Source organism: Phaenicophaeus curvirostris, chromosome 3 (genome assembly GCF_032191515.1).
Source record: "Phaenicophaeus curvirostris isolate KB17595 chromosome 3, BPBGC_Pcur_1.0, whole genome shotgun sequence".
Taxonomy (NCBI): Eukaryota; Metazoa; Chordata; class Aves; order Cuculiformes; family Cuculidae; genus Phaenicophaeus; species Phaenicophaeus curvirostris.
The window spans coordinates 84,834,020-84,906,108 of NC_091394.1; the positions used below are offsets into that span (position 1 = coordinate 84,834,020).

A 72,089-nucleotide genomic window follows, 5' to 3' on the forward strand; every position below is an offset into this window, starting at 1 on the left:
TTGCCTCCAGGTTACAGCTTAACCATTTAATTTCCTCTAGTCCATAAGCTCATACAAGGAGCAGTCAGTATTTCCATTACAAACTCTTCTTTCAGGGATTTATCATTGCAATAAAAACATTGTGGCAGAAATACACTCTCTGCATAAATTCTCTGGTGAATGAAGGTGAGTTTAAGTGTCAAAAATTGCTACATCAGGATATTCCTTGCAGGATACAAGGAAATAGACTAAGGAATTGATTCTGAAAGGAATGTCAAATGCTTGGTTTTAAGCCTCTGAGTGATTTCATTGAGTTCCAGACATTTGTTTAAATTTTTAATAAGCAAATACAGGGATCAGAGTAAGTAATAGCTGTTAAAATCAACTAATAATCAATTAAATAAACAAACAGACACCATACCTATGCCTAGCATTTATGCAAGTAAGAGCCACATCTGCCCACAGACCAAAAGGACCAGGATCAAAATCCTAATACAGAAAATAATGCCATCTCATTTGTGTAATGAATTTCAGGTGCACTTTGTATACTCAGCTCTTGTTCAACTTAACTGTAAGAGAGTGAAGCCACTAAGAAAGAGAATTGTCTCCTACCCTTGGAAGGAGATAGGTTTGATAATGCAATAAGTCTCACGCATCTTCCTTCCACCTGCTCATAATACCCATCTTATGTAGATACAATAGGAACAATTAATACATATTACAGAAGAAAATTAATGTGAGACAGAAATTGAATGATTTTTCTGTAGATAACCAATTATTCTCCTGAGGCTAGAACTCTGATCCAGCATTTCAATATTAGAAATTGTTCTTTCTCCCATTAACATGCTCACAAAATGGTATCTCTTTTGTCAAAAGTATTTCCTTGCACAAACCAAACAGAAATGCACCTGCACAATCCTGTGATGCAGCCAGAGGCAGACTTAAATAAAGCCTGAAGCTATTGTCTTCCGATACATACAGCTACCTGCGAACACAAATTTTACTGTGTATACAGTATGTTAAGGAAGAACTGAAACACTTACTTATTAAGAGGATAGTTCCAATCTAATTATATATCTCATGGATTTAATAAAATACTGATTTTGTCTAAGGTAGCTACAAAAATTGTATAAGACCTACTACAAAAATTTAGGCATAGCAACTTCACAATATGACTTAAAGATGAAACTATGAGATGGGATACAGAACAGATAGATAGTGAAAAATTATTTCCTGAATTTTTACATCCTAACTGTGGGCTTTACAGGAAGTAGAGATCAAGAGAAATTGATAGAAAAGCAAAAGGAAGCCAATACAGAAAGACCCATAGACATCTTGAATCTATCTATAGAGCTGATGCTTCTCAATTAAATTCTCTACTGCAGTTACCACAAACTCACATCCAATATTCAAAGCAACTGCCATACCCAACAGATTTAGTGAGCTGCAGACCAAAATATATGCCTGTGGAAACCAAAGAAAAAGAGTTTTGACAACTGAGTTTACCAATATTTTATCATCTCCTCTCTAATGGAATTGAGCTGTATGTTCTGGTAAAAAACAGCAGTAATATCTATAACAAAAAATTCCACTTTCAACAGCATCCATTAAACCATGTTTTGACAATTATTTTCTTTTTTTTCCTTGGGTCTATTTTATCTACAAAAATATCAGAATAAGAACACATCGAGCACATTAAAATACTACAGCACACTTTAGTTACCTATTCAGGTGGATTTAATGTTTACTTCCTGAGTGACATAAGGTGAAGTGGCTGCCGACAGACATGCTCCTCTCAGCTCTCCTCATAATGCTACATCTATCAGACCTTGGGCTTCAAACTCATTCCATGAATTACTTTTAAAAGTGCCCATTTTTAATGTAAAATCACTATAAAATTTGGATAAATATTACATAGTATGGCATGCTGAGACACACCTTTCTCTCTTTCTTTTCCCGCCAAAGAGGTGATCCACTTCTTCATTGTTCTTAATCTTTTGACTGGAGGTCAGCAAATATGAAAGCCATCTATAAGAATGGCCAGAAGGATGATCCAGGGAGCTATAGACCTGTTAGCCTGACCTTGGTTCTGAGGAAGGCTGTGGAGCAGATCATCTTGAGGGGCATCATAGGGCACTTACAGGATAACCAGGTTATCAGGCCTAGTCACCATGGATTTAGGAAAGGCAGGGCCTGGCCGACCATCCTGATCTCCTTCTCTCATAAGGTGACCTATTTAATAGATGAGGGAAAGCCTGTGGATGTTGCCTACTTAGATTTTAGTAAAGCCTGTGACACCATTTCCCACAGCATTCTTCAGGAGAAACTGGCTGCTCATGTCTTAGATGGACATACTGTTTGCTGGGTAAAAATCTGGCTGGATGGCTGACCCCAAAGAGTTGTGGTGAATGGAGTTAAATCCAGTTAAATCCAGTCACAAGTGGTCTTCCCCAGGGCTCAGTGTTGGGGTCAGCTCTGTTTAATATCTTCATCTTCTCCTGGATGAGGGGATTGAGTGCAACCACTGGGGCCACAACAATCCCATGCAACACTGCAGGTTGAAGATGAATGGCTAGAAAGTTGCCCTATGGAAAAGGACCCGCGGGTGCTGGTCAACAGCTGGCTGAATACGAGCCAGCAGTGTGTCCAGGTGGCCAAGAAGGACAATAGCATCCTGTCTTGTGCCAGAAACAGCACGGTCAGCAGAAGTAGGGAAATGATTGCCCCCCTGTACTCAGCACTGATGAGGCCGCACCTTGAATAATGTGAACCGTTTTTGGCCCCTCAGTACGAGAATGACATCATGTTGCTGGATTGTGTCCAGAGAAGGGCAACAAAGCTGTTCAAGGGTCTGGAGCACAAATCTTATGAGTAGCAGCTGAGGAAACTGTGGTTGTTTAGTCTGGAGGAGGCTGAGAGTAGACCCCATTGCTCTCTGCCTGAAAGGAGACTGGAGTGAGGTGGTTGTTGATCTCTTCTCCCAAGTCACAAGCAATAGGATGAGAAGAAATGGGCTCAAGTTGCATCAGAGGAGGTTTAGATTGGATATTAGGAAATATTACTTCACTGAAAGGATTATCAAGCCTTGGAAGAGGCTGTCCAAGGAAGCAGTGGAGTCACCATCCCTGGAGAAAAGAGAAAAAGTTGCCAATAACAGAGGTAAATTCACAGGTAAAACTGTCGGGGGCAGAGTATGAAGAAGCTCACTGGGCCCAAAGACCATGGTATTGTGTTTTAACTATATCCGGATTGATTCATATTTTTTGTTTAACATATAAGCTCGAGAGGCTGAAGAGTATCAAACTGAAAACAAATTTATCTAATCCTGTTCTTGTTTCCTGTCAGAGTTCTGCTTCACTGGACCGTCTGCTAGAGGTGTCAGGGAAGTGACAGTCACCCAAGAAATTTTTATAGGAGCTCTCCAAGAGAGAAAGAGATGCCTTGATAACTAATGATTTTTTTCAGCTTATCTTCTTTTAGCTAAGGGAAAACTGAAAGTAAAAGTAAAGCAGATAATAAGTTGACAAGCGAGGATTGCTCAAGGCTGATCACATCAACCCATACCTGACAGTCTGTGAAATCAGCCAACTGTGATACTGGACTCATGAGTAAAATGTTTGTTTCCCTCAGTTAGGTAGTATAAAAGTGTCATAGGCTTTCTACCTGCACTTCCTAAGTGGATTTCACTTCAGAGCCAACTTTACTTTAGATGTTGGCTTAGTAAAGATCGTACAGAGATTTTATGCATGTGGTACTTATCCCATGCACTGGAAGCTGTGCTACCCCTCTTGACATGGTAAGTTTCTCCAAGTAAGGAAAGTTCCTACTTTCATCTTGTAACAAACATGCTGGCTGCAGGGATAAAGACACAATTTGGAAGAGTTGCTTTGAAGTGTAAGACAAGAATCTGGGTAAAGCTACAGCAGAAGTACAGCAGCCTGAGTGCTTTGCGCATGTTTGACACCCAGTCCCAGGAGTGGATGTATCCCCAAAATAACATGGGGATGCATTCACTTTTCTGAAATAACAAATAAACCAGCTGAGGGTACTCTGGTGAATAAAAAATCTCCTACCAGCCTTCCCTATGTGAAGGTAGTAAACTCAAATATATCAAAATGGTGCTTAGGCACTCTTAGTCTGAAAATGTTGTCAAGCGCCATGCTGGTTCAGACAAAGAAATATTTTACAGTAATATCTTCTCAGAAATCAAGTCACTTTTAACCAGTAGTTTATAAACAACAGGAGCTTACATGCCTTTGGGCACTTGCATCAAAAAGCTTTTACTGAGAAAGGGTCAACACACTCAGACCCAGCAAAGCACTGCTGACGCAGAAACCTTTGTCATATTTAGTCAGAGTGTTACAACGAATGAGACCCATTTGGGAACAACTCAGTTTTAACAATTCAACTACCTCTTGGGGACGGGCTCTGTCTTAACAGTTCAACTGCACCTGTTCACCTCTGCTGGCACTGCAATTCACAAAATGTCAGAAAAAGATTGTTTGTGGGAAAGCAAAATAAATTAGGGCTGAAAACTTGTAATGCAGTGTTATTATTAGATTAATCTTAGGAGTAGACATCCACATGAAGGAACAGTCATAGGAAAGGGACAATCTGCCATAAAAATATTCTTGGTAAATAAGCAAAACATCGAATATCTGGGTCTGTTTGTGGTGTGCAGCAGATCAGTGACAAAGCCCAAAAAAACAACGTGTAGGTTTGCCAAGCCCCAGCTCAGCAGTCTGGTGGAAGACCCCAAAAAAAAGCATCAGTGATATGGTCTTTTTGGCTGAAGTTGTTTTTTAAAACTACTTCATAATTGGTTTTGAGGGCTGGAAGGCTTACATTCTTGTTGATTTTAAAATAGCTGCCCGTTTTCTTACAATTCTACTCTACTGTTAAGTAAAAAGGCTGAATTTCTGCTTATAGCTCACACATAACTTGCTTTTCTCTTTCCTGTGCCTTGGAGTTAATATTAGTCTTTGATCTAGGTACTTGAAAAGTGACAATTATATATGAATGGATGGACTGATTCATCAAGTGCAGTAACACTGTATTGGTAGCCCACAATCCATTCACATCACTGACCCTTTCAGATTACTGAATTCAATGTTTATTACCTTCTTAAGTACTTTCATATTACTTTATACTGTTTATTTCTTACCAATGAGAGGGTATTAAGAGATTGCAGCATTGGCAAAACCAAACTTCACAAAGTGAGGAAACAAAACATTTGCATTTGCCAAGCTAGCCTAAATTTTGACACAACATTTTGTGTTCAAACAAGGGATAAAATGGAGAAGGACAGGCATGCAAAGTTGCAGAACTAAGGATACTTGGGAAATCCCAGATTTGGTACTTCCTAATTTCAAAGTGTTGATTTTGAAAGCAGGCAGAACTTCATATGAATCAAGGCTCTGGGAAGAAAGAGTCCATGATGAAGGCAACTGCAGATTGTAGCAGAACACACAGATGCAAGGCTAAATTTGGGTTGGCTGGGTAAACAAATATCTGGCTTTCCCCAACTTCAGAAGGGTTGATTTTCCACCTAAAAAAAAAAAAAATAGACGTGCGAGTTCACATGCAGCCACCTCTTCATTATCAATGGGACATCAATGCTGTCTGCTTGCGATAGCTAGACAGAAGCCAGCTGTTGAAGAAAGTGGATAAATGCTCTCAGTACCAGCCACACATGCACCTTATTGCCAGTAGAGAGAACTGGTGGAAGAGGGCATGGAGAAGTCTCCTAGAGTAGGGCAAAGGAGAGAGCCTTTCACAGCCGCCTTTTCCTACAGAGTAGCTCCAGCAACCCTGTAATCTCTCCTGCTGTGCTGGTTGCAGTGGAGCTACAGGCACACACCGGCATCGGCTTGTGATGCCAGCAAACTGCCATGGCTTCTGTGAACTCTACTAGGGAGAAATGGGAAACATCACTGGAAAAAACAATTTTGTGAGGCAAAATAAAATGTATTTTTTCTACACCAAGAGCTCTCTCCTTTTTTTTCTGCCACATATGTATACTCCTCACACAGCCATATTTCAAAGCCCTGTTGGAAGCACCAAAGGTGTTAAAACTTCTCAAGATCAAGTAACAAGAACTTTTTATGCTGGGTCAGCACTCCAAGGTGTGCAGGTAGGCCAGCTGTCACCCCAATAATTAAAGCAATGTAACATACAGCCTACCACAGAGCATCAGGTTAGAGAAAAATTTCCTCCTGCATTCCTACCTTCTTTCAGTGCATAGCCATGTACTGGAGTGCCCGTTGCTGGTCCAGATTATCCCAATAAAAGTGATAGCACTGACTTCAGGATGAGAGGATCCCTCAGCAGGTTTCTTATCTGGTGTCCCTAAATGAATCAGAATTTTAAAAGAGCAAAGCAAATGCCAAGCATCTGCCACAGCGATTACAGGAACTAAAAAAGAATAATGACACGTAATAGCACATTTCTCTCTAAAGAAGCTTTGAAGTCAGGAAACAAAATACCCAAGTACAGCTATTTTTCTAGCTTGTTCATCTCTGGGGGTTGCCAGAGGAAGGTGTTTTTGCCTCCCAGACCACCACAAAGTTGAGACATGGAGAAGAAGTGATAGTCCACATGACTCTTCTGTGAAAGTTCAGGATTTTCCAAACGGCCGTTTACAGTTACATGTTCATTCATTTTTCCAGTCAGTGAGCATTACAAAAATAAAGGACAGAAAACCAGGGTTAATGCTAATAGCTCCCAAGTGACTATCAAGAGCATGCAGTTTCAATCTCTGATGCAGATGACAGTAGCTTTTGTCGGGAAGCTAAGACACAACCCTGCTTTTTGAAATTGCATATAACAATTTGTAACATTTGTATCTATAAACAAATGACTTTTAAGTGATTCTTTTAATTACTGGTAACATTAATCACATTCTCCCATAGAGAGCAATGGTAATACTTGTAGTGAGGTAGTAAGGAATTTTCCATCAAAGATGAAGTGCCGTTAGGTGAGCAAAATCATCTACAACTTAAAACAAATTCATTCAGTTGAAGAGACAGTACCAAATGTCTGACCTTCTGATACTCAGACATGTTCTGTGGTTCAGATCTGACATTTAGACTGTTTTCTTTTTTATTAGATTGTCTGTCTTAAGAAAAAAACAAATAAAATTAGTAAAATTCTGTGTACTTGACTAAATACTGGGAATGATGGCCTATTTTACCACTCCCTAGCATGATTCACTGAATAATCCAACATGTAGCCTTGATCCAGCATTGGTGGAATGAATTATACCTTGCTTCCTCATTGGGATGTTAATAATAGATCAGCTGTTCACCAACAGCAAATACAACACTTCTTTATGATTTCTCCTTTTTGCAAATCTCCAAAACTTCTGAACTGAACTTAATACAGATAGATGAGCCATGCTAAAATGAAAGCATCCATGGACAGAAAATTGTAGTGTTGGACAAAAGCACAGGTAGGACAAGAGGAAATGGCCACAAGTTGCACCGAGGGAAGTTTAGAGTGGATATTAGGAAATACTACTTCACGGAAAGGGTTGTCAAGCATTGGAACCAGCTGCCCAGGGAAGTGGTGGAGTTCCCGTCCCTGGAGGTATTTAAAACATGTGTGGATGTGGCATTTAGGGACATGGTTTAGTGGTGGAGTTGGCAGTGCTAAGTTTACAGTTGAACTCAATGATCTTAAAGGTCTTTTCCAATCTAAATGTTTCTGTGATTCTATGTTCAATAGAAACTATTCTGCATAAGTCTCACTGTCTTTACCATATTATTTGGCATGTGAATTCACCCTGTATTTTTTCTGCAGTCCAAAGTAAGTGAAAGACAATCACTTGGAAAGGAAGGACCTTTGTTATGTCCATTCTTATGTTCTTCTACGTATACCTGTTCCCATTATGCATTTATGTCATTCTGTGGAAGTGAACCTCATGAAGAACAGGACTGGGCTCTTCATATTTAAACATTCAATTTTCCACACTACGTAATCTATGAAGGATTTGGTACAAAACTCGGGGAAGTTAATGTGAGTTTTTTCTATCTCTTCATCAGAGATCTTCAAAGCTTCATTGTGTTTCTGAATGTTCACTTGCAAAACTGCTTCCTTGGAATCATGCTTTTCCATTAATTTGCATTCAAACACCCACTGGAGAAGTTCATTCCAGTTCTGTAACTTCCCTACATTTTTCTCCTTACTCTGTTTCCTGCTTTGCACAGAAATGTAGCTTGAGATATTCTCTATTGCTCTCATCTCTTTCCCAACTGCATCATGCATCCTTTCCAAAATCTCATCACATGCCTCTCCAGTACAACAAGGTGGGACTAAAAGATCTACATGGCTTTCTTTTCTCATTCATAGTGGAATTTGTTTCCACCACATATAGGTTAAAAGTCAAATGCTTTGCAGAAATCTATTAGAATCATCTCTCCACTCTCCAGAGTTATGAGATACCATAGCCAAAGGAAAAATACAGACACAACTTGTTCTGGACCTGAGCTGTTCTTGGGAACAACGCATAAGCAATACTCTGGCACTGCGCCTGAACTCGCTAGCTTTGCTGGACCTAAACTGACTCACACAGGATCATCTTTGCTCTCTCAGTAACCACTGCACTGGTTGATCTGCAAACCAAATTCCCTTCCGATGCATAATGGAAAGATGACTCTGCTTTATCAAGCAAACTGGCTCTCTCATCTAAAAGGTTATTTAGGCAAAATGTTGAGGTTTTGCTGCAAATATCTGAACTCAGTTTTTTTTCTCAAGAGAGACACAAGGAGCATCAAATGAGAACAATCAAGGTCAGCAAGGACAGCCAGGCAACATCTCGGCCATCTCCCCACATGAAAGACAGTGGTAAGACTAAAGCCTCCAACATAAATAGCTGGGGAGTTTGTCAAGAACACTATATGCTGTGACAAGCTAAACCAGTGGGCCTCGGGACTGTTATCTAATGCAATGCAAAGCACCAAGCAGGTATTACTGTGTGCTGAAAAAAATCACTCATAAGACCTATAACGCTTCGGGATGAAAGGTGCTCTCTAACTGTGATATATTGTGTCATAAATGTTTTCTTAGGATATAGGATGTAGAACTAGTTGGCATTGGGGCCTAAAATTGATAGAAAGTTATACATATTTCAAATGCAATTTTTTTTTAAACAGGCACATATATTAAATATAATTTACTAAACATGCATTGCAGAATATCCAGCAGGTTACAAAATGAGGATAACTAGCAACTGGAATGGGGTAGTGTTTGTATCTTTACTCACTTAAGGTATTTAAATAGAGAGGATACATTTTCCCATCACGACCAGCAGCTGTGAGCAGGAATTGTTTGGTGAAATTCCAAGGCTTATGTTATATAGAAGGCCAGCTAGGATCACCGTAATTATCCCTTCTGGTTTTAAAAGCTCTGAATACTATATGTAATCCCTAGCTCCATAGGCTTCTGTTCACAAGTCAGTTATTTTGGCTGTCTGTATCAGGAGAAATAACTAGTTGCAGCCAGTCAGGGTTTATTGAAAGTAGGGAATTACTATTTGGAGTGAAGTCTTTTTCTAAGAAGCCTGCTGTATAAGCTTATGGTCTTTGGAAACACCGAAGCTGATCTCTATGACACATTCTATTTGCCGAAAGTTTACGGTAGATTGACTCATGCAGTTTTGTGTTGTGCTCTGTTTAAAATACTATTTTTTTTGGTTGAGTGGTAGCTGTTTCAGTGGTTACCTTTTGGTTTAACGGTTTGTTTTTATAGGGCAGAGAAAGTTTACCCAAATTACGAGCAGTTGCCAGTACTGCCTGAAGAAAAATGTCATCCTGACATTGATTTCTTTTGGGAATGAATCATGCAGCTATATAACTTTTAGCAGTGCTGTCTGTCTAGATTTGTGATCTTTTTTATTTCTTTTAGTACAAAGTTTGTCACTTGAAACAATGCGTGATGTCTCATCTTAAGCATATTTATAGTTTTCCCTCTGTTTACTAACAGTTCTGTTCTGTGTGTCACTCGTGCCTGGCATATGCATCATCAGTAGTTCCATTTCAGTATAGAAACCCATAATTTCGCTTTATATTTTGTCCATATGCATCATTTTTGTGGCTACCTTTTATCCATGATGGGGCATTACATGGAGGCCTTCTTAATGATAGAAACCATAATGTGTCCCAAACATAGCACAGTACAGATAATTGTAGGCAGGAGTTTAGGGGGTATTTTTGGCTTTGACAATTAATGACTGCCTGCACAGAAGTTTTAATGCATAGCATCATATAAAAAAACCACCAACAGAAAACCAACGGTACATCCCTTTGGAGAGTTCTCTTGAGCTTAGCTAATCTAAAGAAAATCAAAATGGCCAATTCTTTACATCAGCACAAACAGAAAACTTAAGTAATGAACACAGCTTTATGGATTTCTTCAGGCCAGATCCTGCTCACTTGAAATGTTCCAATTAGGAGGAAAGGGCTGAGGAATCCCAGGGGCAGCAAAATCAAAGCAGCAGATGTTTGTAGTCTGGTTCTAATCCCATGTAATTAGAATAACAGATAAATCATAAATTTTTATTTTCTCATCCCTATTTTCTTTTTATGATAGCTTGATTCCTTTGCTTCCTTGCTCTATTACTGTGTGTCCCTGTTATTTACGATTTATTAAGTGCTGTTGAGGCAAACCTTTGGAGATATAAAGCCATCATGTTTGCCATGATGTTTAGGAGCTCTAGTCAATAAACCTCAGCTCTTGCCCTTTGAAAAAGGGTAGCTCAGCATTCAGGGTATGCTTCCATTGCCCTCCCCACCACAGCATGGAGAGACACTCAATGGACTTATGCCTCTCCTTATGACATAGCATGACAGCAGGTACAGTCATCACATCTGAGGGAGTCGACACTGAGGACACACTGGCATCCACACTCACGGAAAGACAGTTACTGACTCATTCCCCACCACAGATTCTCCTTAAAGAAAAGCACGTGCTGTCTGTGAATCTCTTCCTAGTGCTACCAGGCAGTAATTCACTTCCAGATCGATTCAGTCTAGAAATTTTAAAAAAACAAACAAAACAAAACCAAAACAAGATCACAGAAAAGAGGCCAGTTCCAGCTAAGGAACTGGCATCAGCATCATTGAGCTGGATGCTAGTCTAAATCTGCTTCCAGTGCTCATCTGTACCCTTGTGAAATTGGCTTCCTACCTGTGTGAGCAGGCACCATGCCATCCTACTGCATGGCTACTAGGGTGGGCTGCCGAGCAGTCATGCCCACACACTGACTGCGGGCAATAAGGGCATGAATCCCAGCCCAGGAATATGGCTGGAGCTTCTGCACAGATTCAATAGTTAATGGACCACATCAACAGTGTGAAGCTGGAATCACCACAGAGATCAGCCAAAACAGCTTCCTCCACCATGTGAAGTAATTGTTATCACCAGGGGATCAGGATACATATAGCATAAGAAAAGAAGAGGGAGGAGAGGAAGAAGAGCAACTGGAGATTTCTTAATGATGGGTTGGGCATTCAGTCTCTGCCTACCCTTTGCAGTCCTTATTCTTTTGATTAGGTCATTTGTCTTTGGAAAAAAGCATCTGATCTGTGATGCAGCACTGCAGATGCTTTGCCTGGCAAATCACTTCAGTGCTATAAAGCCAAAGGCCAGTTAATGTTAAAGGTAATCTCTTACCATTAATCCAGCACTTCACAAGTTTCAAGTTTATCCTTAAATGCTTCTGGCTGGTTACATCCCAAGGGGTAAGACCTCTCCACCACAGTGCAGGACAAAAACTTGCCAGGATCTACTGCTTCCTCCTAGCACAATCTACTTTGACTGAACTGCAGGCACCTAACAGATTGTGGCAATTTCCTGTCCCTTAAGACTGAAAATGACTGTGAATCCCATATGAATTTTGGAATCTCCAAAACTGTTGGAGAAATGACAATGCTACATGTTTTACTGACAGTGTTGGACATAGTCTGATGCTGTCCTTGGAATTGATTTAATGTTACTCCTAAACTCATAAATTCTTTTGAACACTGTCATAAAAGCACACACATTAAACAAAACCATGCACTGAATTTTAATGATGAGAAATACTGTGCTGATTTATGAGCCTTTCTTCTATATCTATACTTATATTGCTGTAGCCAGAAAGGAGATGGATTAAAAAGCAAATCACCTAAGCAGATGTCACTTTCTGCGTGAGGATGAGACAAACAAAAACTTCTGGAAAAGTTCTGGAAAATCCTGCCTAGGAGAAAAATGTTGAAAACTCAACAGTTCCCAACAGTTCCCATTCATGGAAAAATAATTACTATTCAGAAATATTTTTATAAGCTCAATTTTTTCATTGCCAGGAGTGGCTCAGGAATATTTCCAAGTGATGTGAATTACTTTAAATGGCAGAAGTCACAGCAGTCCTTTTATCCAGGCTGTGCTAATCCAGTACTTTATATGTTACACTACTGTTGAGCTAAACAGTAGCCACACTGTATACCTAAGTAAGTATCCACAATTCAGTGTATAAAGCAGGGACTGGAAGCCAGTCTTCCAGTTTCCAGATCACAGGTTAAAAGCTCCAGAGGTACTATCAATAATCAGAATTGTCCAGAAAAATACTTCCATTTTTTAAATCTTTCTTCATTATACAAAACTCGAAGTTGTAAAATGTCTAATTCATTAGCAGAGTAAAAAATCCCCAAACAAACAGCTTTCTTATATGGACTGAGGGAGGTGAGGTTTTTTTTCTTTTGTTTTGTTAGGCTGTCAAGTAGTAAATATGCTTTTCCTCCCCATCACTAACAGTCTGGTAGACAATAACTAGGAAGGTGGGAGAATGAGGCTCAAAACTTTCTTTTTTTTTGCCAGCAAGACACCCACTCAGACATGAAACCAACATTATGATACACATTACGCAATGCTGTGCATCCCCAAACAGCAGGGAAGCAACTCATGAGGTAACTTAGAGTTCACTGAGCAGGGCAGATGTCTTGAGACGCATTTGGTAGTAGGGTTCAGGCAGTGACTAGGGTCAGGAGCTCTGAGCAGCAGGTCAGCCCTTTCAGACCAGTGAGCAGTCATTGTCATCACTGATGCTGCTCTGCAGCACTGCCAAAAAAAAAAAAAAAAAGAAACCTGGAACGCCTCTTTTAGTCTACAAACATATTTTCAGATACCTATGGGCTGAGAAGGAAGTCTTCATACTTTCTGTGTTTTCCTGTGAATCCTTCTCTTTTCATTGTGCTTCCTCACCTCTAGCTTCCTCCTACCCTTGCCTTCCTGTTTTCTGGATGAACTCATAAATGCTCCAGGGCAGGTAGTGGCCTCTTGGTTTGCTGGGGTGTCTTTTGCAAAATGATGAAGAAATTGCTAAAAGCTATTTGGCTCTGGCACTGTTCAGAAAGTCTCTGGCGGAGTTTGAACTGAAGAAGGAGAAAAGGAGAAACTACATAATTCTAAATCTACCTGATCTATAAATGCGTATATTCAAGTAGAAGATCAAATAAGTAATGCAAGGCACAGCAGCTGAATGCTAGGACCAAGAGACTCAGATCCTGTAGGACTGATAGAGCTTGCACTTTGAAGTTTTGTCATTGCTTAGCACGATAAACAAGTTTCATATAAAATCCACAGGCCAGCACATCACCTAGGTACCACTTAGTCATTTGCATATTTTACCCTGGACACAAGCTTAGCATCTGCCATCTCTTGTGACTACGTCTCCTACCCAACCTGTGGCTTTTTTCAGAACACCCCACACAGTTCTTCACTTCAGGAAAGGTTGTGAGCATGTTGGCAAGCAAAGCTGAGCTTTGTAGTAATACAAGGCTTTGTACAAGGCTCTGTCAAGGTTGGTGACTTCAAGGTTAGTGACTTTTCTGTTCTCTTAAAAATGTTAAAGAGAGCAGGATCAACCTTTTTCAGTTTGTTGTGGTGGAGAGTATGTCTGTTCTCGTGGGGCAACTCATGCAACACTTTTCCACTAACCCATACTTATAAACTTAGAGAACAAACTCAAAAGACTGCATGCCAGTTCTATTTCAGTTCACAGCAGTGTGTTTAGTTCTGTTTCTAAATATAGCTACTTTCATTAGCCATACAATCCCCTGTTTAATCACTTACATGACTTTTTTTTTTATTTTAGAGAAGAGCCTCAAACTAGAATAGGAAGGGCAAACTGGGCAGGACAGAAGTGTGTTACCAGGCAGAACATTACATTTGGTCCCTATTTCTGCAGCCCAAAATAACAATTCTCCAAAGAGCATGGGGGATGTTCAAATTCCACAGCCAGAACTAAGCTCCGTGGCTCAAGACATGGTGTGATCTATAGGAAGAGAGGGAAGGAGAACTCTAAAAGACAGAAATGCCTGAGATAAGAATGTAAAAACCCAAGGCTGGGTACATGCCCATAATCTCTCCTGTGTAAACAGTTAAATTTGTGTCAGGGAGCAGCATGTTCAGTTTTCTGAAGAAGATATGTTTCCCAGAAGGAATTACATAAATATTTATGAAAATGAAGCAGGAAATATTTTCCCAGGGTAGGACCCTGTTCAGTGCTGCATCAGGTCAGCAGAAGCTGGGTTTATTTTATCAGTCTTCCTCTTGAACTGAATCATTGCCCTCTTGTTTGCAAAAATCTGTTCTGACACAGGAAGAGGCTGCACTTAGATAAACACAATTACAAACCACACTGAGTATTTCACTTTCTATCACATCTCTGAATGCCTTACTTTTTTGGACAGCTTCTCCAAGTCATTGCATGGAAAACAATAACAATAGGTATCTGTCTCTGGCCTCTCAGGAAGGCTGATGTCATACGAGTAATGTCAAAAGCACCTTCAGTAGAACTGAAAACCTCAAGACTATGTGTCAGATAATTATTGACAATGAAAGTGTTCACAATAGAAGTACTTATAACACATTGACTGTGAGCTATTAAATTCTTGCAAACTGTAAAAGTTAGAAATGCAAAGTTGCAATGCACTGCTAGCTCAGTGAGAAGAAGTCACATACAACTGAGGTCCCATGAAGAAGGGGGTACAGTGTTCAGTACTGCACCTCATCAAGCATTCAGCAGCTCTCTGCATCTGCGGTCTGCAATCCAAGCTCCTTCTAACATTTTGATGCTGACCAGCCATTCTGCTCTTTCAGCTGTCTCCAAATCCCTTGTGACTCACAGCAGACATTTTCAGTTGGAATCTGGGTCAGCTTTTCTGTTTGAAGGCTAATGGCTGAAGGGAATAGGAGCAGGAAAGGAAAGGTAGGAGTACCTCAAGAAGAGGTTGTACGTTCTAAAGGAGACCTAAGATTCTCCTAGAGCATCATCCCTGTCACAGACCAGGGGATGCTCATTCCCATCTCACAAGATACCCAACTCATCAGAGTCAAACTCACTAACAGGAAACCAGGGAGGTCATAGCTTAGAGAAGAACATATATTTTACACTGCTGAGGTTGATGAAGATCCTCAAATATCCAAAAAGAATTATCTAAAAAATTAGAGTCTTACTAGATCTGTTTACTGAACACAGAAACATGGAGACTTGTCCTTGTTTTGGTTCTTTTCATCAGTTATTTATAATATTATGATAAATCAGTTATTTATCAGTTATATAATTAGGCATATTAATGTCTAGTCATTGTTTATATCTCACTCAGAGGAATAACAACTGGTGGAGACTGTGTTTTCAGGCTCAAGTAGTCATTGCATGGTGTCAAAACAAAAAATGACATTTTACAAAATAGCTGTGGGATTACTTTCGTCCCTACACTTTGCAAACCATGTTACTGTTTTAACTCTTCCATTCTCTCTAAGCTTTACTGCCATGATTGATGTACAATACGTTGAAACACTCCAAATCATCGTGGCCTCTGACACCAGAAGAACTGAAACCATGCAGAAATGCAAAGCAGAGCAATATTGTAGTTGTTTTTTTTTCTTTTACTTCAGATATCCCCAGATGTATTCAGTATAGTATGGTAAAGAAGAGAAAGGTACTCCTTAGTACTATATTTGGGTTAGAAAGAGCGTCAGCAGACTCTCAGCACTTCTGTTTGAATCAGCCCATGGTTATTAGCAGGACATATTAACCTGGAGTCTAACCACAGGATATGGGACTTTACGAATTATTAAAATTCCCTTTAGTTCTGGCTATCTTTTGATGAACACTGTTTCAGGATGTTGTCTGCATTCCTTATAGTCTATTGACATTTAAGTACTAACATCTGAAGAACAAGCAAGCGAAGGTAATACAGACTACCAAAGAAGTACTTGGACTCCAAGGAGGCAATGCACTAAACAAAGGTTACCTGACTACTGCTAACTTAAAGCATCAATATCTTCCAGGACTTTCTTTTGTGTCTTCTCAGGGTTTCCTTGCAATGCTGTAGGAAAGGTTTGCTTTATGTATTTTATGTTTGGACAATACTGCTTAGTTTGTTTTTCTCTCTTGCCTACAGACATTCCTTTAAGCCCACCTCTGTGAGAATTCACACGCACAATAGGTAGTGTTTCTCATTAAATATCCACCACTGATGAAGCTGCTTGAAGATTTTTCAATGAAACTGGTTTCATAAACACCAATTTGCCAAACCCCAAGGTTTTTGTGCTAGTATATCACTTTTGATAGACCTCCTGTTAAGTTAGGTTTCTTAGCCTGAAGACAGGATTTCTGACCCAACATACAGGAAGACATAACTGATTAGCAAACAGCCTTGTAATAAGGCAAGATAACCTTAAGGCTTTAGTGCAAACACTGGTTTGAATTAGGCAGAGAAAGAATTCAAATCTGAATCTCCTACATTTTAAGCAAATGCCTTCATTACCAAGCTCCTGGATATATTAGGCGTCATTTCTCACTTTGTACTTAGGGGTTTTCTCATTTTTATGGAGGGGGAAAAAAAAGCTAGAGTCTTGGTTTATTTTCTAATGTGCAATGAGAACATTTGAAAACTATCACAGCAGTGAAGTATTGGAAAAATGTTCCCTTCTTAGTCCTAGTCAGTAACTGAACTGATTAAACAAATGGTTTCCTCTGTCACTTACACTTACCCCTCTTCATGTCTGATAAATAACAAAGAAGTCACTGTAAGTCTCTCAGTAATGTGGAACAGATAGCATCATTTCCGTCACTTTGGCAACATTTCCCAAAATGCCTCTTCCAAAGCTAAGTACACTAGCTTCCCACTCCTACGCTCTCTATTCTTGCTCTTACATTGACCTTCTGCTCACAAAATGGAAAGTGAATGAGGAAAAAGATAAATAAAACAGATTTACAGTGTACAAGTCAGAGGCACAGTGCCCAACGCAAATCACAGAGGAAAAAGTTTATTCATGGTACAACTCTATCCATCTGCAACCCCAGCTTTCTCTCTCCTACCCCTATGGCTGTGGTGTATCTGTTATCAAGGTCACATTTGAGGGTGTTAGTTAGACAACAATCTTTAGGACAGAGACCACTATTTATTTCTGAAAAGTACAGTATAAAGTTTAACAAAAAAAGTGTTTTGAAAAATGGGACAGTCTCTGACCAGGGTAGAAAGCATGAGGGAAAGGAGTGTCTTGACCTCTCTTGGCATTTCGGCCAACATTTCATCCTACTTGAAAGTTTGAAATCAAAGCCTTTCTTCAGCCTTTGAGAAAATGTATTTTCTTGTACTTCACTGTTGCTACTTTTTCTGTCTACCAAAGGCTGAAACATGGTAGGGCTGGAGAACTAATACTCTCTTAAATAATGAGGAAAGCATCTCAAAAGCTTTTGTCATAAGAAATAATTTTTTTCCTAGAATGGAAAGAAAACCTGCGCTCTCGCACACTAGGCAGTTCAAAAGTACAGTTCAGCTTTTTGAGTAGCTGTCTCCTTCGTGGTGTAAGAAATTCCTGGAAAGATTACAAATACTCATCTCCCCTTTCTTTGCTGCCAGGCTGCCTAAAAAAGTCTGCTGTCCCTGGTTACAGTGTTCTCCCTGCAAGAAAGCTAGAGTTTTTTCTCTAGGAAGGGATTGCACGTGAACAGATATCTACCACAGCTCCATCCAAGGAGATATATAGCGAGTTTGGATGTTATCTGTTTTCCTGCCTAGGAGGCCACCTACACCTGGTTTCAAAGTCCAAATACTCAGCTGAAAATCTGACAGCTACCTCATGTGGATTTGAACCAGCAGCAGCTTCCTGGACGACCCAAAGATGACATGTGCTATACCACTGTCCTGATAAATGGTCCCTTCCAGCTAGCAAGTAGAGGAGAAAAGTGGTATGGGAGGAGCTACTGCAGTCATTCAAGATCATCCTACCCTGTGGCTTTGCCTGAAGTCTGTCCTTCTGCACTGTGTCTGCCAGCATAATCTGGGCTTGGAGCAAGCATTGTAGAGCCATGTATAAGCATAAAACAACAATTTCAGGTTTCTGGCTCAAACATCCATTGGTAACATCAACTTTCCATTTGGTATTCTGGGGACTACGAGTATACAGCACCCAAAAGTTGTGAAAGAGCAGCAGTGACTTCCATCCACTGGCAGCTTGTCCGTTGTCACCAATGGTCTCCTTGCAGGAAAGCTTTTGTGGAAAAGTTTCTCTAGAAGTTACATGGAGTCTGTGATAATCTCCCAGCACAAAGCCAGCCACAAGTATCCTATAAATAATTAGTATTCACTTGGATACAATAACGAACTCTTTTGTCTCTTCAGTAAGTGAAAATCGGGGCATGAAGAGTCAGTGCTGAAAGGAAAAAAACAGAAGACAAAAGAGATATCCCCATATATTGAAGAAATTTTCCATGGCAAAAGCAGCTAAACATCTCAGAGATAAGAGATAAATTGGAATAAACAGCTGTCACTGTTAAATAAATAGCTTGGATAATGTGCAGGACAGAAATAACTACAGCATCGTCAAACTCCTTTCTTCACTTTATTTAGCTGTTCTTGCATGTAGCTCGCAATCTTCGTACTGCTTCAGTTAGTGGAGGATTTATTTTTGAATCAGCTGCATTTTTTAAGACTGTAACAACGAAAGGCATTTCCTGAGAGGCTGCAAGGATGAGCAGCAAGAAAGAACAACAGCTAAGGAAATATGGGACCCTAGTAGTGCTTTTTATCTTCCAAGTTCAGATTTCTGGTTTTGATCTTGACAATCGACCTACAACAGATGTCTGCTCAACACACACAATTTTACCTGGACCAAAAGGTGAGGAATACCAGGTTGCTAATGCTGAGATCAGTACTGATGAAGGCTGATTTTTAAAAATGGAGACATGGAGGGCTTGTGGCACGGGCTGGGGATGAAAGATGTGAATTATTGTGGAATGTACAAGCATCTAGAAAGGGGAAACTGTGATGGAGGAAAGTGATGATGCAAGGAAATTTGAATTTGCTTTTCTTTAATTTCAGGAACAGTGTCACACGTTGTCATATAAATTAGAGTTGTCCTTTTGCATCATTCTCCAGCCACATTAATCTTCTCTTACTTCTTGTATTCACCACACAACCAGTACAGCTAGCAGCCATAAACTGAGTGACTTTGTCTAAAAGTGGGTACCTATTGCGAACTGTTAATGGGTCACTTGGCACCTGCAGGTAGGAAGATATCTGCAATATTTAGAATGACTGAACTGTCATTATTTCCAAATGTTTACTTGTAAACACAGCTCCACTCTGCATTTGTCAGACCTGATCCAGAAGCTCCTGGTGATTTAAACAGGACCTTCACTACAGACTTCAACAAAAAAAAACAGATCAGCTCCGGCATGTGCAGCTCTTTTATCTTCAAAACACTTTGCAAATATCTGAAACCAAATTTTCTGCATTAACTTACTTTCTGTGCAACACAACTAACATCAATGGAATTGCCTGGAGAGCATCTCAGCCAAAAATTAGGTCCATGATGTACAAATCTATCTTGCAGTGACAGATCTAAACTATATTTTCCACACTGTGGCTATTGCAGTTCGAACTATTGCTTTCTTTTTAGTAATTCATTATATTTTTCTATGGGCTACAAACTGAGAGAAAAAAAAAATGCAACCGATTTAAATTTTAAGCAGAAAAAAGATTATCAAGTCAAAGGCACCGCTACAGACTCATTTGTTTTCATGATGGATTATTCAAATGCATGTTGCTTAAAGTACCATTTTTAATCAGCAAGTTAAGTTTTTTATGATTACAATCCAAGCTGAACCTTTTGCTGCCACAGCATAAATGCAGAGAGATGTAATGATCCCCAAGGGAGCTAGTGGGAGTTTGTTTAGTTCATATTTGAATAATGGTAGGATGGAGAACAAAGTTTGACAGAATTGTGTTTAACAAGTCACAAAGCTAATGAGGTGGTCTGGCGACAACATGGGAGTAGCTGGTACTCCAGCTGTTTTCTGTGGTCTAGCTTGGATAGGGAGCATTTAAACGTGAGATATTATGGTTCTTTGCGAGCGTGATACTAAGAAAGTCAGGATTTATTCATTACCAGTCCTCCTGCCTCCTGGCTGATATCAAGATACAAGAGGAGCCAAACTCATGTGGCATGGTCCTCACTACTGCTTAAAAATTAAATTACCATGCCAAAGATCCATGATTGATAAAAGGAATACTGAGTAAATCATGTCCAGATTACTGGCTCACATCCACTACAGGTCACCATATACATTTTGCAGACGATGTGGTATGATCCTATAGATTAATTTCAGTTCCTATCACATCTGAGTTCATCCAGCACAGTCACAAGTGGCTCTCAATGGCACTGGTTGTTTTGACTGCCAGTCAGCCAGGCAACGGGCTGAGCAGGCTGGGGGTGTGAACTACCCAGTTTATTCCTCAGACATCCCTTGTAGTCAAGCATGAAGTATGCACCTAATATGGCAGAACAAAGCCTGTCCTAGTGCCAGTTTTTCTTAATCTATCTTATGTCTACAGACTCAGAGCAAGTGATCCCTTGTGGCCTACGACCACACCACAGCCATAGGCAAAACTTTTTCTGCTCAAACTTTAACCCTAACAATGGACAAGTCTGTGACTATTGATTTTGTAAGTTTTATTTTCTGTGCTCCGTCTGTTTTGCTCCTTTGTCCATCATTCTCCACAAAATGGGGTTTGACCCACTTGCACAAGTTTCAGTCCCAGCTCCACCTGCTCAGCATCTTCAGCTATGGCAGAACACAGTGGTGCTCCCAGAAGAAGAAGCAGCTCAGAATCTACAACCCTTTATTTCTTGTACTATTGAAGGTTGCATTGCTCACTTCGTCATTTGCAGTCGCTGCAGGAGCAAGCATCTGATCTCTCCACATATTCACCCTGAAAATCACCTGTTCAAAAAGGGTCATTAGTGCTGTGAAGACAGGCCACTTCTTACACAAGCCACATGCAACCTGTCCAAGTTCATTTGCGCAAATCAAATTCCTCCTGTTCAAAAATATACCCTTTGTTATTTTCATACCTGAGATGTCACAATGGAAGTATAGTATGAGTGATGGGATGAAAAGAATAGGTAATTCAAGGCTGAGTATCATGAAAGTCTTCAAACCAGTTGTGACAGTCTCACCATCTCTCAAAAAGCATGAGACAAAACCGAAGGCCTTTGTGTGTAACACCAAGAGCTAGAAAACATTCTGGAAGGATGCAGTCTTCCCAGGAACAGAGGAATGCAGTAAATTGCCTGCAAGCCGTTTGCACTTCCCTTTGCAATGACAGAAGTCAGTCTGAATTAAACTTCTCAGCATTGGAAACGAACAGGAGTTTCAGTCTGACCTCTGGTGGTTCGGCATGATGCAAACCAGACACCATGCAACTCCCTCCATCTGTTGCTTTTCAGTCACTGGTGCAAGTGAATGAATGATGAAGATTGTTTGTAAAGAATTCTGCAAAGAAATTGTCTAAATAGCACTCCAGAAAAAGGGCAAAAAAGAATAGGGGAAAAGCAAAAGCTGGCACTCCTCTCCCAGTTTCTTTTTCTAGGCACTGCTCAGGTCTCTTCTCAAAAATACAGGCTTCAAGGCTCCTTTTTACTGAACATAGTCCTAGTGAAATGGTTGCTTTGTTCTGCCTACCTGAAAAAGTTTTTGAGGTATACAACAAGGTGGCTTATATAGCAGTTAAAAATAGAAATGTGTGAGGGATTTTCTAGGACCCTTACTGAAATACGCTAGGAAACAAAAAAAATTAAAAATATGGCTTTGGAATATGACAGGTTTTCAGTATTCATAACTAGAAATTTTTGGTGTTCGACCTGAGATGTTTGGGAACAACTTGGTCTTAGCTGAATTGCTTTGGCACAGGACCTCTGAAAACTTACATTAGGTGACACTGATCTGCTCCGGCTGAGTAACTAGGATCATAAAGGCCAAGTTCTGTACTCCATCAACTTCTTGGGTACAAAGTGAACCAGATCAAGCAGCAAATTTCCCAGATCAGCCAAGTGCTTGGCCTAGCAAAGTTGGTCATGGCCCTGTTGCTTACTTTCCACCTTTCCAAACCTGGAGGCAGGGTAGCTGTTGCTGCTGCTGAGCAAGGAGCTGGGTCTGTGGGGAGGCAGCGGCTAGCGCAGTGACAGCAAAAGCTCCTGTTGTTGCTTCATGTCCTGGCAGCAGAAGGAACACTGGGCTCTGCTCCCCTGGGCTCTCCCTTTGACCAGTGTCCCACCTTTGTCCTTTCTGGTAGCCTGTTTTAGCCTGGAAACTGCAAGCTCAGTTTAGTCTATCCTGAAAAAGAAGTTTTAAGTAGTCTATTGATATTGATGAGATGGGATCTGACTGAGCCTGAGTAAATCAATAACCAACAACACAAGTGCTGAAATAAGGAGAGAGCCTCAAACTTTGACTCCTAAACTCCCATTAAAAGCATGAGCAGGAAGAGAAGATGGTTAGGGCAGGGGCTGCCTCTGCAGAAGAGTGAAGCGTGGCTACAGCTGATTTCACATGGATTCCTAGGAACTCAGTGCTTCAGAAAACTGGCTCTAGATCTTGCTATCTGTCCCAGGTCCCAGCTCATTTCCTTTGAAATCCAGACAGAGGAACTTCAAAGGTCTTGAATCAGATCCAAGTTGAGAAACTGGAATGAGATGAAATCTGAAGAATACTGGGAGTTTCCCATAGTAATTTAGATGTAAAATGTTTCCTTATTATTACTGACAAATGATGCTTATAAACTCTATGACATTGGCTGGCACCTCAAAATAGCATTTACTGTGGTCTCCAGTATAGCTGTTCATTTCTCAGCTTTAATTTCCCTTACGCAATTCCACTCCTGGAAAATTTCAAAATCTCTCAGAAACCAGATACGCTGTTATCCACATTTCCTTCCAAAAATATAAAATACCTTACCACATCCTATAGGCTGTTCAAACCTATAACTAAACTTCCTTCTTAGCGCTTCACATTTTATCTGAAGAGCCCTTTAATTTCAAAACATAATTCTATTTTTCATGTCTTTTAGACTCCCTTATTTTAGTGTACATTACATTTCTGAAATTTACCAGCCTGAACATACATGAAAGCATGTATGTTGGGACTTAAATACATAAATTCAAGAGATATTTGGTCTACATATGCACCAATGTCAGTTTGATTCCTCACTGAAGCAGCTGTAAACTATGGGTCTCCAAGATCATGTCAGAATGGCAAGGAAACAGGCTGAAAAAATTAAATTCAGCAGACCAAGTGAAAAGAAAATCTGAAATAATCTAAATTATTTCTGTGTTATTACGGAAATAACCCTTTCATGCACAAAGCTCCGCACTGTCAAATAATACAAGTCAGCAGAGCTTCTCGCAGCCTGCTAAAGGCTTGGGTCCGGCTCGTGCATTGCAATAGAAGATGAGGGTATTTGTATGGAAGGCAGCGGATGTTTCAAAGTGGGAAGTGGGAAAGTGAGCAGAAAGTCAAGTTTATTCTTTAACATTCTTTCCATTTCACCAGGGAAGGTGTCTGGGCCCCTGTTGTCTAATTTACAGCTGGATGAAAAAAGACAACAAGGACTTGTGAGAAAAATGCTTTATTTCTCACAGTGGAGCCCTGCATGTTCCTGCAGCACACCTGCGAGAACGGCTATGGGGCAGTTGCACACTTCAGCTGCATTCATCTGCCAGTTTTCTTTTGTCAAAAGGGGAAGCCTAACATCTTTTTCATCTCCCACTCCAATTGTGTGGTCCTTCCTTCATCTTGTACCAGCTCAACTGAGCTCGACATCAGACTTCTCACTGAGCTGATTCAGCTCACTCACTAAAAGTGGCTGCTTGCCTATTGATAATCCTCTGTTTAGTGAGTTAAGTCCTTCAACACAGAGTCAGAGAGTGCTCTATGTCAGGCAGCGGGGAGGAAGGGGTGCTGGCCAGTGACGGGGGCTGAAGGGAGGAGGAGGAAAGATGGGGGAGAGGACATCATATTAAACAGGCAAAAGACGTCAAGAAAGCAAGAATCCCCTCTGATACAGGAAATTCACTAAGGATCTAAGAGACACTGAAAGTGAAATTAGAGGAAATCTTGAGACTTTCCAGTGACGTACTTGTGATGTGCTGGTACACTGGAAGAGTGTATTTGATTATTTTGTGGACTCATTGCCTCCTTCTGGTGACAAAACCTCTCAATAGAGACTGTATGCACAAGTTCACCATGCTCAGGGTCGCTCGGCATCCATAGGCTAAAGAGCTAATCTGTGGTTATCTGCAAGGCTCTTCCAGGAGGGCAAGGCATTCAGTTGCTCCTGGTGGAGTCTCAAGGCTTCAGAATTAGGCACATAGAATCATAGAAGGATTTGGGTTGGAAGGGACCTTAAAAATCATCTAGTTCCAATGCTCCTGCCATGGGTACATCTCCTTATCCCTCTGGTTTAACTCTCAGGACAGGCAGAAATCATCTGTTCTCTTCATCTGTGGAGGTGGGGAGGGCCCCTGTACCAGCTCAGGTGGGACTAGGAGCATGAAACATGGGCTCAGCAGAACTATGTCATGCATGATCAGAGGGTAAAACCGTGTAACAGATTCCATACAGAGCCTTTGTGGTGGGACATTGCCTAGACCTTATTGCTCTCTACAACTACCTGAAAGGAAGTTGCGGAGAGGCGGGTGCTGGCCTCTTCTCCCAAGTGACTGGTGATAGGACAAGGGGGAATGGCCTCAAGCTGTGCCAGGGGAGGTTCAGACTGGATAATAGGGAAAAAAAAAAAATCACAGAAAGGGTCATTGGGCACTGCCAGAGGCTGCCCAGGGAGGTGGTTGAGTCACCATCCCTGGAGGTATTTAAAAAATGGGTAGACAAGGTGCTCAGGGACATGGTTTAGTGGCAGATAGGAATGGTTGAACTCAATGATCCAAGAGGTGTTTTCCAACTTGGTGATTCTATGAAATGCTAAATGCATTCAATGCAAGCAGTACAAAGAAGCCATGTCCACATGAATCAAGGTTTAACCACATCCCTCCACCACCACTCCCCCAGCAAATGAGTTGTGCCCCCAGGAGTTTCTCAAGGACTTTTGGCCTGGTGGTGGACTTTTTTCAGTTCAAAGTATCTGATGCAGGAGGAAACTTTGCAATAGCCCAGTAGAAGTTGTATTTCTGTCATATGAAAAGGTGAGTATGACCTGGAGGGTGAAGGAAGGTATATGGGGCTGCGGTATGTGCTCAGACCGCAGGGGTAGTTGTAAAGTACAAGATACAGAGAGCTACACTTGGGACAGTCCCATTCATACTGCAGGTTGGAAGGGGTTGCTATAGTCAAGGTTCTTTGTGCTTCTTTTGCATCAGAAGGAACAATGTAATTGATTCACTAAAAAACCAAAAAACACAAAAACACAAAAACTCAAAAAACACACAAAAAAACAAAAAATAAAACTTAGAGAGCATTAACTTTTCTGCAACTGGAGCTGACCTGATACCATGACTTCCCAGCAAGCACACGTGGGGAAGTGTCTCAGTAGGACTGTCCATGGACAGTTTCAGAGTTTCAGCAGAGCTCTGAGTGAAAATATGGCTATGCTGGCTGAATACGAGCTGACAGGTGGTCCAGGGGGTCAAGAAGGCCAATAGTGTCCTGGCCTGTATCTGAAGTAGTGTGGCCAGCAGACCAGGGAAGGAAGTGATCATCCCCCTGTACTCAGTCATGGTGAGACCGCACCTCGAACACTGTGTTCAGTTTTGGGTCCCTCACTACAAGAAAGACATTGAGGTCCTGGAGTGTGTCTGGAGAAGAGCGACAAAACTGGTGAAGGGGCTGCAGAACAAGTCTTATGAGGACTGGCTGAGGGGACTGGGAGTGTTTAGTACAGGGAAAAGGAGGCTGATGGGAGACCTTACTGCTCTCTAAAACTACCTGAAAGGAGGTTGTAGTGAGGTGAGTGTTGGTCTCTTCTCCCAAATAATAAACAATAGGATGAAAGGAAATAGGCTCAAGTTGCATCAGGAGAGGTTTAGATTGGGTATTAGGAAATATTACTTCACTGAAAGGGTTGTCAAGCATTGGAACAGGCTGCCCAGGACAGTGGTTAAGTCACCATCGCTGGAGGTATTTAAAACACGTGTAGATGTGCTGAGGGACTTGGTTTAGTGGTGGCTTGTCAGTGTTAGGTTTATGGTCTTGAAGGTCTTTTCCAAACTAAATGATTCTGTGATTCTAAAAGGCTAGATGTTACATGCTTCCATAGAGATGCAGAAGCCCAGTTACGAACCTCCTTTTGGCTTTATCCTTCAGGCATCCTTATGCAAGGCTGCTTCTACAGATAAGTGTGGGCCCCAAAATACCCAAGGATTATATCCTGGTTCTCCAAGAACCAGGGTCAGCCCTTGATCACAAGACTTTAGAAGTCACTAAACATATGTGAGCAATTGAACCTGAAAACATCCTCCATTGCCCAGAGAAATCATGGGTGCCCCACCTGTGGATGTGTTCAAGGCCAGGCTGGATGAGGCTTTGAGCCACCTGATCTAGTGGAAGGTGTCCCTGACAATGGCAGGGGCATTGGAACTAAATGAACTTTAAGGTCCCTTCCAACACAAACCATTCTGTGATTCTGTGATTCCATTGGTGAATACAAGCCAGATAAATTGCTTACAAAATGAATTGCTTCAGTAAAGAAATTTAAGTCACTTAAAGGTCAGCAAATTCTTACTAATTAAAGTCTTACCAAATGTAATCTCTCAAGATTGTGTTATTTAGTGAAACTCCTAAAGAGGCAGAGACTCTTCAAACTGCCTAAAAGTCCCGCTGATTATTAGACCTTCAGCATTTCCCTGATCTTGTTTATGGGTGAAGTAAGGACTGAAGCTCCCTCTCAATTAGAATTAAAATTTTCTAATGGCTGTAAAAGTCATTTACTGCTTATGGCTCTTGCTTTCCTTCTGTCTCATGCAGTCCCAAGCTGGAAGAGTCTAGTAATTTATTGTTCCATGTGTTCATTTTAATAGTCTGGTATTTAAAACCTGTGACACAGAAGAAGTGAATCAGCTTAAGGGAATCCTACAAAGCTTGAGAAATAGTTTTGCTTCAGGTAATAGCTCCAAGTGCTTCACCAATGCTTGCAATGCCAGTGCAGTGCATTATGTGACATCCTTGCAACCACAGTTTTAAGGTAACAACCTACTAATTAGGTTAACACTTAACCTGACACTGCCCCAAGTAAAAAGCAGCAAAAAGGAAAGGTTAAACTCCAGGTATCAAGGTATCGACTACAAGCATATGAGGACAGGGATCAGAGAGGGTGGGTTTGTTTTTTTTATTCTGTAAGAAAATTCAAGTTGCACAAAGCACAGCAGCATAAAATTTAAAAACCAAGTCCAGAGAACAGGATTTAGATTTTTTTTTTTCTGGCAGATTGCAAAAAGAGTGGCTAGCACAGTGGGGTGACCTGTCCATGTGAAGTCAAAGAGAAAAGGGAGGGATTCTTATTATGAATCAGAAACGAAGCCAACTCAATCCCTGCTCAAAACTTTGTCAACCAACCTCTCACAATCCCTCCTACCTAGCTGCAAATCATGGCAAGACCACAAGAGGGGAGCATAACCCAAGAGTTCACGTTTCTTGCCAAAATTTGAGATCGCACACAGCAGCCTAACGAGGACACAATGCATTAGTAATTATAAAACTATATTATCAAGCACCAGGCTTAATCCAGTCCTAAAAATGAGATGGTACCATTAATGAATACTGTTTCTACCCTTTCTTTGTAATGTCCTATTCCTTCTCAGATGCAAAATGGGAAGATTAGTAGGATTTCCATCCCTTACAGAGAGGCAAAGTGTTATTCTTCCCATTTTCCTAGGCAGGGCAACTAAGGCAGAGTGTGGTAGGTTGCTTTATGCTATGATGAAACAGGTAAATAGATCTTACTTTTCTTTACTTCAGCTTTTAGAGTGCTTGAGCAAAAATTGGGATTACATGAGGTGTTAGCAATGAAAGTTGAGACATTCCCTAATCATTTTACCCCTTTCTTCCATCGCCTCTTAGTCTGATGGGCCATACAGGGCAACCAAGCTTCACCTCCAGGTGCCCTGTGTGTGAAAAGCTTGTTCCAAAGTCTCTCAGAAAAAACTGCTGCAACTTTCAGTGGCTTGAAATGATGAATCTGAAATTGTAAGAAAACATCTTTGGAAAGTAATCACAGTTTTTCCACTTGTGTATTGACTTTCTTTCCTAAGCTTTATTTCCAAGATTAACTAAGCAATGTTTCTTATCAAAAAAAGAAAAGCATCTTTCTTGCACAGAGGTCTTCCTTCGGCAGCAAATGGTCTCTCTAGAGCCTTTAACTCAATGGCAATCTGCAAGCCACAAGTAATGTTACTAGTTCACTTGAGAGAGGTGATGACTCCAGGACTGCCAGGGTGACAAGCCCTGTCTGGAAGGTCAACACGAATCTGGTTTGTTCTGTTGGGTGACACAGGCCAAAGAAACTCCCTCAGCAGTTTCTACACTAGACCTAGAGTAACAGCATATCTTACATAATGGAACTGATTGCATGGTGAAAGGCTGGACATGAAAAGCCTCCTACACCTCCCTCTCCTGCCAGAGAGAACAGCCCATTTGTTAAACATCTCCATGTTGCATTTCTAGTCAGGACTCATCCAGCTTTTCCTGCCTTTCAATCACACCCTGCTTCCTTTCTATTACCACATGGTTCTCCTGCTGTATGGGTTTGCAGACTGTGATCAGATAGCTCTCAACCTTCTCTCGGAATTTAATTTTACGAGCCTTTTGTCAGCCTCTGGGAATCTTTTCTGAATTTCTGGACTACTGAGAAGCGACTTTTACACTTTTCCCAAGGGTTCCATTGATAGGTTCGGAAAAGACAATTTCTCAGTTTCTCAGTTGTAAATGTTGTTAGTACTGAGATTAACAGCAAAATTAAATCATACGTTCTCTGGCATTGCTGTTTGATGGTCGGTTGACAAGAACCCAGTACAAGCAGGCATCCTTCTGCTAGCTCCAGTCTCATACCTATAGCTTCAACTGGATATTTAGGAAGGTTGGCTTTTGGAAACATATTCTGACTTTTCCAGCATTTTTAAGAACTATTGAAAATAGAGATGTTTAAATTTCTATTGCTGACTCCTTATAGCCTATTCCTTTCCTACTTTGTTCTGTAGCAGTTGGTGTTAAAATCAAACAAGGCACATGAGTTAGTCACAACACGACACATTTCCTCCTTGTCCATCCCTCTAGCAAATACTTCCTCCCTCCAGCGTGGACTGAAGTTCAGCCCTTTATCTTCCTGAGCTTGGATCACTGACCACCCTCCTCAAAGAACACCCTGACCAACGGGATAAGTCTGCCCTCCACAAGGATATTTTTGGCACCGAGGGAGAAACTCAGCCCAGTCCACATAACTGACATGGGAAGGAGCCAAACGTCTAATATCACTTTTTATATGCTGCAATTAATATTCACCACTTCTTGTCTGTCACCACCTCACAGAACAGCAAATGATATGCTACCTATGGCTACAGAAGTAGGAGAAGCTAAATTAGGAATAAGTGGGTAGTATCTTTCAGAAAATAATAATGAGGTCCATGAAACAATCAGTCTGAAAGAAACCATAGGAAGCTGCTTTCTTGCTAAGCACATAATTCAATCATCAACATCTTTTCCACAGGATATTATAGGGGCCAAAAATATAAACAGGTTTAAAAGGCGCAAGACTAATCTGTGCAGAGGAGAATCAGTAGTGGTTGTTCATGAGTGGTCTGGACGCAGTGTCTGGCTCAGGCAAGCCCTTCAAAACACTGCCTGTGGGAAGCTGGAAGTAGCTGCCTGGGTGACAGTCACCCTCAGCACACCCAGTCCCTTGAACACCTTCTGCCAGGGCCAGAGGCATCATCCTCAGTGAGTCAGGTTGTTGGTCCCGTCACGTAATGCTGTTCTGTCCTCACCTCTCTTTTGCTGACATCCAGACATACTTCCCTCCATTGGGTACTCCATATCCTGAGTTTTTCTCCAATTCTGGGCTGCCAGCACATGAGATTCTGCCTTGGCCAAGAGACTGTGGAGCTGCTTCCCACTGCACAGCAAGGCTTACTGCAGACATGAGTAGCGGGCAGGGGAAAAGGCTTTGGAAGGCTGCCTGTATTCAGTGCTGGTAGTTCCATGCAAAGGGGTGCAGGTGTTGTCCCACCTCAGCATTTGTCTAAAAAAATAAAAATAAAAAATAAAGAGGAAAGATGTTCTTGGGACTTGGCTCTAAACTAAGAAGCAGAAGATAAGAAAATCAGCTCCAGTTGTGCCTCCAGCTTCCTGCATAATGTGAAGTTAAACTGTAAGGTACCTAAGGAAGGAGATAACATTTCCTACTAATTGCTGTCTTGCTTCTTTAGACTGTAAGCTGCTCAGTGAGAGACTGTCTCTTACATTAGCAAGAGGACTTATACAATACCATACAGGAACCTGTGAAATTTGGTCTTGATCTCATTTGGAGAAATCTCTGCGTTACTGTAATAAAGGCAATGATTTTACCTCTTACAGATATTCACTGTATGACATTTCCAAAATAAAGCACTGGAGTAATTGCAAAACACGTTTGTTATAGCAACATATAAATGTCACCTGTCAAGAACTGAAGGCAAGACTTCTGCCATACTAAGCGCTAAGGTCTGTATTAGGCTCTGTTTCAACATATTTACATTCCTCCCATTCCAAAAGCATCTGCATACCATGAACACAGGGTCACTATGAACAGAGTCACTAGAAACAATTGCTAAATTCCTGTGGCTTGCCCTGCTAGTTCTTCCGTGTGTATACAGGTTTCCCAACAGAAAAAGATTGGCTTAGGTATCTGTGTACAGCAAACAGGGATTAAAGCGTAGGACTAGAAATAGCTGTTGGATAATTCTCATGTTGGATTAGGCTTTCCAGAAGTGGAAGTTTTTAGCTTTTCCTAATAATAATCAGATTCATCAGCTCTTCTCTGGAAACTTATCCTGTGGCAAACAAAAAAAACAACCTGTGAACTTTACTTTATGAGGATGTACAGCTGCACTTACTGCTCTGACAGAAATACATCATGATGCTTTATTTTCTGGTTTTTGGAAGGTGATGAAGGTGAAAAAGGAGATAGAGGAGAAGTGGGCAAACAAGGAAAGGTTGGACCAAAAGGACCGAAAGGTATTTATGACAGTTTGTTGGCTATTACTGGTATATGAATATCATTACACAAAACCGTACTGATGCATATGATCAGTGATGTTTAATGCTTTTCATTCCTGCTGCACCCGTGGATTTCACAATCCTGTCAAACATTAATCAGAGAACCTAACAATACTCTGAGAATCTGGTGCGATTCTTACCAATACAGAAGACAGCTCTATGTAGCAATATATTTAAAGAGTCTTGTTATAAACCAGTACATTTACTGCTGTTTTCCAAAGTGGCTGCCATGAGTGTGATCCAGGGGACCCAGATCATGTGTATAATCATTACCCAGGTGATATGTATAATCAGAAAGATTACTCTTCTCTTACTGAAATGATTCTTTAGTTGAAATTGAATTTTGGGAGTTTTTTCCTAGTAATATGTCAGGATGCTCAACAAAATTCAGTCTCAGTTGTCCCTATTTTGCAGAAAAGCAAATAGAGGCAAGCACTGAAAAACAAAGTTCCTCTGTTCAAACAGTATCTGAGCTGAGATCAGGGAGTTGCAGATGTCTCAGGAATCGGCCCTGTTAAACATATCTCATATACTGCTGGGCAGGGCATTTGGAGGCACCAGATGCAATGGTATCAGCCTTGTTTGAACGCTCTAATTCAAAAGCTCAATTTATCATTAGAGTTCAATGATAATGCATATTCCTGATCTTTCTTCCTTGACAGTGGTTAAGAATACTCAGGAAAGTTTTTACTTTTGTAGAAACTTTGAAATCAACCTGTTATCATAAAATAAAATAAAATAAAATAAAATAAAATAAAATAAAATAAAATAAAATAAAATAAAATAAAATAAAATAAAATAAAATAAAATAAAAAACTTTTCCATTTTTAAATGCATTCATACGACTTTGCCTCTTACCTTAAAAAGAAGATCAGGAAATTTACAAGGGAATTGGGTAACCGATCATTTATGAAGCACCTTAATGATGTTAAATTCAGTGTGCAAACTGAGATTCCCTAAATTGGGCTGTTATCATTAGCCAGTTTAAGAACTTACACTATTAATCAGTTAAAAAAGCATCCATTATTTCTGTGGTCTGAGGATTGAAAAAGCATGCACAGCAAAACAATAGGTCCCTGTTTACAGTCCTGCTTTAAGAAGAATTCCCAGCAAAAGCCATGAAGTCTTCACCTCAAGGAAGAAGGAAAGACTTTTCTCTGGGGTGGAGAAAAAAAAAACAACAAACAAATAAAACCTGCTGTTGGCCTGGTTTGCTGTGAAGTAAAATTAATATTTGAATGCTCACTAGGAGTTTTAGTTTGTATTTTCTGTAAGAAAATATGATGTTTCTGGGCATTTGAACAGGCAGTTCCACTAAGGTGCCTTGCAATGTCCTACTGTTGTGTCTCACAGCAGCAGAGATCTGCGCTGTCCTCCTCCAACCTTCCTCAGAGTTCCACTCCTTTTGATTTTGCCACACATGCAGACTGATCAGGCTCAGGAAAAACAGCAAGAGTAGAAACCTCACAGTGCCTTGGGAAAGGAATGATGGAAACCATCCATACTCTTTTCCTCATTTTTTCTTCTCTTAGGAAACAAAGGACCTGTGGGGGATGTTGGTGACCAGGGAATGCTTGGGAAAATTGGTCCAATTGGTGGAAAGGGTAAGCTCCAGTCTGGGAATTTTCTTTTTTTTTTTCTCCCTCTCAATGCAAATACGTGTTTTGTGATAATTCCAGGTATGGAGTAATATCAAATAACGGCTGTGACCAACACTCTCCAAATAATGTTATGCATAAAGATTGGTGACAAGAGTTAACTGAGATATTCTTGTTTAATTTCCCAAATGTGACATATTAGACTTACTTGGCTAGAATGATCTGCTTCATGAGTTAAGCAATCAGTCTTCCTCGGTGGTAAAAAAGGAAGGGTGAAATCCAGGCTGGATTTCCAGAGAAATCCTCTGAATATTCCAAACAAGAAAGCCAAATTTGGGCTTTGGATGCTAAAGGCCTAAGTCAATATTCTGCCACCTGCGCTGCTGTGGGACACATGAGCAAGCAATACACAGGACAGCTTGGTAAGGAAAGTATTTTAGGAGTTTTAAAAAAGTACTCGTGTAACTAGGCATGACAACTAATTGTAAATCAAGGTAGACTCCAAGTCTACCTGGACTATAATTTCCTGAAATTATGCCCTAGTAATCTGAGAAGAGGCTCAGGTATTCCTTTCCACTGTTCCTAAAGAGCTACTTAAGAAGGAATATTACTTCTGCCACAAGGAAACCTGCCTTGAAAGTTGAGCAGGGACTCCACCATCCCCAGGGGATCTCTGTGGTTTCTAACCAGAGCATCCATCCAGGCATGTGGGTGAGTATGTGGAGCAATCTCTGCATGGAGCTTCTCAAGCTGATGTTTTTAATAAACCTTTGATGCCCTCTAGCCAGCCTCAGTATCAGAGAAGAATAAAAGAATTAGGCCTTAGGGACTTGTTTTCAGAAGTTCCTAGATGACTGAAAGACAGATAGTTATTTCCTAAGATGTCTTCAATTACCAAAGGCGACTAGAATTTAAGAATCCCACAAATTGCTTCTCTTTATCTGTAAGTAAACTGATGTTCTGAGCCTTGAAATCAAGCTCGCTCCCAACATGAATGCACCATTTATTGTGTCCTTCTATTTTTTTTTCAATTTTATTTCTTTATTTGAAGAGGCAAAGGTCTCTCAGTCACTGTTTAAGTCTGCCGTTAAATATTCAAGTTCTTAATGAAGCAACCTTTAAATTTCGGCTTGTAAGTGTGCAGCGTCAAGTAATGATAATTAAAATAACAGCCAAATCCTAATTCCTTTAAAAAAAAACAAAAGTATACAAAGGAAAAAGGACATCAAAACACTGCCATTACCAAGGCAGAGCAAGCATTAGTGGTTTTGACCTCTGAAGTTTTGATTCATAAAAGAAGAGCTGACATGAATTTCAGATAGAGTCCAGCTGTTCTTGATCCAAATTACAGCTGAGATTTTTTAAAAAGCTAGTCATCTAAACTTATATAGTAGTGTGGCATTTGGAAAAGTATTCCTGTCATTTTTATGATTTATAGAAGAAGATTAAAGCAGTGGATGAAAATAAATCACATTTCCATGAACTATATCTGAAAGGAAACACTGCTTCTTACTGACCTCATTTCGTGCAGGTGCTACCTATTGCCTGCACACATAGTCTGTTGCCCAGGTGAATTTAGTGGCTTTGGGCACATCAGCCTCATCTGCTGCCTCAGCCCATCACGGAACCACTGAACCCAGGGAAGAACGCTGTCCTGCAAGACGCTGAGAGAACCCAGGTCTCACCTCCCACAGATTTCCTGAGTGCTTTTAGCCTCTCAGGATCATTGTGCAGTTTATATTTAAAGCAAGTGGTACCAGGAACCAGCAGCACACGAGATGCCTGTGTTATCAGTGAGTTAGCTATTAAAGGGTTCTCCTCACTTCTATACACCAGAATTAATCATGGTTTGTTTGACTTGGCACATCTGCCAGTACAGTACATCAGGGTTTCCAATCAGAAGCACACCATTAATATATGATTAAACAGGTCCCCTGACATTGTGGACTGCCTGAGATCTAAGAATATGTTTTCCTCTTTATTCAGGTGACAAAGGAGCCAAAGGCTTAATGGGGGTTTCTGGAAAAAAGGGAAAACCAGGTATGCTATATATCTTTTTCTGCAGAATGTCTTTGATTTCAGAGTTGGTTTGTCTGCAGTTTCACAGAATTTTGAGGTCCACGAACAAACTTGAAAACAGGTGAAATGAACAGGAAGACACTGAAAAAGTTTTATTTAGCAAAATGAAGGCTGAGTAAGGTATGACTAACAGCTATGAACATGCTAACATACCCAAAATATGGAGAAGAGTTATCTAAATTAATGGGTAATGTTTGATATCATAAAAACTAACACATAAACAGGCCAGGAGTATATTTATACTAGAAACTAGAAGATTTCTGAATGGCAAAGAAATTAAATCCTTCAAGAGTTTCCTGACAAGAGCATGGAACACTAGACAGAAGTGATTTTAAACAGAGCATAATCTGTTCTCAAATGAATGCAACACATCTGCTTACAGGAAAAGAATTTGGATCTGCTAATCTAGAAAGTTCTTCTTAGTCCTAATGACCTCGAATGTTTTCCTACCTTCAACATACAGCTGTACTCATTTTTAGGAGATTTCATACACAATATCAGTTTGGTTCTTAATCAGTAATCATCAGCAACAGGTTTTCTTCTCCTGAATACAAAAGGAACAGAAAAATCCTGTACCAAGTCAAATTTCAGTTTACTAAGAAAAATATAACTGAGACTTCAGTGCTTGAAAGATGTTGATTATTTGAGTTGGTATTGACTATTTCTGCTGTTTCATAGTGCTGTGTTCACTAACATGGTTCTTCCACTGAAGTCTTGCTGGTCCCGCCTCTATGCATACTCACAAAATTCCTTCACTGAGAAAACAGCAGTGCCCTTGTTTGATGGATGCTGTTGTTTCTATTAGAAGGCCCAGGAACCAGTGCTCTCTATGGATACAAAGGTAGTCCTTCAGCATTCACATATAACTCTGTAATGATCACCATGATAAACCACATCTGCAACTAGATGGAATTGATAATGAGAAAGGCCGATGACACGCAAAACCTCCACTGATAGGTGGAAAGAAGATGGCAAACTCTTCTATCTGCGTTTTTTAAAGTAGGAATGCTTAAGCAACTTAGCAAGGGAATGTACAGAGCCAAAATAAGTGCTTGGATCAAGAGAAGCATAGCCAATGCGGAAGGATGAGACTCACTCTCCACAAATTGAGGCCAAGCCTTCAGGAGGTTTGGCTACAGTCGACCCTCCATGCAGGCTGGCTGTTTATCCTACACGATAAACCCTCTGTCCTTTGTATTGCATCAGGTACAGTCTGTGACTGTGGAAGATACCGCAGAGTTGTTGGACAACTGAATATCAATGTTGCTCGTCTTAACACATCCATCAAGTTTGTAAAGAATGGTAAGGATCTTCATGTATTTGATGTGATTTATCTGGCTCCTATAACAGTTATCATTGCTATTCTTCTACCATTGCTGCTCTACGGAAGTATCCAGGTAGAGAGAGAGGGTCCCACTGTGTAAACCGCTCTGACAGCATACAGAAAAGAGATAGTTTTACACTTGTAAGGATACAAGCCGCAGATGAATAAAAGCAAAAACAATACAGAAATGATTGAAAGCACAACAGAAAGAATCATGAAAAGCACGAAACACAGCTTGCTAACTGCCTCTGGGCTGTCAGTCTGCTCAGGCTCTGTGGCCACACAGGCAATGAAAGGAAAAAGTTTGTGCCCATCTGCTTCCAGAAGGCAGAAAAAAAATAGGAACCACTTGATCTGCTGGACGGGTAGGCTGCAGGCACAGTACTACTAGTGCTCTCCCCAGTGCCAGCATCATTTTCCTGTACGAAGGGACCACTACCCCAGGACATGAGTTATAAGAAGTCTGCAGGCAGCAGTGTCAGGTGGGCAGTGCAAACTGACCCCAATTCAAGGAAAAAGAAGCATGTTTCCTGTGGCATAGCAGAGGCTTTGAGAAGGTTCCACAACCACTTCTGGGGCTGGGGCTGTATCAGAAAATTAAATGTGTCTGAGACTACAGACAACTAGGACAGAACAGCCCTCATCTGTATTATTAAACACTACAAAGCTGAATGCCATGTTATCAGGAGCAGTCCTCTACTAACTCCTAAACTGTATCTGGAGTAACTTCTGAATTGCCTGGGAAAGCATTAGTTGCCCCAGGCCAAAGCTGTGCTCAGGAACATTCCAGCAATCCATTAGCAAGGACAATCAACTTCTATCTGCTTCTATTCTCTTTAGCACGGCTTAATTCACTAGGATGCTGCTGCCTGAGAAGTTTGCCTTTTAAAGCTGCTGATCAGCCACAGTTTCCTTCCCAGTCGACACCACTTAGTGGCTATAGTAGCTCTGAATCTCAGGCTGTATTTAAAATGTCTTTTTTTAGTAGTCACATTGACTTTACTCTACATGGAAAGGGCTTGAAAAGCTATCTATACCCCTGTGTTTCTATCCCAGGACACTCTTTCACAGTCTGTATTCAAAAGCATGCAAAACAATAAAGGCAATCCAGAGTTAGACATTGCTATTTGTGCATTTAGCACGACTTAATTGGACTACTACTAGACATCCATGTAGTAAAACTGAAGTGTCATGGGACACAAACGCCAGGCGGGACTGAACAGTTCTTGTGCAAGGTGCTTTTCACTCCCATTAGCATCAGTATCTGATCAGGTTCTCATTTTTCCCACCTCATCACAAATTCAGTGGTAGGAATACTTTTCCTCATTCCCTTTTATTAAATCTAATATAAAGATAATCTCATTGTCATATTGGAACAGAAGTACCTTCAATATCTGTTGAAATGCCTCTAAGCAATTATTCCCCTTTAAAGTTATAGCAGGTATCAGGGAGACAGACGAGAAATTCTATTACATCGTGAAAGAAGAGAAGAACTACAGGGAAGCCTTGATGCACTGCAGAGACAGAGGAGGAACACTCGCCATGCCTAAAGATGAGGCAACTAATGCCCTGATTGCTGACTACATCTCCAGCAGCGGCCTCTTCCGAGCCTTCATTGGGCTTAACGACATTGAAAAAGAAGGACAGTTTGTGTACGCAGACAACAGCCCACTGCAGAACTACAGTAACTGGAAGGAAGGAGAGCCTCACGACCCAGCTGGCCGTGAGGACTGTGTGGAAATGCTCAGCACAGGAGAGTGGAATGACTCCGAGTGCCAAGTAACCATCTACTTTGTCTGTGAATTTCTCAAAAAGAGGAAATAAAAGTGCCACAGAATGTGCCTGACACCTGCTGTATATAAAACAATCCCTCCTCACTCACCCCCTGTAGGGAGTGGGGGACAGCCAGGGACGGGGCTCAAACCAGCCTTCACCTCACTGGATTGAGCAAGAGTAATTACTGTGAAGATGGCAGTGGCCACCAAGTCAGCACAGGTCTGCAGGGAATTTTTATTTCATATCTATGTGCAATTTAGACTGGGCATTTCTATGTGTAACTTAGGGGCAAGTTAGAGCAGGCAGAGGTGAATGTGATTTCACTAATGAATAATGATTTCACTAAATAATGAAAATAATTATTTCACTAAACTCACTGGTATATTAATTACTGATGTGCTTCTCCACCATCCACAGAAGGAAAGAGTGTGATCTTTATTCATTTTTGACCTGCACAGGAAGTCCCAGTAATTCCCTAGTGAATTCAGAGCTGGGAGAACAGATTTGCTGTTCCTTTGGAAAAAAATCCTTCTTCTATTAGAACCGTAGAGTAATTTCCATTGGAGGAGATCTTTGCAGGTCATCTGGTGAAATCTTCACACAAAGCAGAGCAAACTTCAAACTTAGATTAGAAGTTGTTATATTCTCCATAATTTGGCTGCGCCTCCTTAATATTGCCTGATGTGCCAGGGAGGACTCGCTCATCCCTGATTCCAACTGGCTGGTCTGAGGTGTGAAGTATTAACCTAGCAATGGCACTTCTCCATGCAAGCCTGCACAGCTTGTAGGCAACCTGAGAATAGATTGAGCAGTCCTAGCCCCTGATGTATTCCAAAGTCTGTGAAAAACATAGAAAAGTCTAGCACAAAGAGAACAGGGCAAAGGAGACAACACCATTGCTGCAGGCTGTAAACAGGCACATGTAATATCAGCTATATCCATGTGCATTGCTGGTTTAACAAGTGATTCTAGGAACACATTAACTCTCTAACTCAGTGGCCAATAATGATGTTTGACATCTAACTCTAAAATCACCTGTAATCGAGTGCCTCAGTCTTAAAGTATTTTGTAGATGTAATTCAACTGGCTGAAACAGTTAATAAGAGATGCAATTTGGCACTGTGTATGACAATAAAAATAGTAAATATATGACAAAAAGGGATTAATTTATGGTTATTTGGAAAGCATTGCCCTAGATTGTCTTGCTTTAATACGCCTGCTCAGGTACAAATGCCATGAATTGCCATTTATTTTCTTCCTCTCTCTTTTATTATTTATTAAAGTCATATGTAATCTACTCAATATGTGTAAGAATTAGCAAGATCAAAGCAATAGCTTAATCTGGGTTGCTTTTATGCTTGTGTGGTAAGGGAGGAAAGCAAATTGCAAAAGAATTCTCTGCCTACCTGCTGCACGCAGTGCACCTGACTGCAGCTCTGGTCCCCACCCACTCCTGGCATGGAAAGGTTTCTCTGTGAGGATGTTTCAACACAGGGAGGAAAAGTTTCACTTGATTTTCAGCAAGTGGGTGGGAGCAGGAACTCGCATTGCCTTGTTTTGCAGACAGCAGTATTAGCCTACCAAAGCATGGTTACTCACACAAAACTCTGGTTGGGGAGCGTGTGTGATCATGTGCATTTCTGAGTTCTGAACCCCTAGGGTCCTTAACATCCTTGGTACTATACCTATGCTTAAACCTCATGCCTAATCAAGTGCGGATCTGCAGACATTGGGCAGTAAAGGGGCTATAGCTCCTCATTGATATGATGCAGTACAGCATAGGAGCATCTGCGAAACTTCATATGATGTGATTTCACTATATATCTTCCCTTTTGTTGCATTTGTCTTTGTTTATGTGTTTTACAAAGCAGGTGTAACTTTTTAAAAGCAGCCAGATGCAAGTTGTTACTTTTGTCTTATTTTTAAAGACAGTTGAATACTTAGGAGCACAACAAATGTAACTAAAGTCTTTTTGGAAACACATTTCAGTCATGAATCATCTGTTCTTTTTTTCCCTTTACTAGATGTTTCACACCTTTGCTATCTTACTAACCTCTCAGCAGTGAATTGTCTTGCAAGAGATACTCATTTTCCCAAGTTCCTACAAAAGAAGTCTTTATATCAGTTCTCCCACAACATTCCCTGAGCACGTGGGGCACTCTACCATTGGAGGATGGAAGAAGCAACAATGATGACCAGTCAGTCAGTAGAAGACTAAGTAAAAATGTGCAGAAAAATGTGAATACAGAGTTGGTGGAAGCTTGGCATGTGAACTGAGGAATTTATTTCCCACTGTGAGCCAGTTTCCAGGTCTTGAAAATGTTTTAAAGCTTGTCAGAGGAAATCTAAAATGTTGTCAGTATATCCAAAAAGAAATCTCAGTTTAACAGCTCAGGAATCCCGGAGATTTCTGCAAGCTCACATATGCAAGATACAAAGCTTTCTCAGGACCTGAAGAAACAAAAATAAATTTTCTGCAAATACAAGGACAATTTCAAGGCTCTCCTTGTGAAAGGCACATTTTTCCATTTCTACTTTCTCAGATATGAACATTTTCCAGTGTAGGCATGTAACAGAGAACCCATTAAAGTTGAAGCAAGGAATGTATGCAATGTATGCAGTGCACTGTTTCCTCCTTGGACAGAACAGTGTGGGACAGATGGCAGTGGCCATGCATGCCTTGCTACTGAAAGACTCTCAAGAATGGGAAAGCAAGATGATGATGATAATAATAATGATAATAATGATAATAATGATAATAGGAAGAAGAAGACAAAGAAGACAAAGAAGAAGAAGAAGAAGAAGAAAAGAAGAAGAAGGAGAAGGAGAAGGAGAAGAAAAAGAAGAAGAACAACAACAACAACAACTTTACACCAAATTATCCAAGCAGTTTGGGAAGTAGAGGAGGCAAGGTTATGGAATAAAGACAAGTACCCTTGCTTATACTTCCCAGTTGTTCTAATTACAAGTAATTCATTAACTTCTGAGGATTCAGGCCATGGTTTCTCCCAGCACGCATGGATCTGGTTCGCAACATAGAGATCTCACACTGCACAGGCTATCATCAGTCCTTATATTCATCCCCTTTCGGTCATTGCAGACAGGTAAATTTCTCTGCACTTGAAGAAGGGTATTAGTCTGTTCCTATTCCAATGGAGGAGAGGCTTACTAGAAAAGCTACAAATGCAGGCCAGCTGCTTGTATGGTCAGCAGAAAATGGAAAGTAGAGGAGAGATTTGGAAAAGGTTCAAGAGAGACCCTCAGAAGCACAGCCCTGCATTGGTTCATCTGGAAGACCAATCCTGGGAGAAGGAGCTGGACAAAGCCTTATAGGAACACAACACAATCCTACACTGAGAAAAATACTTTCATTTTTTTGCTAATAAGGCTAGCAAAAACCTGAAAATAAACATTTTCTAGAGAAGAGCCAGAGTGGTACATGCAAAGATGTCCCTGGAAGTAAAAAGGCTGTTTAGGCTTGAGGTAAAGTGTGCCACTCAGCACTGGGCACCTAAAATGTGGCTACTTCTAAGTTCCACTGATGACCTGAATAACTGCTTCTGTGGGGCTGGAAGGTCTCTCAGCAGAAGACAATCAGTGGGGGAACCTGGACAGAGCTTTGTCTGCCATAGATCCAAGTAGTAAGGAAGATCTTATATTTGCTTTTTGTTCACCTTAGTACAGACCACATGAGACTATGGCTCAGCTTCAGAGACACCACTCACACCGCTGACCAGCACAAGAGGCTGAGAAGGTCAGAGCTCACTGGAAGGAAGCTAGGGCAGGCTGATACAGCTTGAAGTGTGGATGGGTTTGCTCTAGGATCTTATTCTGGTAGGCTTTCACAGAAAGAAAAGCACAGACTCAGAGGGCAAATAAAAAGAGCATAACAACCTTTTTGCATCCACTATGTCAAACATGCTTGGATCCAGGTATGTATGCATATGGCATGCAGAGTATCTTCAACTTACATTGAGTCAGCCCCCTCAGTCAACCAGCCCAGGTTTTTATTTGATTCATTTTAAGCAGCCTTTATATTTACCTCCAAAACACTGCAGAAAACACCAAACTAGTCTGGTCCAGAGATTCCTCTCACCTAACTTTAGTTATCTGCAAGGCAGATGTCCACATCAGGCCCAGCCACCATAAACCTTTGCAGTTGAGAAGCAGACACAAATGATTCGTATGAGATATTTTGAGATATCTACTTTAGTATGAAAAAATTGGTCTTCAAATGTGGCTATTTCTTTCCTGTTTGTAGCAGGGGTCTAGCCAGGTAACTCACACACACATAGCTACTTGGTCAGCTGAATCCCACCCTGGTTTCTTTCACAGTGCACCAGAAACCCAAAAGGACTTCATGCGAGGTTAATAATTTCTTTCCAAGCATAGCTAGATATAGAAGTGTATGAACACAACGTTAATCCTGTACAACAAATTACATTTTCAAGTACCCTATAAATGCTAACTACATAGCAGTTAGACTATCCTTTTAGTGAAATAATGCACAGAATACTGACCTATTTATTCTTTTGCTATTAAGTAAAATTAATGAGCTGTGGGTTTTGACCACTGATTCATCCTTCTTCCAAATACCTGTGGATTAAAATTTAAGCTACTTAAATAGCTCCACAAAATTACCAGTAGGCAGAAAATGGCAAGGCAAGTATTTGAAATGCACTGCTGCAGACTATAAACACTAGATGGATATGTGAACATAAGGTCCCAATCCTGAATCAGACTCCAAAGTAGAAGAAAAATTTTGTTAAAAGCTACAGGAAGGCTGCTGTTTTAAGTTTGTTTGGTTTTATTTTTTAATTACTGCCTTGTAAATAAACTACAACATTTTCCTGGTAGTTAATTCATCGTCCTTTCCCCGCCATCATCCAGCATCTCTGAGAACAATGTGCAAGTTCACTGTAAGGAGTTATTTACTGTAGAGGGCATAAACACTCACTAAATAAGAAAAGCATGTATAAGAAGTGGAATGATGCCAGGAAACTAAGCACAAAGTCAGATACTAATGAACACAATAAATTATTAGCAACTGTATGTGAATTCAAATATTATCTGTGTGAGTAAATTCTGTGGCTGTCACACTGAAAATCATGAAGGGAAAGTTAGGGGGTCTTTAACTTATTTTTCATAGTCTAAACCACATATTAGTAGAGTGTGTCTCAGTGTGAGGACAGCACGAACCACTTCACCTTCCTTAATGGTTTGTAAGTTGAAGGATGCTAGTAGATCCACAGGTTGTTTTCTATCCAGAAATTGCATACATACTGGGTGTAATACTTATTTCTTCATGAAGGACGCCAGGATAAAAGGAATGCAGTTTAACAGGTTTAGGATTTATGAAAGAAAGAAAAAAAACCCTCAAACCTGTTTGCATCCCTATGAACCAAAACCTACTTGATCAAACATTTAAACTTACCAAAACATTGTGAAAGAACTTGAGGCTGGGTTCAGTCGGAACTGAGTAGTTGAGATAGGCCTGAAGAAATATGAAGTCTGACACAAAAAAACTCCAAGACTAATCCTGCAACTCAGGAACAAGAGTGGGAGGGGAGAGACAAAGAGAGGATTATGGAACATATTCTGACCTGTCACAGTGAGACCAGGCTCAACTCGATCACTTCACTCAGTATGAGTGGATATGCAGTCAAACAGAGACGTTTTCTCACCCTTGGTCAGAAATCGTCAGCGTGCATCAGCCCACAGTGCTTTGTCTGTGAAGCAGTTTTTAGCTAAAAACATCACTATGCACCCATTCTACTTGCCAGACCTTTCTCCCTTTTCCCAAAGACCAAGTCAGTGCTCAAAGGAATCAATTTTTTGTTTGCAGAAGATGTGGAAGCAAAAATGACAGAGATCCTCAACAGCCTTTCAGAAAACAATCTGCGTAATTGCTTCGAATGTTGGCAGCATCATAGGCAGCTGTGTGTCAGCTCAGAAGGGAACAGTTTTGAAGGTGAGCGTAATTGATTTTCTTAATTTGTTTAATAAAAAGAGTTACAGGCAGGGTCCTCGGTTTTTCTGTGTTGGACTATGTATATTAACAGTGATTCCCTGGTTATAAATACTTATCAGTTTGTTGCATTTGCAGCTGAGATTCCCCCAGCCTTGTCCCTAGAATGGGAATACCTTATACAGATAGGAGTAGTAACAGATTTTCCCAGACTCATGGTCTTTTGAAATACAGATATCATTCTCACCTGTTACACTAGCTTCTGATGTTGCTTCAGCACTTGGTGAATCAGGAACAGTTACTATTTGGAACTTGCCATCTGTAAAAGCACTGATTTTCAGAGGACGCAAGCACATCAGAAGATAGCTTTTCTCAGCCTGACATCAGAAAACTGTGCATTAGAAAAACAGTTTGTGCTCTGCAAGGGACTTCTAGCTCCTGCCAACACCCCAGTGCCCCATGGGAGTTTATCATTGCAAAGGATATGCAAGCTCATAATCTAAAGTTCAAGGTTACAGAACCTTTATTTATGCCTACTCTAAGTAATAAAAATTGAGACAAATGTTGTCTATATTGTGACACATTCACTTCTATTGAGATTCTTGAAGTCTGCCAGGATGTAAAATACCAGAAACTTGACTTAATAAAATACAGTCCAGATACAAATTTCCTTAAAATCACCTACATATAAGAACATCCAAACACCTCTTTATGTACAATTTGAACTTCAGACTGAAATGAATATTCTTTCAGTATAAATAAATCACTGTGATGATCTGATTTTTCCCTCTACTCAATGTGGGCACAGCAGCATAGTGTCTAGATGTGCAGAAGCATGGCTCAGACCATGTGAAGGCTTCTAGAGGCTGTATCAGTATTTCTCGTCAAAAAGAAAACTCATAATAATGTTTTCCTATCTATCATCTTGAGAGGAAACAAAGTACTGTACATTCCATAAAGAAGATAGAATATGACAGTGTATCTGGCTTATAAGTTTTGGGTTTATTTTTAAACTGATCTGTTAGTACTAAAAATTAATTAATTTCAGAACAAGCCTAATAAATAAAAAAGAAAGAAGGAACAGTTTTTCCCTGGTCTGACCCACTCTGTACCCTCACTTTTCACTAGCTCTGATGCAAAGGAGGCAGGAGGAAACCACGGCTGGGGAACTGGATCACTTCATTTGGCAGCAGCTCAGTTACGCTGGCTTATGCACAGCTTGAACTACCACGAGAAAGTTTGTAAACACCACAGCCACAGGATTCTCAGAGGCTGGGGTCACAGGCAGCTTAGAGATGAACCAGTCAGTAAAAGGATTACAGATAGGACAGTGATTTGGTTGTTGAAGGGCTCCCTCTCAGCCTTGTAACTCTAGCAGTTACTCTAAGTAGCAACAGAAGCCCATAGAATAAGACCCTGCTATCTTAAGCAAACTTAAACTAACTACGCATATATAGAGGTTACTTATGATTCACTAAATGATGCCTGTACTTAAATTCAAATAGCTCTTTACTATCCTACTAACAGTCATCAGACAAGGCCTAATTATATGCATACATACTAACACTAACACAAATCCTTTTTTTTACAACTGAATAAATCCAGAGTGCTTTGAAATCTCTAGGCAAGCTCCTTGTGCAACACTGGTTTTATGCTGTTTCAAAACATTACAAAGCATTGGTATACAAGCATATTTTAATTTGCCTCTCTGCTTCTCCTTCCTGTATTCACTCATCACAAAATGAAGGCACTGCTGTCTTTTGCCTAATTATCCTTTGCCTTCTATTGGATTTTTAGCCAGGAATTTGCTCAATAAAACAAACAGTCCCCAAAAAGCAAACAAACTGCAGCTGAGGAAGAAATTGACTCCCTGTCAGCACTGATAGTTCATCAAAACACTGGGTACACACTTCCAACCAGCAAGAGATAACATCAGAGGCCAACACATTATGATTAAAGATTAGTACATCGAGCCCTGCCTGATGACAAAGTGAGAAGAGCTCCATGCTACCAGATGTACTAAGGGCACGATGCTGTGCTGTATCCTGCATTGGAATCACTTAGACAGCATGTCCTCCTGCCTGTGCTGCTGAATTCACGCTCCTCTGCAACGAAGTGAACCATTCCTCTTTTACACCATGGAGTAGGAGGGGGACAGGGTAGAAAAAACTGTGAGTATTGCTGCTGTGCAGCCCATCTACCAGTTTCCCTAAGCAATACTGTCTTTAAAAAAGCAGTGCCACTTACTCATCCCTCATCTCCGGGAATGTTAGTACCATTTGTACCTCTGAGACTTTCTCATTCCCTGACAGGGATGAACCACGCAACCCATTTTTCCTGCTGGTTCACCTATGCCAAGAGCAGCAGAATGACTTCTTGCAACATTTTCCCACTCAATAACTGTTCTGCCCTGTCACATCCCTCCCTATGCATTTTACCTTTTTACCTTTGCTGCACCCTCACACGTCTAAAGGGAATTTCTCAATGTGAATGAAAGGAGAATTGGCCCACTGACTGCACGTTATACTGTACTGCTGGAGAACTGCAGTGCCACCAAGTCAAACAAATTAAGTGTTGGCATTCTTAGGAACATGGAAATGATGTTATTGAAACAGGTCAGAGACCTCATTCTGGTGTCGGTAACACCAGCCTGCTGCACCTCCTTGCTCAGTGCAAGCCTCTTGGCTGTGTGGTAGCTGTGTGACAGGACCCTCAAACTCTCCTGACCAAATGGCTAAGGATTTCCTGCTTTTAAAGTCATCTCGAGACTATGGAGAGCCAGAGTAGCCACGTCAACACCCTTCCTCTCACAGCTCTGGGCACAGAAGACACTTCTGCAGGGAGGGGCTACATTCAGAGTGCTACCACAGCCTTACACACCAGCCAGAAATCACTTCTCAGAGCAGCTCTGAGCCCACTTTAAGCTTCTTTGGGGACTGATTTGGTAACCAGCAATCCCCAGGACTGGTGGACCAAAGAGGTGTCACGTTTATTCTCATCTCCTCTTTCTGGCAGGCACTCCAAGCTCAGTTTAACTGGATCAAGCAAGTGATTTCAACAGTTATTTTTCCCTTAGTTTGATGATGCAAAAAGGGGCAGCATGCAATCAAAAGCATGGACCTGCCTGTTAAAATAAAAACTGTCACACTGCCTTCCAAGAAACCTCAACAATGTGGTGGTATTTGCACACTAACTCATAATATGCACTGGTCAAAACTAAAGTTCTCTTCCCACTGAGTAAACACACTGGACAAATGATGCTAAAGGGTTTCCTTCTCAGTCACCTTATGCCAACCAGTTTTATGCCTATTTAATTTCACTAGCTAAAGGGGAATTACTTCTGAGTTTCATAGAATCATAGAATCACCAGGTTGGATCAGAACCCTGCATGCAATTTCCAGGAGCACGTTAAATTAATTCATCCATAAACAAAACAGCCTGCGTTTTATACAATCAACTTCAGGGTTTCTATTTTTAGATATATATAACTAACTACAGGATTAAGAGAGTCTGTGTTCTTAAGAAAGAGCAGCTTTGCAAATCTAAAAGAAACACAGAGGGCTTTGGGGAGCAGCTTCCTCCAGACCAAAAAAGTAACTGGAAGAAAGAAGCAGATCCTTATAGTATCAGGGAGATCTGTTTGTGTAGATCTGCCTGTATGCAAACAGAAACACTGGGTAGAAAAAAGTTACTGTCACTGTTTTTAAACTGTCCACCCCTTTGGCCATTTGGACAGACCTCCCTTGTGCATGCTGCAACATGAGATTAGCAGTTACATCTGCTTCCAGACGTGCTTCTGATAAGACTTCAGATAAGGTGCCAAGGACCGTAAATTCTTAGATTGACATTACTTCATCTATTACTCTAGTATCCTTAAAAATATTCAGCTCTTCAAGACATGTCATGCCATATATCACAAAAGGTAGCCTGAATCTTCCTACATAGGACTGCTGTGTAAGCAATGTTCGTGATGTATGTCTATGTTTTTCAAAATATTAATTTATCTATTCTAATCACTAAAGCTTATATGTGGTGTGATTTTCATAATTTAATGCATTATTCTAATGGTTAGTCAGTTGGAGTAAAGGGAGAAGTAAAGCATTCAGAACCAGATATTTCAGTCTTGATATATATTAAAGACATGCACATCTTACACTGCTATACTTGGAACTTAAATAATCAATGAATCAATGCACTTCTGTCTACTAGCTGATTCTGGTGGAATTGAAGCAGCATCATTAGCTTACCCTGTAACATGCCAAGATACAATTAGTTACATAAAAATGCTGTTAAAAAGCAGTCCAACACAAACATTGGCTTTTGCCATGGAAACTTAAAAATGCAACCCTACTAATCTCTTAAAGAATCCAGATACTTAAAGATTCAAGCAGTATATGAAGCAGTAAGTAAAGGATCCCCTGTGGCATTGTAGCACATCTTGCCCAAACACAGTCAAAATCATTTAAACAGCTAATTCCATTTAAAGTATTAGGAATTAGGAAAAAGTATTGCCATAAATCTATTGTGTGTATATATATCTAAGAACAAAATCTAGGCTTTACCGTGAAAATCTACTAAAATTCAAGAAAATAAGTGTTAAAATGAATGTGCAGGTTAAAATGCATGGTATTTACAAGCAAGAAAAACATGACTGCACATGGTATGCAATCCTCAGTAAAATCAGTGCAGCTGGAGTTCACATAGATTAATTGTGTGCCTGGATAATAAAACTGGAAATGTTTATGACCAAGTGTTGTTTGTAATTCCTCTGCATAAGATAAGGATAATCACTTTCTTGTTCTGAATCATAAACTGATCAATCCCATTTTCCACCACTCAGATTTCTCCCTCTGCAGAGCAGTCTTAACAGATCTAGGGACAGACTGTGAAATTAATTGGACATACAGTCTCTGGAATGTAACACCAAGAATAAACCACCTACACAAGTTTCAACGCCATTCCCATCCAAAACACACCAAAGTCAAGACCTGTAGGCATGTGCTTCTAGAGCCTAGAGCCCTGAATATAAATGGATGGGACACAAGGTACACTTTTAAAATACATCTAGAGGAGTAATAATATCTTAGCTGATAATTAATGGGGCAAAACATTCAGGAAAGAGGGGAGGCCATGCTCAGTGCCTTCCTTAGCCTAATGGGTATTCAGTCACACATTTCCCACTTCTTAAGAGCACAAGAGGCATGCAGCTGCACGGGCTATAAGGATGAAGAGAGGGCACAAGAAAGAACACAAATTGTTGCTTCTTCCTCCTTTACAAGCTATGAATTCAAAGCTAAGCAGCTATTACTGCATTTTAGAAATGTCCCAAACCTATTTAAGTGCTAGGCATGCTGGAAGTATGGATGAGTTGTGTTTAGAGGAGGGAGCTGCTCCTCACTTAGAGCTTGGATTGGGATGCGGAAGACAAGCGTCTCAGGCTGAGGCATTTCTTGTCATCACAAAAGCACAATTGAGAAACATCATGCATCTAAGAATAAGGGAATACAACGTGAACACCTTAACTGGTTCAACCTCTGGAGCAGTTGCATACTTTTCCATGAAACCTTCTTACAATGCAATACCTCAAATCACAGCTGTATACAAGGTCTGACACAAAACCCCCTGAGACTAACCCTATAGCTCAGGAAGGGGAAAAGTGAAAGGGGAGAGGCTGGATGATGCCACATCCCTTGTCTGGGGTATGGACATGAAGAAGCATGAGAAAACGCAGTGTAAGTGGTCTGACAAACTTCTGTGTTTCCAGATCCTCACCTGCCAACCACTTGTATAACAAACACAGAATTATAGAATTGTGGTTTGGGTTGGAAAGGACCCTAAAGATCATTCAGTTCCAACCCCCACATTTTCTCTTACTTTTAGGTAGTTGTGCACGTCTCGGTTGAGTGGAATGAAAAGAAGATACACACAAAATGTTTTGTTTTGAAAGGGCAGCCTAGCAAGTTCTTCAAAAAAGGTGTTACTTTGTTGTAGCGCTTAAGACATGGAACTAGTCGATGAGGCAACAAATTAGATCAACTTTATTGAGCAGGTGCAAACCTTATGTGTCCAGTAACAGCTATCCCAGTGGATTTCCACCCGTGAGAATCCTGCAGTACAGCGACAGAGTGCAACCCCCTGTTTTCCACAGATGTGCCCCTAATCTTCATGCTTTCCGCCTAGTGCATTTCTTTCCTATTAATCTACAGGTCTTAATAAAGATTCCAAGGTCTCAACAAGCCAGCAAGCGTGAGAACATCGGCCGTTTGTTCAGTGCTTGTTGCTAATATTGCAGATAAACCAAGGCATCAGCCGCTTGCCCAAGCATAGATGCAATACTGGAATTGTTGATAGAAATGTTTGGACTCATAGAATCATAGAATCACCAGGTTGGAAGAGACCCAGCCGATCATCGAGTTCAACCATTCCTATCAAACACTAAACCAAGTCCCTCAGCACCTCGTCCACCCGTGCCTTAAACACCTCCAGGGAAGGTGAATCAACCACCTCCCTGGGCGGCTTGTTCCAGTGCCCAATGACCCCTTCTGTGAAAATTTTTTCCTGATGTCAAGCCTGAACCTCCCCTGGCGGAGCTTGAGGCCATTCCGTCTCATCCTGTCCCCTGTCACTTGGGAGAAGAGGCCAGCACCCTCCTCTCTACAACCTCCTTTCAGGTAGTTATAGAGAGCAATGAGGTCTCCCCTCAGCCTCCTCTTCTCCAGGCTAAACAACCCCAGCTCTCTCAGCCGCTCCTCATAAGGCCTGTTCTCCAGCCCCTTCACCAGCTTTGTTGCTCTTCTCTGGACTCGCTCCAGAGCCTCAACATCCTTCTTGTGGTGAGGGGCTCAGAACTGAACACAGGATTCAAGGAGTGGTCTCACCAGTGCCAAGTACAGAGGGAGAATAACCTACTTGGACCTGCTGGTCACGCCGTTTCTGATACAAGCCAAGATGCCATTGGCCTTCTTGGCCACCTGGGCACACTGCTGGCTCATGTTCAGTCACTGTCAACCAACACCCCCAGGTCCCTCTCCTCCAGGCAGCTTTCTAGACAGACTTCTCGTAGTCTGTAGCACTGCACAGGGTTGTTGTGCCCCAAGTGCAGGACCCGGCATTTGGCCTTGTTAAACCTCATGCCATTGGACTCTGCCCAGCGGTCCAGCCTGTTCAGATCCCTTTGCAGAGCCTCCCTACCCTCCAGCAGATCAACACTTCCACCCAGCTTAGTGTCGTCCGCAAACTTGCTAAGGGTGCACTCGATGCCTTCATCCAGGTCATTGATAAAGACATTGAACAGGGCTGGACCCAGCACTGAGCCCTGGGGAACCCCACTTGTCACTGGCCTCCAGCTGGATTTCACACCATTTCCCACCACTCTCTGGGCCCGGCCAGCCAACCAGATCAGGCTGCTCAAAAGCCCCATCCAACCTGCCCTCGAACCCCTCCAGGGACGGGGCATCCACAGCGGGATGCGGGGGACAGGGATGCGGGGGAGAGGGATGCACGAAGCGGGCGGCACCGGGCACCGCGCCCGCCGCGCTCCGCCCGGCCGGGCGGAGCGCGGCGGGCGCGGTGCCCGGTGCCGCCCGGCCGGGCTGGAGGGAGGCTGCCGGGGCGGGGCACACGGTCTCTCCCACACCTGCTCCTTCCTCCTCCTCCTCGCCCCCTGGCCGCGGCCTCGGCCGAGCAGCAGCCGGCCCGGCGCGATGCAGCCCCGGGGATCGTCGTCCATGCCGCCGCCTCCCAACCCCGCCGCCTACTTCCCTCCTCCCCAGGTCACTTTGCCGTCCGGCGTGGAGATCCTGCGCACTTACTCGGGAGCCGTCGTCTTCCTGGAGATCGTGAGTGCGGACGGGGAGCGGGGGCACGGGACGCCCGAGCCGGGGGTTGGCGCGGGGGGGGACGTGGTTCTGTCCCCAGCAGGAGCCCCGAAGCGCCCTCCCTCCTCACCTGCGTTTTCGTGTGCGGGAAAGGGGCGGGTGGGGAGCTGCCCCGCTCCGGTTGCGGGGGCCCCGGAGGTCCCCGAGGTGCCCCCGGGCCGACCCCGAGCTCCCAGAGGTGACCCCGGAGCTGCTCCCTGGAGCTGCATTTTGGGCCCCCGGAGTTGCCCCTCGGAGCTGCATTTTGGGGTCCCTGAGGTGCCCCCGGAGCTGCCCCCCGAAGCTCCCCTAGGTGCCCCCGGAGTTGCCCCCTGGGTTCCTGGAGCTGCCCTTTGGGCTCCCGGAGCTGCCCCCGGAGCTGCCCCCCCCCGGAGCTGCCCTTTGGGCCCCGGAGTTGCCCCCCCCCGGAGCTGCCCTTTGGGCCTCGGAGTTGCCCCCCCGGAGCTGCCCTTTGGGTCCTCGGAGCTGCCCTTTGGGGTCCCCGAGGTGCCCCCGGAGCTGCCCCCCAAAGCTCCCCGAGGTGCCCCCGGAGTTGCCCCCTGGGTTCCCGGAGTTGCCCCCCGGAGCTGCCCCTCGGAGCTGCCCTTTGGGGTCCCGGAGCTGCCTCCCCCGGAGGTGCCCCCTGGGTTCCCGGAGCTGCTCCCCCGGGCTCCCGGAGGTGCCCCGGGCTCCTGCAGGGCTGAAGACCTTTGAGCTGTGGCTGGGTGTGAGGCTCTGCAGAGCCATGGCACTGATTAGCAGGAAGAGGAGAAAAAAATCCCCAACCTTGGCAGAACTCAGCGTATTTCATTAATATTTTTTTTCGTGGTGTCGGGGCTGAATGGTTTTGGGTCTTGGTGTGTGAGTTGGATCCCCCCCTGCGAGCTGTAAAGCTGCACCTGAGCAAAAAGCTGAGGCGCACGCCCTGGCTCGCAGTCGGGCCCTGGGTCACTGCGGACAAAAGGTTAGTTAGGCTGGGTAACCTGTGGCACATCTGACAGCCCAGCCCAAGCAGGCAGGTGTGCTTTGAGGGAAGTGGCACCGCAGTGGGTGCTGAGATTCGTAGTTCTGCATTTATTTTGAAAGAAGCCTGCGAGGTTGCATGTTGAAAATACTGAAAACATTTCATGTGTCTTTGCTTTTTGTTTAACAGACACTCCGTGCTATCCTTTCTGCTTCCTTGCTGCCTGTTACTGTCTGGTCTCTGGGCAACAAACTTGCACCTGCAGCCTTGTGAAACTAGGGAAAGTTCGGCTCTTAACAGCAGATGAAAAAGGAACCCTAGAGAACAAGTTGAAGGCTAGAACATAAACCGCGGGAGCTTTGAAGTGATGCTAGTGAAGCACCTTTACATACACACTGCCGTGATGTAACACAAAAGGGGAACCAGCTTATTTTATAGCAGGCATCTTCTGAAGGGTGTCTGTCATCCAGCCTTCATTCAAAATAACGTTCTCTGAATCTGAAAATATAACCTCTGACTCTGTAGTTGTAAACCTGTAGAGTTTAAACAGGAAAGCAGTAACTTGCTTGGAAGTTTATTGCACCTGTCACTACACAGCAGGTGGGATTATGAAGTGAAGTCTTTATGTAGTAGATGAACATACTTTTTAAAAAGTTATCCTTTTTTATAAAGAGGCGGGATTTACAAGGAGAAATAGTGCCCTTCCTTAGGCCAAGAGTTGATTAAACCAGGCAAGCCTTTGAGTACCTGAATTCTCCACCAGCCCGTCATAGCACAGCATGCCCACCACTCATTTGCTGCGATCGGTATGCTGAAAAGAAAGTTGGCAGTGCTGAATTCTTCCCTGGGTTGTGATAATTCTGGAAAGCCGTATGTTTTTGTAGTCATTACAACATAATTTACAGCTTGCGTTAATCTGTATACTAATTCTCTCTTTCACTTTATTGCTTAATGTTTTCACTTTCAGCTTTTTATTGCAAATGCATTCAAAAAGAGAATGAAGATCCATCTCTTCTATGTAACTCATCTGATTAGGGCTACAAAACTAAACAGTGTGAGATTGGATCTAAATCTTATGTACATCTTTGTCATGCTGATTTATTTGTGTGTATCAGACATGTTTTCATATGTCTTGTATTTCCCTCAGAATAAGAGCAAAGGTAAAATTTTCAGCAGCAGTGCACAAGTCACTTGGCTTTGTAAATCTCATTTTCAAGATTATTTTAAGAGCTTTTAAGAATTTTGGAGTGGCTTCATCTTACTGCCTTTTAGTACCTATCATTTCTGAGAACTGTACTCTGATTATCTTTTGTTTCCTCTTAGTTTCTAAAAGTAATCTGAGGATGTGTTGATGTGTAATATTAGTTCTTAGGCAGAAAGAACTGAACACGTTATCTCTCAGTTCATTGTATTCCTTTCCTTGCAGCTGTTTGGAACGATAGTCTGGATTTTGGTAGCTTCTACTCGAGTTCCACTGCCGCTGCTGCAAGGATGGGTAATGTTTGTAGCAGTGACTGCATGGTTCCTGTCCATTGTGTTCCTGTGTGTGTTCCTCTTCGGTTATGCAAATAGAATTGCTGTCAACTGGAACCAGACGGTAAGGGTTTTTTTTCTTTAGTTAAAGGATTCCCTTTGTTTTATAAACCAAAAAGTTTATGTGATAAGTACTGATCCTAAGTCTTAATGCCTGGACTTCTGTTTTAGTGGGAAGTTTTTCAAAGCAGAGGAATTCAAAACTGCAAAAAGAAAGAATAGGGCTACAGGGATGATGGAGGAAATACAGGACCTGTTTTATGATGGAACTGAAAGAGCCTAACTTTTGAAACTGATTGAAGGCGTGTACTTGTTGTCTCTGGGCACATAAAAATGCGTGAGCAACCGGAAGAGGACTGGTTTAACAAGACATGACAACAAATTGGTTTAAATGACCAGAAATAATTGTGGATAGGGAATCAGAAAATATTTTCTGACTGTTAGAGAAGTGGTAGTAACACCCTGTGAATAATGGCAATAGAAAGATACAGCTGATTTTGTAAAGGAAGAGATACATTTGTGAACACGTTGTTTGATGTGGTTATCTGTGATAGCAAGGACTGGACTAAAGCACGCAGGAAGTCTCCTCCAGTTGTTAAGAAAGTCTTCTGCTGCCTTTTGGGTTGATTCCTTAAGGCTAGGGCAGTATTGGTGAGTGACCGATAGACATTAGGTAGTCAAAGACTGCATAACCTTTAGCAAGATAGAGCTCAACATCTTTTTAGGAGACACAATGTTTATCTGTCTTAGAGGAAGTCTGGTGAGACTACAGGTATCATTATACTCTGCTCAGCTTTTCTTCATTGTGAAGGCAAGACTTGATGCTTACTGTAATGGATTGTTTTGGCTTGTGCCAGTAGTTTTCACAGACTGTATCTTCCTATTAAAAAAGGGAAGCTATTGGCTGCAGGTTTTACCAACCACGTGGATACATCAGGTCATTGGCTGCTAGTTTATGTACTCCTTTGTTGTCATTAGAACTCTGTTTTACTTAGATTTTTTTAGAGCTTAAGTAGTTGAGTCTGAGATGGTATCATTCTCATGTTACTGGAAGGGAATAATAAGAGGCGGCAAAACTGTGATCTGAATGGGAATTCCCAAAAAATCTTCCAAAAGGACCAGAACTTCCAAAATATTCAAGTATGTCTGTTTGTAACTGCTTATCACCTTCCCCTTCCTCCTGCACCACTTAGTTTTCCTATTGATGCTTTTCTTGATCATAGTTGGAATTGCGTGCTACAGTATCAACGTCTGGTTATTTGTTCAAGTTATTCATGGACAGTCCCTTAGAAGAAATGTGTTTAAAGCAAATCATTAGTTTCGAGAGTTTGGGGCTCCAAGTGGTATCTTCAAAGCCCATCAGCGGTAGCAGATAGGATTCTCTTAAAACGAACTTTAGCACCTGGATAACAAATGCACATACATACAGTGTCAGCTTTTGAGCACAATACAGGCAGTAATTGGGCTAATAATGAGTTACAATTACAGAGACCTTTACAGGGGTTTAAACTGCGACATCCTCACAAGTTATGATGCAACAAAGCCCTTGAGCATGTGCATAACTTAAGTAAATTAGTAGTGTCTTCAGTTTCATTGAAACTCTTTGCCAATTTACAATCATGCATTATTTAAGAGTTGCTGGGTAAGGGCATAGCCTTTTAGAGATTCAAAATAGTATACAAATGTTCATCTTACAACAACTGTGTGTCTTACACATTGGCCACTTGATGCTGGCAGTGATTTGTTGTACTGTTAATTTTGTCCCCTTTTATATGATAAATTACTAAAAAAACTTCCTGTGTCAGAAACTGGCTACGTGACCTGTATAAAAGATGTATTTGTGGGACTCTGTTACTTAATCTAAAGAGCTGTCATAACTAAGTCAACATCTTAAATAAATGCACGGTGAATCATTTTATCTCTAACAGGGTAGCTGAAGTCCAGCCCCTTCCAGCTGTCAACAAAAATAACACTAGATAGATCATTTGAGCACTGTTTTCAAGTATCCTAACTATTCTGAAACCTGTTGGCATTGAACTTTTTAGTAGCACTTCACAAGGATTTTTTAACCTTCTTATGCAAATAAATAATTACTAGAAACACTAAAACTATTTGTATTACTATAAAATAAAAGTATGTACCTGTTTGGTTTACATTGGTGTGTATTGAGGTAAATACATGGGTTTTGCTATTTCATAGATTAAATTTATAACAGAACTCAGAAGCTACAGGTTATTGGATTAGGTAAAAAATGGGAAGAGTCATGGCTCTGGTTTTATTGGAGTACTATGGCTTCGGGTAGAGATTCATGAAGAAATGTGGTTTAAGACATCAGCAGTTCAAATGCCAGTTTGAAAAATAGGATTCTGACAGCCCTGCATTTAAGTAATGCCTTATGTCATAAGTAGCTTCATTGATACTAATACCAGTACTTAAAAAATAAGATGGTACATAGTGAAGAGTTGGGGGAAAATATGGCCCTTCTGCGGGTAAATCACTCTGCACCAGATGGTAGGACAAATGCTGTCCCTAACAGCCTGACTCACAACACACTCATTTACAAAATTAATGTGAACTAACAAATCGTGCAGCATTGGTAGTGTTTTACATACACTTTATACAACACTTCAATGGTTATAGAACCAATGGAGACAAGGGGTTGTTGGGCACCATGCTAACAAGTACTGAAAAACAAAAACCCCTCCTTCATAAGATCTTGGGGTTTTGTTCACAGAAACCATAACCACATGAACGTGAGACCTTACTGATTCTACGTAGCTTCACTGTAATTGCTGCCAGGAGAAGGAAATTAGAGGGTTTGGCAGGGGAATGAAGGAAATGAAAATTAAAGAGTTTGTCTTCTGGAAATAACTCTCCTGCATACAGTCAGCACTGTTGTCCTCATAGAACTATTTGTGCTCCTTCATGAGCAGTGGTGCGACAAACACACAGCTGGTAACGCTGACTTTGTTCCACACTGGGTATTTAGCAGCCCGAGAGTCATGAACGTCCTTGATGACCCATGATTTTGTACAGACCTTTCAAGCTGCTTGGCTCCTGTGTTATGATGGAGTGGATGTGTCAGAGGCTGATATGGGGGTCTGTGGTTTGTCACGCAGCGAATGCACACCTGCACGCAGTCTGATAGGATGCATGTAGGCAGTAGTGTGAAAGTCTGCCAGCTCAAACGAGCATGGGGGAGCCACAACAGTGAGCATCTGATGGGGAGAAGTGCCTCCCTCAGAGGCTGGAGAGCACTGCAACTTCTGTCATGCTGAAGTAGCTCCGTACTGGTTTTTTCCTGTAAGGTGCAGCTGTTATTGCAGAGCTGGAGTCTGAGGGAATGTCTTACGCCCAAAGATTAAAATCTGGTAAGCCTAGCCCATAAAGGCTATCCAGCTGGGTAAGAAAGCCACCCTTTGCCCTCTTCTCACTTCTGTTGATGTCACTGGGACCTCTTGGTGATACTCCAAGAGGAAATAATTGTTTTTTAAAAATGGAAAAAAATCACTGATAACCCAGCCAGGGTGGAAACCCAGAAGTTGGGAATTGCTGCAGCTGTTTTGCTAAAACTTGGATTCCCTGTAACTAGCAGTCATTAAGAAAAGCAGTACATTCATTTGAGGTTAGGTCAGAGATTCTTAATTAAGAGAAAATTACTTCCTGATCTAAGTGGTATGGGGAACTGTAGTAGCAGCTTATATTGTAACTTATCAAAAGTGACTTGGATTTCAGTATGATTTCAGTAGCTTTAGCTGCTATCAGCTATAGAACAACTGATGTGTTTGAAAAGAAAATCCTTTCAATAAAAAGAAATTGCACATCTACGACTAAACAATTCTCGAAATGGGGAAATGCAGCACATTCTTACTTTGATATCAGACAGGCAGTAGGCAAGAGTGTTGCACAGTAATTTCTGTGTCGTATGAGTGCTGTCTGCTGTTGTGATGGACTCACGTGGTGTATCCTGGATTGTAGCTCTTGGTGTACTGGTAGGTCCTTGCACTCGAGTTAAACGTGCATAAGGAATTCACTAGTGCTGGAGATAGATTATATAATGTAGATATCATCAAAAAGCTTACATTGACGTGTATAATTTCAAAAATTATATCTATGGCTTTTGCAGACACTTGTGTTGGTATAGACACAAAATATATGTTGCATGAACTCAAGAACTGAGTGCAGTACAAGTGTCAGCTTTGCAGGCTCAACAACAGAAGGAGATGTTGGAAGAGTATTTCAAGCATTTTAAAAGTGCCTTGGATCTTGCTGCATGAAACACTGGACTCTGAAATACAAAACGCAGAGAGATTTAAGGACTGGACATGTTTTTTTATGTGCTCTAGTAATAGGATTCAGAAATGAGAGATATTTAAACCTTGTGTCTCAGTGATTTTATTTTACTGTAACATGAAGTATTTTGAACTTACTCTATTTTGGGTAGAGCCAATTCCAAGTTGAGGAAATAGCTCAGTTCTTGGATTCTGATTGTATCAGGAAGTAAACTTCAGCTGTGTCAAGGCTGAGGTGTTTCTGGGCATTTACAGAAGCAAAGTTTAAATATGGAGGAGGGACTTCTGAAGCTTCGGTTATAGTTGCGAAAGGAATTCAGGAGACTGCAAGATTGCGCTGCTTAAATTCTCATAAAGTTGGCCTATATGTCCCTTCTTTTTTATCTAAGACATGTGAAGGGAGAGTTCTATTAGCTGTAATAGATTTTAAGCGATCTAAAAGGTCAGCATATGTACATATAAATGAGCATGTGCCTCTTAATTTGAAAGAATATAGGGTTCAGGGAGAAGGGGAATTGCCCTTTATCACTAATTATGTTAGTGAGTTTCTTATAATTCCAAGCAGCTGAGAAAACATGTCCAGGTAAAGCTCTGGGATAGATTTAACACTGCTTATCTAGGTTACTGTTATCAGTGCACGTTTCATATTTCAGTGTTCAGTTTCATTTTTATTGAGACTAGAAGAATTAGATAGGTATTGCAGCCCAGACCAATTCTGTTATTTGCTTTTCAGGATTTTCTTTTCCACGGGGCTACTTTCGTCTTTTATTTTGGAGCTTTTCTTCTGCAAGCAGGAACGACATCTCTGCATCACTTTCCCCGCAAATTCAATTCCACCACACAAGACAAGATTCTAGCTGATCATGAATATAACATAAGTATAGCAGCCTCGGTATGTATTTTGTATATTTGTATCTGGGGAACAGGAGTCTATTGTAAGCCCTTATAGCCAACCGTTTTACTTGGGAACTTCACAGTAAGCTGGAATAGAAAGAGGAGCTGTGATAGAAAGGATTGTCTTTGAGAGTAGCAGGTAGCATCTCACAGTGATGTGATAAGCTAATGGTAGTGTACTTGGTGCTTAGTTGTTAATCTTCACTATAGTGTTTTAAATATACAATCACTGCAGTTTATATTTTTTAGACAAGATATTTGCAAAAGCAATGTTGGGTATTAGAATAGAAGAAAAAGATGACAACTGAGCCTTCATAGAAGCATCAGGTGTGAATTTCAAGCCTGTGCTCAAACTTTCAGTTGCTTTTGTTGTGCCATTTAGATAATCATAAGTGTGCCATGGGGAAAAAGCCTTGAACCTTGTGAAGTTCCAGATATGTACTTACTACGTCAGGCATAAAGTTTCCTGTAAGGACCCTGCTGTCTCTTGTGGCAAGGATTAGAGTGCTTTTATTGATAGCCTAAGCTCAGACTGCATTTTTCTTACATAGTTGCATCATCACTGAATCACTGTATCTGGTGATGTGGGTGTGCATGGCTGAGTCAGAAAATACACCGGGCCCTAGCTTTCTCCCTGGCTGGACTCCTGATGGGCAAGCAGAGGTGTGCCAGCAGGCTGAAATTAAAGAACTAAAACTACTGCTCTTATTTTTCTGTACTGTCCACAGGGTCTTGCATACCCCTGGGAGCTGTATATGTTTATTAAGCTTCTAAAACCCTCTGTGGGTGTCTGTTGTCCTTAAAACTAAACACACCATAAATTTTGCACAGTAAACACCTTTATTTTGTCTTAAGATAAAAACAGAGGAATGTAAGGTGTAAGGTCCACGTTCTCCCTGCAAGAGGAGAATAAAAAGGAAAAGTCTTTGCATTGGCAAACCAGTCTCTGAAGGGGTGAGGTGGGCTTGTCAGTCTCCAAATCCAGAGCGTCTCACCATTGCCCACTTGCCAGTAACACACTTGAGTACATCTGATCCCTGTATGGCACAACGACAGAGGTTAAGTCTCAGCTGTGCTTGAATTAAGGGAAGGCTTCGTACTAAGCAAGTATTTAAAATTCTACCCTGAAGTGTAGCTCTCAAGTTCTTGTTCAGTGTATTCAGATCCCACTGAATATATGCTCACTTCAGTCATTTTGTCTGACAACAGAACACTGGGGACTCCAAAAGACCCTTTCCACTTTCTCTGCTGTTTTTCCTAGGGAGAATTCAGTACTTCAAGCCCCTCAGATCCCTCAAGATAGGGGAGGATGAGAATCTTTTGTAACTTACCTCAGTATTTTTAATTAAGAGATGCTGGGAAATGATGAATCTGGTAACTGTAGTCTTTAGTGTCTTTACATTTTTTCCAGAAGTGTATAATTAGAAAGTTAAGTCATACAGAAAAAACTAATCCTTTGGAACACTTAATTGAAACAGTCCTGTTATCTACATGGGAAAAAAAAATAATAAAAGGTTGATAGCATTTTGTCTTTTAAAATTGCTTTTGTATATTGTGATTAAAAATATATATGTTCATTTTATATGGGCGATAGTTCTACACTATAGCATCTATTCAAAACTTTAATTGTCAAATTAACATCTGTATGGAAAGCAAGGACTAGGTTTTTATGACGTGATTGGATTCATATGGTTTAATAGACAGAATCCATCATTAGCACATTTCAGCAATTCAGTTCCTCATTTCTTCCTTCTGGTTTGTGTTATATATGCAAGTTTGCTGTGGCATGGTCTTCAGTTCAAATCTATTCAATTCAGTTCTTGAACAATAGCAACTTCCTGGCATTTCTCAGGAAGTTGTTCTAATTGCAAGTTGTCTGGTCAAGGTTTCCTTGTTTCTCTGAGTAAGAATCATAGAATAACCAGGTTGGAAGAGACCCACCGGATCATCGAGTCCAACCATTCCTATCAAACACTAAACCAAGTCCCTCAGCACCTTGTCCACCCATCCCTTAAACACCTCCAGGGAAGGTGAATCAACCACCTCCCTGGGCAGCCTGTTCCAGTGCCCAATGACCCTTTCTGTGAAATTTTTTTCCTAAAACTCCCCTGGCGGAGCTTAAGGCCATTCCCTCTTGTCCTGTCCCCTGTCACTTGGGAGAAGAGGCCAGCACCCTCCTCTCTACAACCTCCTTTCAGGTAGTTTATAGAGAGCAATGAGGTCTCCCCTCAGCCTCCTCTTCTCCAGGCTAAACAACCCCAGCTCTCTCAGCCGCTCCTCGTAAGACTTGTTCTCCAGCCCCTTCACCAGCTTTGTTGCTCTTCTCTGGACTCGCTCCAGAGCCTCAACATCCTTCTTGTGGTGAGGGGCCCAGAACTGAACACAGGATTTGAGGTACAGTCTCACCAGTGCTGAGTACAGAGGGAGAATAACCTCCCTGGACCTGCTGGTCACGCCGTTTCTGATACAAGCCAAGATGCCATTGGCCTTCTTGGCCACCTGGGCACACTGCTGGCTCATGTTCAGTCGCTGTCAACCAACACCCCCAGGTCCCTCTCCTCCAGGCAGCTTTCTAGACAGACTTCTCGTAGTCTGTAGCACTGCATAGGGTTGTTGTGCCCCAAGTGCAGGACCCGGCATTTGGCCTTGTTAAACCTCATGCCATTAGACTCTGCCCAGCGGTCCAGCCTGTTCAGATCCCTTTGCAGAGCCTCCCTGCCCTCCGGCAGATCAACACTTCCACCCAGAGTTCTGCTGTTTAGAGGGATGCCATCTTAGTTGTTTGCTGGTAAAGGCATTCACTTGGAAACAAATCTGAAATTAATGCTGGGCCAGTCTAGATTAGAGAAAATTAACATAGATGATGTACGTGCACACATAATTACTTTGCATTGGAAGTTGTGCAGGCATTCCCTTTCATATTCCATTTCAAATGTCTTCTCAAGGAAGCAAGTTACAAGCAATAACATGCATGGGGTTGTAATAGAGGGATTCACGAGAAAATGTCAGAGGATCCCAAATCTATCTTTACCTCAGTCTGGGAGAGGTAACTTTTGAATCATTTGTGTTCCTGTATTCATTTAGAGTATAGAACATGTAGAATAAATGTAGTATAATACGTAATTCACTTTTTTCCTTTTTTTCTTCTTTTTCTTTTCCCGTCCTCCTCTAGATTTTTGCCTTTGCAACAGCTGTTTGTTATGGTTGCAGCACAGCCCTGGCATTAAGAAGATGGAGGCTATAGCAGCTGAATCACAGAATCACTAGGCTGGAAAAGACCCCCAGGATCATCGGGTCCAACCATTCCTATCAGTCACTAAACCACGCCCCTCAGCATCTCATCCACCTGCCCTTTAAACACTTCCAGGGAAGGTGATTCAATCACCTCCCTGGGCAGCCTGTTCCAGTGCCCAATGACCCTTTCCATAAAAAATTTTTTCCTGATGTCAAGCCTGAACCTCCCCTGGCGGAGCTTGAGGCCATTCCCTCTTGTACTGTCACCTGTCACTTGGCAGAAGAGGCCAGCTCCCTGCTCTCCACAACCTCCTTTCAGGTAGTTGTAGAGAGCAATAAGGTCTCTCCTCAGCCTCCTCTTCTCTAGGCCAAACAACCCTCAGCTGGAAGATGGTGGAAAGGGGTTTGGCCAGCACATCCACGAGCTCCTTCAATATTCTTGGGTGGATCCCATCCAGCCCCAACAACTTGTGGGTGTCTAGCTAGGCAAGCAAGTCTCTCACCACCTCCTCTTGGGTCATGGGAGCCTCATTCTGCTCCTCTAACTCCTGGGTTTGTACACTGAGGGAACAACTTTCCTTAGTAATAAAGACTGAAGCAAAGAAGGCATTAAGTACCTCAGCCTTGTCATCATCCTTTGTCACAGTTATTCCCTTTGCATCCAGTAGGGACTGAATATTCTCCCTGGTCCTCCTTTTATTGTTAATGTACTTATAGAAAGATTTTTTGTTATCTTTCACAGACTTGGCCTATCTGATTTCTAGTTGGGCCTTAGCCCTCATTTTTTTTCTGCATGATCTCACTTCCTCCTCGTAGTCCACCCAAGACGCCTGTCCCTTCTTCCAAAGCTCATAGACATTCTTCTTCTTTTTGATGTCTGTCAAGATCTCCGTACTCAACCAAGTTGGTTTTTTCCCGGCCAGCTCCTTTTCCGGAACATAGGGACGGCTTGCTCCTGAGCTGCTAAGATTTCCTTTTTGAAGAGCACCCAGCCCTCATGGGCTCCCGTGCCCTTAAGTACTGTCTCCCATGGGACTTTGCCAACCAGCCTCCTGAAGACAGATTAATGCCCGAGTGTTCCACTTGAGATTAAATTAAGTGCTACTTCTCTATTTTACTGTAGTCTAATCCCGAAAAGACTTTTTTTGCTTAGAATCTGTTTTAAAGTGCTGAAATGCAAATAATCCCTAATCAGGATTTCCTTAACAGAAAACAAGTTTCCATCTCTTCCTTTTCTAGTTTGAACTTTTATTTAAGTGTATTCACTAGAAGCATACTCATTGTATGTTATTGGCGTTCAGGGATAAACAGGTGTGTCATTAGCAGATAACAGAATTCTTGTGCTAAATCGAAAGAGGAAGAAAATGGAAACTAAACCAACATATTAACGGCATAGGCAGCTAAAAAAGTTCCCCCTTTTTAAGTCCTGGGATTGGGCCTTAAGTGGTCTGCAGCATTACAGTGTATTCCACACAGGTAGAGCCTTGAGGCTCCTTGCAGAGTCATGTTTTCTGTGTGCTGCTCCTTGTATGATCAGAGCCCAAGCTCACTTTGTGATACCAACTTAGTATATATATTATTAACTTTGATGTACAGAACAAAATATTTTAAATATCCATCCAGTGAAATCTTTTGATACTCTTTTATAGCCACATCCAGCTATGGTCATCTGATCCTTAAAGCTTACTGTGTTAGTAGATGGAAAATGTTTGGGACTGTCAGTCAGTAGTTCATTAGTTTTAGGAATTTAGCTTAATGAGATCTATTTATACTGCAAAACAAAACAGTGCATTTGTGTTGTGTTTGTATATACATGGTATATTTTTGTTTAACAGGAATATTTGCACTGTTTTACTTTGTTGGAGTACAGCTTTGTTTTTTTTACTTCAGGTTCTGAATTTATTACTTATTATATGAGTCAATGTCATTTGAATGGAATGTTACCAAATGGTGAATAATGTCTGACCTCAATTCTTACGGTGTGTTATTTGTTGCATTCTACATTCTAATTGCTGCAGTGTTGTAAAGGTGTTTTTATTTGGACAGATGCCTGTGCAACATCTTACTGTAATCAGTGGAATGCAACGCAATTTGCCCAATAGGTGTTTGCATTTGGCAGGAATGAAGTTTTATTGAGCCTCTCTTGACTATCCCAGCTGTATAATGATGTGATATTATATATAAAAAAATTAATTTAACAGAATTAAATGATAGCATTGCACTCTACTCCTAGCATTCATCCTGTTCCTCAGATGGTGAAACATTTTTAGTAACGCTAGTAAATTTGTGCTCTTGTGATTATTGCTAAATTAACCTGGGAGAAAAAAGGCTCCCTGTCATTTGTAGAACAACTTGCTCACCACATCTTGCCAGTGCACCTGAATTTTCTGCAGGGACCAGCAGTGGCTGGGTGAGGGAAGACAGGACTTCCTTCATTCACAAGCTTACTTATTCTCCTTGAGCCAGCAGGAGTGTCTGCTATGAAAGTTACTTTATCAAGCTTGTCAGATACAAGGATCTCTGAGAGCCAGCCATCCTCAGCAGTGCCCTGCAGTCCCTGCTGAGCCAGGACAGGTTCTTATAGATGACATAGCAGTGAGTGGCAGCGCTTCTGACTACTGGGACTACTTGGTTGTCCTAAATTACTGCAATGGGATGTTTTTGTATATCTTGCTCTCTGAAACTTTGATCTTCCAAAGATTTTGTACTCTGGCTGATTTTTTTTTTTCCTAATTCTCTAGTTGTATTGCAAGTTGTTTTGTGAATGTTTTACCTAGAGCCATATACTTCTAAAAATACTTCATATTGTATAAGATGCATTTACACTGGAGTAAACAAAGACTTATGCTAAGCAGCATTAAAGTTACTTAATATATTTATGGCAGTCGTCTGGTTATTAATTATGTGTTTGAAAAGCATCAAAAAACTACCTTTCAACTTTGACCTGGTACTAGATATATAAAATGAAGGCTAATGTTTCTTGAGACGGCACAATTGCATTGATGCTAGTTTTGTATAGCGGTTTCAATCATAGAATGGTTTCAGTTGGAAGGGACATTAAAGATCATTTAATTCCAACCCCCCTGCCAAGCACACTCCCACTAGATCAGGCTGCCTGGGGTCCCATCTAAACTGGCCTTGAACACCTCCAGGGACGGGGCATCCACAACTTCCTTGGGCAACCTGTTCCAGTGCCTCACCACTCTCATAGCGAAGAAATTCCTCCTTATGTCTAGCCTAAATCTGCCCCTCTCCAGTTTATACCCATTGCCCCTCATCCTATCACTACAAGCCTTTGTAAATAGTCCCTCCCCAGCTTTCTTGTAGCCCCTTCAGGTACTGGAAGGTCACTGTAAGGTCACCTACGAGCCTTCTCTTCTCCAGGCTGGACAAGCCTGACTCTCTTAGCCTGTCCTTGTATAGGAGGTGCTTCAGACCTCTGATCATCTTCTTAGCCCTCCTCTGGACCTGCTCTAATGGTTCCATATCCTTCCTATGTTGAGGATTCCAGAACTGGACACAGTACTCCAGATGAGGTCTCACAAGAGAGGAATAGAGGGGCAGAATCACCTCCATCAACCTGCTGGCCACGCTTCTTTTGATGCAGCCCAGCATACGGGTGGCCTGGGCTGTGAGCACTCATTGCCAGCTCATGTCGATCTTCTCACCAACTAGCACCCCAAGTCCTTCTCAATCACATCATCCCCTATCATGTACTGAAAATGGGGATTGCCCCGACACAGGTGTAGGACCTTACACTTGGCCTTGTTGAACCTCATGATGTTCTCATAGGCCCACTTCTCCAGCCTGTCCAGGTCCCTCTGGATGACATCCCTTCCTTCTGGTGTGGCGATTGCACCACTCAGCATGGTGTCCTCTGCAGACTTGCTGAGGGTGCACTCAATCTCACTGTTTACATCCTTGATGAAAACATCAATGAAGACAGGAATATTGGTGAGGAGAAGTGTAAGTCTGGCTACAACAACACTGCAGATCAGCAGTGGTCTTTGGTGTTGTTTCTTTTTCATCCGGCAAACTCGATATGCACTGCCCACCACAGACTGTTCATGCCATGGCTACAGTCTCTACAGCCAGCTGGGATGATGGGGGAAAGATCTTAACTTTTTGCCTACTTAAAACTACAAGGTATGAATCCCACCGATGGTGTTGGTTAAAGAACTGTCCAAGTTTAGCTAGCATTCATATCTAACCTCTGAGTTCAAACTCAAACTGTAAAGATCACAATTGATGGATTCTGCTGAGGTCTCTGAAGCTACTTGTCGAAGCCCAGACAGCAGAGTGTGGTTAGCGTAGCATGGGAGTTGTTTGTAGAGTGAGGAAAGGCTGAACTTTCTCTCTTGAGTATCAAAGACAAACAAAGGGCAGAGAAAAGATAAAGGTAGAAACTGCAGCAATGAAGAATGGCTTTCATAGCTAAGAAGGACTGAAAAGAATGGAGATTTTCTGTTAGTATTCAAGAGGTTTTGCTGAACTTTAAGGAAGACCTAAAGAAAGACACACTCGAACCAGCTGCGTGCTTTCAAAGAAAAAGAAAAAAAAAAGCCAGCAGTTAATTTTATATTACTTTGTGCAGAGAGTTAAAAAGGTGAATGTGACTCAGAAATGGTATGTGTGTGCTGGGATGTATATATGCAAATACTGATACGGGAATAACACGTAATCCTTGTGATAGCTTTTATAGGTGATATATGCAAACTGGTTCTAATAAATCTCACCCTTCCCTGTACAAAAATGCCCCCAAGCCTATGACCTTGAAGAACACAATCTCAGATCTCTCCGAAGAATGGAACAAGTAGGGGAGGACAGAGGGAGATAAATTATCTCAATGAATGTAAAGTGAAAGGAATGAGACCACAGATGCCAAATAGTGTTTTCATCAAATATATCTCTATTTGATGTGAAGCTACAGTACGGGAATATCTAAGATACCATGTAGGTCCCTACTCTTAGAATTAGAAAATACTTCATGGTATTTCGGATCCTACAGTGTGGGAGCTGCTGGTAAATAAGCTCTCTCTAAGGATTTTCCTTCAAAGGTCACAGAGAGATGCAACAGTTTGTTGCTTATTACTTAAGAGAAACAAAAGCGAACGTTTTAGAAAGCTAAAACTTTGTTAGAACTTGCTCAGAAAATATGCACAGTTAAGTGTTTTGCAGAAGTTCTGGCTCTGCTTCTGTCTCACTGAATGCCTGGAAAGAACCCAAAGTAACACAGATTCTGCAATGATTATTGATGTATTCAGGATCAGTCTGTTCAGATTGCTATGATTTCTCTGGATGTGGGCATTGGTTATAACTCGTGATGCAACTAAATTTATGCTGCTGTGAAATGCTGCTTTAAAATGCAACTGTGAAACACAGCTGTAAAAGGTGAGAGGCATACAAATATGGCCCTTCATAGAAAGTTAAAGAAAAATCATGGAAAAATCTCTAGACTAGTGTCATCTTTCTCTTTAGCGTCTAAAACCAGATGACAGTGCTGAAGCGCATTGCACTTCCTCCAATCATTGTACTTTTGCATTTGCTTTATAACTCTAAAAACCATTAATATTCATCATTTGCCTATCTAAATTTTTAACAAAATAATGTCAAGAAAGATTAAAACTCTGATAGCTCATTTGTTCCACTTTTGCCTATATACTGTGAAATTGTTCTGAACACTGGTTTCCTGATGCATTTCATGCTCTTGGCCAGGCTGTCCAAATTGTAAAAAAAAAGCTTCCCTGGTCTCGTCTGCAGAAAACAGTGAACCACGAGTTCTCAAACTGAGATGCAAATAGGGCATTGGTCTTTTTAGTCTTGCATAAAAAAAAACTTGGAAGTAAGAGCATTTTTTTCTTACCTGTATTTTGTACAATTGATTGTGATACGCTGGAGTTCGTTGAGACACAAAGAAAACCATCAGAAGAAAAAGCAAATCTGATGTACTAAAATCAGTAAATAGCAATAGAAGCTATTTATTTTTTTTAGAAGTTGAGTTCGGCATGACTGTTCCCATTTCTCCCACTGGGTTAATTGGCTTGTCTAAACCCTCTTCTAACCTAAGCAGCACAGAATTTACTGTATTTAATCTCCTGGTGCTCCTGGAAGGAGGAGAAGTGCTATTCTCGTTTCACAGGTGGGAAACACAGACAGAGAGCAATGAAAGATTGCTTCCAACCCAAACGATTCTATGATCCTATGCAATTTGTTTGCTGAAGATCTTGCACAGGAGTTCTTTCGTGGAGTAGGAAAAGAAAACCTGGTTTCTAAGTGACAGGTCAGTGCCCTGCCCAGCAGCCCATACTGCTGACTGTTGTGGGTAGGAAAGAAGTGGTACGGCATGGATTGTATATGACCTGTCCCACTTCTGTCTTTGTCACGGTGGAATTAGTTACCTGGGATTAAAAGGGTGAATGTGAAGGATTATGAGTCAAAGGGAGTTTTAATATGCAAACTGGAATTCCTAGATCAAGCATTGTAGTTTATGGATGTTCTGACTTTAACTTTTGATTATCCAATTGGAAATAGGCTACGTAGAGTTCCCGTTGAGGTGTTGATCATCATCTTGCATCTTAAGAGAGGAAAGAGGTCTTCAGGAATCTGCAAGTTTCAGCTGCATCCTCTGATCCAACATTCTTTTTGGTGTTAGCAAAATATGACGTGCCTTCAGCCTGCCAGGACACAGCACCTTTCAGTTCAGAAACCTGAGCTAAGTTTTGGCAAGTAATTTGCCAAGGTACCTTTCAAGGGAACACAATGATGAAGTCAGATGACGCCTAGGTGTGGTTTTAACACCATTCTTGCTGTGGGATTATTGTGAATATCTATAAGGATCCTGGAGATTGTGGACAAAATATTCATACGCTTAGGTCCAGCACAATGTCAGATCTCTTGTCCATGGCTCCAGAGAGGCTCCTGTGCAAGGACTGGGCCTTGTGGATCTGTACATGATTGCTGCATTGTAAGTAACCTTAAAAGAATTATTGGAGATTCTAATCTCATTCACAGAATCACAGAATCACTAGGTTGGAAAAGACCTCCAGGATCATCAAGTCCAACTGTTCTTATCAACCATTAAACCATGCCCCTCAGCACCTCATCCACTCATCTTTTAAACACCTCCAGGGAAGGTGACTCTACCACCTCCCTGGGCAGCCTGTTCCAGTGCCCAATGACCCTTACCACGAAAAATTTTTTCCTGATGTCCAGCCTGAACCTCCCCTGGAACAGCTTGAGGCCATTCCCTCTTGTCCTGTCACTTGTCACTTGGTAGAAGAGGCCAGCACCCTCCTCTCTACAACCTCCTTTCAGGTAGTTGTATTGCTCTCGCAATAAGGTCTCCCCTCAGCCTCCTCTTCTCCAGGCTAAACACTCACAGTTCCCTCAGCAGCTCCTCATAAGACTTGTTCTCCAGCCCCTTCACCAGCTTCGTTGCTCTTCTCTGGACACACTTCAGAGCCTCAGCATCCTTCTTGTAGCAAGGGGCCCAGAACTGAACATAGTTAAAACACCTTTCCCTGGTCATCTCAGCAAGGTGTGGCCTAATGTCACTGGACCAGTGGTGTGGCACAATAAAGAGCAGATCAGAAATCCAGAGGGGTTCCTTGCAGTGCACAGGATCCTTCTGTGCATCTCCTGCTGCAGAGCTGGGACTTCAAACAACCCCGTTGACCTGCACAAAGGTGCTGTGGCTTCCTAGTGTTCTGCTTACATGCTTGGGCAATTCTACTTGCAGTGCCCATGAATGATTGATTTTTAATAGTACTTCGTTACAGATGTTGCTTTAGTTTCAATAAGCTTTAGAAGACAAAATAAGGAGGCAAAAAGCATTTTCTTTCTGTAAACGCTTTGCTACCTCTTTTTTAGTCCAACACAAGGACCATAGCCATTCTTCTTTGTGATTACTTTTCAAGTGGAAAACATACTTCAGCATAAATTAATAATGTAATTAATGATGTCATAGATGCATGATCTGGAAGTATTTCCACACTCCTTAGTCGAGATGAACACCCCAGCTGGATCACAGCTCTATGCCACGTTAAGTCCTAAACAGTATCTTCGCTTGTCCCTGCCTTTTCCCTGGTATTGCAAAGAAACCAGGAAGCTGCAGCATAATCTGGACAGGCTGGACAACCCAGAAACCGATGTGATGTATTGCGATGTGATTCATTGTTCAGTAGCACTGAAGGGCACAGATGGTCACAAGGTGGTTCCACCAGAATAACATACAAACTTATGGCAAATGGGGAAATGGAGTTGGAGGCCTCCTGATTAGAAAAGATTAAGACCTTAGTAACTGGCTACTTTTATCACCTGAATAAAATCTGGCATTGAGTCCATCACTGGAGTCCTTAATATACCTGTTTTTCAAACTGTAAATGCCTTGACCTGCGATATAAAGCCCTGGGGAACCTGTAGGGCTAGCTTAGAGCCTTGGGCTGTTGGAATAAGAAGCAAAGTGAATCATCACCAGATGCTTTAACCCAAAATTCAAGAGCAGAAGAGAAGGGGAAATGCTCTTCATTTCCTGGGTCTATTTCCCAACTTAGTACTAGCTCTAAGATTTGGAAGAAGGGAGAGAGTAGTTCTCTTCCTCTCCATTTCCTGGCTCCAGGCACCATGGGCCTTGAACAAGCTCAGGAACAGAAAGTAGGAGGACTTGGACAGAAGTATCATCTGTGTTCTAAGATATGCCTGATCTGCTCGCAGCGGTGACAGCTGTTCCTGGACCAAGTCCAGTGTTTGGTCCTTGGCCTACAAGATAAAGGGAATATAAATAATGAAATTGTCAAATAATAAGCCTGGGTCTTATCTGGATCAAATGTTCTTAGAAAAAGACAGAGCTACCTCAGAGAGAAATTTCAGAATGAACAAGAGGCCAAATTTTTCTTTTAGTTATATAAATTCAACTTCTTTTGAGGTCCAGTCACCAGCAAGGAATTTTGTTAATAGAAGAACAGATTTTTTCCTCAGCACTAAGTAGAGCTGACCTTTGAAACAAATT

At 41.6% G+C, this 72,089-nt stretch overlaps 2 protein-coding genes across 3 annotated transcripts; both read left to right on the forward strand.

Moving 5' to 3' along the window:
* The first annotated feature begins 18,742 nt into the window (after positions 1-18,742).
* Positions 18,743-40,269, forward strand: COLEC10 (collectin subfamily member 10). 2 transcript variants are annotated; one of them, XM_069854570.1, is made up of 6 exons: positions 18,765-19,143; positions 31,451-31,522; positions 33,097-33,168; positions 35,149-35,202; positions 36,448-36,543; positions 37,998-38,469. In XM_069854570.1, the coding sequence occupies exons 1-6, from the start codon at positions 18,996-18,998 to the stop codon at positions 38,387-38,389; spliced, it is 834 nt and encodes a 277-aa protein (XP_069710671.1). In that variant the 5' UTR covers positions 18,765-18,995; the 3' UTR covers positions 38,390-38,469. The 2 variants fall into 2 exon arrangements, with proteins under 2 accessions (XP_069710673.1, XP_069710671.1); XM_069854572.1 differs by lacking the exon at positions 36,448-36,543 and having other exon boundaries at positions 18,743-19,143; positions 37,998-40,269.
* Positions 40,270-52,005: 11,736 nt separating this feature from the next.
* Positions 52,006-63,100, forward strand: MAL2 (mal, T cell differentiation protein 2). Its single transcript, XM_069854581.1, has 4 exons — positions 52,006-52,147; positions 54,556-54,726; positions 59,688-59,846; positions 63,021-63,100. The coding sequence occupies exons 1-4, from the start codon at positions 52,013-52,015 to the stop codon at positions 63,090-63,092; spliced, it is 537 nt and encodes a 178-aa protein (XP_069710682.1). The 5' UTR covers positions 52,006-52,012; the 3' UTR covers positions 63,093-63,100.
* Positions 63,101-72,089: the final 8,989 nt, after the last annotated feature.

Bases quoted from the DNA above. Each gene is read 5' to 3' on its own strand.
- COLEC10 (XM_069854570.1), top strand. From the start codon at position 18,996: ATGAGCAGCAAGAAAGAACAACAGCTAAGGAAATATGGGACCCTAGTA. The intron at 33,169-35,148 runs GTAAGCTCCAGT...CTCTTTATTCAG, and splicing joins TGGTCCAATTGGTGGAAAGG to GTGACAAAGGAGCCAAAGGC. The intron at 36,544-37,997 runs GTAAGGATCTTC...TCCCCTTTAAAG, and splicing joins CATCAAGTTTGTAAAGAATG to TTATAGCAGGTATCAGGGAG.
- MAL2 (XM_069854581.1), top strand. From the start codon at position 52,013: ATGCAGCCCCGGGGATCGTCGTCCATGCCGCCGCCTCCCAACCCCGCC. The intron at 54,727-59,687 runs GTAAGGGTTTTT...TTTGCTTTTCAG, and splicing joins CTGTCAACTGGAACCAGACG to GATTTTCTTTTCCACGGGGC. The intron at 59,847-63,020 runs GTATGTATTTTG...GTCCTCCTCTAG, and splicing joins ACATAAGTATAGCAGCCTCG to ATTTTTGCCTTTGCAACAGC.